Source organism: Helianthus annuus, chromosome 2 (genome assembly GCF_002127325.2).
Source record: "Helianthus annuus cultivar XRQ/B chromosome 2, HanXRQr2.0-SUNRISE, whole genome shotgun sequence".
In the NCBI taxonomy this organism is placed as follows: Eukaryota; Viridiplantae; Streptophyta; class Magnoliopsida; order Asterales; family Asteraceae; genus Helianthus; species Helianthus annuus.
In genome coordinates, this window is record NC_035434.2 from 65,954,633 (window position 1) to 66,026,721 (window position 72,089).

At 37.8% G+C, this 72,089-nt stretch overlaps 2 protein-coding genes across 4 annotated transcripts; both read right to left on the reverse strand.

Annotated features, from left to right (window-relative positions):
* Positions 1 to 2,553: 2,553 nt before the first annotated feature.
* Positions 2,554 to 54,345, reverse strand: LOC118485013 (caldesmon-like). Its single transcript, XM_035981214.1, has 3 exons — positions 54,213 to 54,345; positions 3,116 to 3,352; positions 2,554 to 2,930 (listed from the first exon to the last, which is right to left on the reverse strand). The coding sequence occupies exons 1-3, from the start codon at positions 54,343 to 54,345 to the stop codon at positions 2,554 to 2,556; spliced, it is 747 nt and encodes a 248-aa protein (XP_035837107.1).
* Positions 54,346 to 67,297: 12,952 nt separating this feature from the next.
* On the reverse strand, positions 67,298 to 71,972 carry LOC110917820 (rhamnogalacturonan I rhamnosyltransferase 1). 3 transcript variants are annotated; one of them, XM_022162271.2, is made up of 8 exons: positions 71,320 to 71,969; positions 69,862 to 69,929; positions 69,694 to 69,782; positions 69,444 to 69,609; positions 68,685 to 68,974; positions 68,402 to 68,606; positions 68,007 to 68,164; positions 67,299 to 67,813 (listed from the first exon to the last, which is right to left on the reverse strand). In XM_022162271.2, exons 1-8 carry the CDS (start codon positions 71,606 to 71,608, stop codon positions 67,564 to 67,566), a joined length of 1,515 nt encoding a protein of 504 aa, XP_022017963.1. In that variant the 5' UTR covers positions 71,609 to 71,969; the 3' UTR covers positions 67,299 to 67,563. The 3 variants fall into 3 exon arrangements, with proteins under 3 accessions (XP_035835948.1, XP_022017959.1, XP_022017963.1); XM_035980055.1 differs by having other exon boundaries at positions 67,298 to 67,813; positions 69,444 to 69,782; positions 71,404 to 71,972; XM_022162267.2 differs by having other exon boundaries at positions 67,298 to 67,813; positions 69,444 to 69,782; positions 71,320 to 71,971.
* Positions 71,973 to 72,089: the final 117 nt, after the last annotated feature.

Sequence of the window (72,089 nt, forward strand, 5' to 3'; positions counted from 1 at the left end):
GGTCGGAACCGAGATATCTAGGGGGTTTGAATCCGCATGAAAAGGTTGGTTTCCACTCGATCGATTTAGGCCTAACAGACCTTCTTCTCCGACGATTCTGCAAAAAAGAACACCGTTAGCCTCGCTAAGGGGAGAAGAGGGTTCTCTCCTTGACCCGACTCCGGTGTGAGAATAAGTACTGGTAATGAAGAAGAAGATGTATTTGAGAAGTGTGTGTAACTTGTGTTCATACCTGATTTTTCTCTTATTTATAGCCGGGAGTCGTTCAAAAGGCGGGAAAACTCGTTAGTGAAAAGAAGACGGAAGATGCTAACTCCGTAAGCGGTTATGCTTTCTTCCGTTAATACTCCTTGATCCGATGTGATGGCACACGGATCGTGGTTTAGATCAAAGGCAAGGGATTTGCCACGTGTAAAGTGACCTAAATGAAGATTACTCTTCATTTGCATGCATTCGATGTGATTTTGGGGACGACTGATATAGTGACACGTGTCCAGACGGTTGTAACCGTTTTGGTGGTGCACGATTGTATTATTTCTAGAAGATTACTGCTGTAATCTTGTGTGACACCTTTATCGTGTGGAAGCAGATGAATAAATCCCAAGTCTGGGCAAATAATATCCAAGTATGGATAATGAGCGGAAGTATCTAACTCCGGATTCTTATCTTTTGATTTGTGTAGGAATTGCGCAAGGTTTTATGATACCCTTTGGGCGCAAGTGTTGACTGTTGTGGGCCTTTTAGACCTTTATTTTGTGAGACCAGTGCGCGGCCGCGCAAGGTGCCAAGTTGAAAATTAAAGTTGTGGTATGGTCCCAAGCACTTTTTATAAGGTTTTTGGGACCTTACCCCTTCAAGTCCTTTTGAGTCCAAATTTTAACCTTTTGAGTCCAATTTTTTGGACTCAAATCGTTATAAAATGAACAAAATTGGACTCAAAACGTTATAAAATAAATGGCTAGGGACTTAGGGCGTTAAACTTTTTTATTTTGGACTCAAGTGGTTAAAACCACTAAAACACAAGGACTCATAAAGTAAATTACCTAGTTATTTATTGAAAAGGCCTTAGGCTAGAGGGTATGGTGACATCCCATCCTTGGAGGACCATCCGCCACGTAGGCGCCACGTCATAGTCCTCCCAAGGATGCTCCATCCCCCAAAAGTAGAGGGTATGGGAGGATGGTCCTAGTCATAGTCCTCCCCACCATTTTTATATATATTTTTTATATAAGAGTAAATTACAAGTTTTGTCATTTATGTTTACATCAAATTGCAGGCGCTGTCATTTTGGCCAAAAGTTTACAGGTGGTGTCCTTAACCTTTCAAAATCTTGCAAGTTTTGTCGTTTAGACCAAACCTGGTTAGAAATCTCAGTTAATTCTTGTCATGTGCAATGCACATGAGGGTATAATGGTCTTTTTACATCTCAACCCTTTCTATTCCCCATTTATAACCCTAAGTCCCTTTTCTCCAACCTAAACTGATTTGTGCACAGTGATCGAAACCGATGAATTCTCCGATGTCCCAACAAATTCCCATTGCCCAGAACCAAAAGATTGATCTGGGAAATCATTAAACTGATGAACTAGAAATGAACTATCCGAAACAGAGGACGAAGATGATCGTTTATTAGATTGCGGTTTCGGATGATTATGTTTCCCCTTATAAACGATCTTAGTAACGACCCCATCTGAAGATGTTTCCACCTTCTTCCTCATTGAACAATTTTAACGTGTGCACTTGTAATAATTCCTTGGATTTTCATTAGCTTTCACTTGCTTTTGCCCGTATTTTCTCCAATTATACCCATCATTTAACTTCTTGTGTGATGATTGATTGTTGTAATTGTTTGGATCACTGGTGTAGCTCGATTTCGATTGATTATTATAGTTGTTTAGATCACCACAGTAGTTCAATTTCGGTTGCGAGCTTTGTTTAAAAAACAAGGTACTCTGTTTTCTCCAAGTTTCCATAATTTTCATATTTTGGTTGTTGATAGATTTCCTACAACTTTTTAATCCAATTATTGGTGATTTGTTGAATAACTAAAGAAACCCAGAAGAATTTGAAGTTATTATGTCAATTCTTGGGATAAAAATTGTTGCTTGATGAAGAAATTGGAGGAAAACTTACTATTGAGTGTTCTGACTGGGTTTCGATCACTGTGCAAAAATCAGTTTAGGTTGGAGAAAAGGGACTTAGTTCTTAGGGTTATAAATGGGGGAATAGAAAGGGTTGAGAGGTAAAAAGACCATTGTACCCTTATGTGCATTGCACATGACAAGAATTAACTGAGATTTCTAATCAGGTTTGGCCTAAAGGACAAAACTTGCGAGATTTTGAAAGGTTAAGGACACCGCCTGTAAACTTTTGGCCAAAAGGACAGCGCCTGCAATTTGATGTAAACATAAAGGACAAAACTTGTAATTTACTCTTTATATAATCTTTCACTTTTTTTAACATTTAAAAAATAAACTAACAAAATATTTTCATTAATATTAAAATCACATTACATAAATTTAAAACAAAACATAAACTTAAAAAAACATAGACTTAAATAATATTATGCTTCTTCATGATGTCGGTTTGAAGTTTTTTCAACATCAAACGTTTCGGCTCGGGATACTGATCGACATCCATCGTTATCATTTCCCATTCCTTGAGCCGAATTTTTTCATCCGAAATTCTGATTTTCTCATTCGACAATCGGACCTTCTCGCGTAACTTTTCTTCCGCTACACGAGCTTTTTCTTCGACGGCCTGCTCCTTCGCCTTCGTCTTTTGGGCCGAGACTTCGTTGTACATTTTTAAGTTTTCCATAAACTCTTCCATCTTCGGGTCCACCTTTTCCTTTTCTTTCCCCTTGGCCCGCTCCTTCTTTGATTTGTCTCGGCCCGGTGGACTCTCCGCTTCATGTACGGCATACTCCTCTTCTCAAAGTCGGCGTCATCATTTAAGTTTATGTGACACCTCGCGTCCGATCCACCGGCGCTAAAACTACCCGTTTCCGATGTTTTTTGGCGTTTCGCCATCTCCACCTCGTTGGGAATCGGCGACCATTTCGGTTCCTTTTTCATAATTTCCCACGCATGAACGTGAGCAAAGTTGGTATTACCATTGTTCGCCTTATACTTGTCCAAAGCTTGTTTGAAAACATCGTCGTCGCTCATGCTGCTACGACGCCCACTTGTAGATATTTTATTATATTCCTGGCAAAACCTATTGACGGACGCGTTCAATTTCCGCCACTTTGACGACACCGAGTCGATATCACGATACGGGCCTTGGTCCATAAGGTCGAGGAACTTCGCCAAAACCTTAGACCAAAACCCGTCACCCGTTTGGTTATTACCTATAATAAAACAAACAAAATATATAAAGTTAGACAAATTAAACAAACAATTAAAATATGTAAACTGTTAAAAAAATAAAAAAAACTTCAAACAAACTAAACAAACTGTTGAGCAAAAAATTTAAATCAAAAAAATAAACAAACTTTAAAAAGTTAGAAACTGTTAAACAAAAAATTTAGAAAAACAAACTTTAAAAAATTGTATAAACCTTAAGAAAATACGAACCTTATCACACCCCGAAATTCACACGTTTCACCGGTGGGCCCGGTGGGGAGTATCGTGACGTAGTTGGTAACATTACAGTCAAACAACACACTATTTAAATGCATAACGGAAGCAAAAGATAGATATATTTCAACCGAATGTTATTGTAATATCATGTATCACAAACAGTTGGACAACAATCCACAGGGGGATAAAAAATAAATAGGAAATATTGTTCAACAGTTGACATCCAAGCCTGCGAGACTTATTGTGGACGCTAGGAGAAAGCCAGCCTAGTTCGCATAGTACCTGCACTTAACCTTTTTGGGAAAATACGTCAGTTTACACTGGTAAATACATTCAACTGACACTTTTGAAAAAGGTTTAATAAAATTGATTTGAATGCACGTGGCACAAACTTTTATAACTTGGGATAATTATTTTAATATAATACTTGTAAACGAATTACATGTTTCTTATGCGTTCAGTAGCCCGTTCCGTAGATCGGGCAAAGACTAATAGACACACCACAGGTATAATGCCCACAAGGTTATTCCTTTAAGTGGGATACCATTTTTACATATGCAGCTGTCAGGTGTACGCCTACACCCCCTGCTCAGGTCGTGGCCATTTCATGAATGATGCCAAGGATATCCGGGACATGGTCATTAACCCCCCAAAGGCTTTAAGCAAACAAAACATTTTAAAACAAAGCATATCAATAATTTAACCTCTAATCGATTAAAAATTCAATGCTGGACCAAACGGTATTTTATATACCGTACCCCCAGCCCGTATAGGGAAATAAGTTAAAAGTATTTACCTTTGCAAAGTATAATTCACAAACAGCAATTGCAAGTAGCTTTTACCGGGTCTCCTATTCTGGAACGAAGGTTTATAATAACCTATTAGAATCCTAACGGGTCTTTAATTAAGCCTAAACTTAGACCGGTTAGTTTTAACGAAAGATACTGTTCGAAAGCACGATTAATCGAAGACCGGAATAGAATGTGATTTAGGCCCGACAAGTTTGAAGACTTGTATAATATGGGTAACCCAACCACATTCTGGAATTTGAGATAAAAACGATAAGGTTTGACCCCATTTCGGCTAATTTATGTAAACTAGTTACATAAACCGAACCGAACGCGTAAATGGCGTAACGGGTAACCGTAAAAGTCTTATACAGGTTTCCTAAGTCAATATGCTCTATATATGTTGTGATATCAGTAGGATACCTTCCATTATGCCCATAACGAGTTTAATCCCATAATACGCCCCGTAGGGGTATTTTGGTCATTTTAAAGATTATAAAAGAGATTATTTATACTTCTGATGTTCAGGTCTGAAGAAATCAGTAAAGCCACTTATTTTAACAAGTCACATCAGTAGGTAATAAGTCTTTATGACAAAAATGGTTTTAAACCCAAACTATGCGTTTAATACGCGTATAAAGTCGTTTTAAGCGATTTCCGGGTTATACAGGAAATCTGAGTTTTCTGATCAGCTTATATAGTTCAAATTACTTTATTTATTATTTAAAATCAGTAGCAATTGGATTGGCGTCAAAATACTATGTAAAACTCGTTTTATGTCCGAAAAGGGTATATTCGGTATTTACCGAATCCAGGTCATAACCTTAGGTTATGAGCAGGTTAAAAATAATTAAAAATCTTTAAAAATCCCAAAATATTATATTACATCAGTGTGTAAAAGGTTTGGTGTCGAAATTTGGGTTTAGATAGGCTTTATGCTAAGTGCGCCGTTTAATTAACAAAAGTTTTCTTAATTGCGCTATTTAGCATAACTCCTATTCTAGACCTCGAATTGACATGAAATTTTAGAGACATGTTTAGAAATCAGTAACTAAGGTTATTGTTCTTTCACATATCCAAAATTCTCGTTTTAAGGTCAAAAGGGCATTATGGTCAACTTTTAAGCATATAACGGAAATGTGCAAATGACTCGGACAAACAACGAACCAGTCACAGAGGGTCATACCATCATGTAACCTGGTCCTAAGGAATTCCTAAGGCATTTCTAAACTCTACTAAAACGGGTCAGAACTGAAGTCAAAGCAAAAGTCAAAGTTTTGCGACTTTCGGTTCCGAACCGGGTCAAAACAGTAAATGGTCGGATCAAACAAGCTTAGACCAGTTCTTATACTTATTATCAAGTTATATGAGTGATAAAATAGGTTACATGCCTTCTACATTGTTAATTATGCGTTAGTCCGAAAATTAAGGTTCTGTTGACTTTTTTCTAAGCAACTTTGACCCGACATTTGGTCTAGTTAGAGCGGGAATCAGGGGGTGCCCTTTTAAGGGTTTAATGCCCACATAATTACCAACATATAACTATCTTTGATTCGACTAATCACTGGACTAATAATGATTAATCGTTAAGTCAACCGTTAATTACGACGGTTTGACTTTTAAGCTAAAACTAAGCAAAAACTTAACTAAGAAAGGTTAAGCACACTTACTGAAGTCCTATGCACGATTAGGAATGCTTAGGGAAGACTCTTGAGCTCCAGGAAGCTCCAAGAATGCAGATGGAATGAGTGAACACATTGTTGCAACTTAAGGGTCTTATATAGTGTTCTTGGTGGCTCAAGATCATGCCACACAACTCTACCAACAGTCCCTGATCATCAACACACGTCCCTAGAGCCTAGGAGTCATTTAGGGGTTGCCCATGCTGAGCAATAATGGTTCTAAGTCGGTTAAAACACCAAACAGTGCTGCTGCCAACGTTTTCTGCATCTGGGAGGCTGACGCGGCCCGCGTAAGATCTTAACAAGGCTTACGCGGCCCGCCTGAACCTATCTGACAGAATTCAAATCTTCGCATTATTGACGCGGCCCGCGTAAGCCCTTGTTGAATCTTACGCGGCCCGACTGAGACCTGCTGTAAGATTTTTCAAATCTTTTACAATATTGCAGTTGGCTCTTGGCTCTTCGGAGGGGTAACTTTGCATTATGAACCCTTCTTATTTACGTATAAGGGCCTTGAGACTTTTACCCACTTTGTTAAGTCCTCGGTTACTTTGTTACTACCCGAAAAGTCATAACTTTCAACGTTGACGCTTTCAACCCCTCATGTACGAATTCGATCATAACTTTCTCATTTTATAACGAAACTTTATGAAATTTATATCGTACATTCTAGTGAGCATAATTTACCATTACAAAGCCTCGGGTTTGCTAAAGGGTCACTCAGAGGTATAACTTAAACATGTTGACACCTTTAACCCCTGTAGTTTGTAATTCCTCACTTTCTTCCACATTTAGTTCCGTATGATCCATGATTCATTCGTTTGAAGGTACGCGCATCGTGTAGGGTTACTGTAAAGTATATTTATCCCTTGTTGATATTTTTGAACCCTTGAATTCACATACTTTCTATGTTTGCCAACTTTAGTCCCTCTATAGTATTCTTTAACACGTTCAAGCTTATGACACGTGTCAATACATTATAGGACGTGAATTTTCGAGGTGTTACAAACCTTTTGTCTTGTTGTTAGACGTGGCTATGTAAGCCTTGGCTAAGGCTTCTTCTTCGATTGGCGTCCACTTAGTCGACTTCGGTTTGGACGATTGCTCACTAACCACTTGCTTGCCTTTGTTTCATTTTCCTTTTCCTTTAGCCGGTTGGGTTTCGGGAACAACCTCCACATCGTCGTCGGGTTCGGATTGTTGAAAGGGTTGCGTCGGGATCGGTTAGGGTTGATGTCACACCCCGATTTCCACGTGTATCACCGGTGGGCCCGGTGGGGGATTACCGTGACGTAGTTGGCAACAATATAGTCAAACCACAATATATAAATACACAGCGGAAGCATAAAGATAATTATATTTCAACGTTAAGTGTAATATCAATGTATCACCATTGTTGAAATAATAATCCACAGGGGATCAAATAGAAATAATAAAAGTATTGTTCAACAGACTTCAGGCATCTTAAGCTTGCGAGACTTCTAGTGATGCTAAGGAGAAATCCCAGCCAATTACGCATAGTACCTGCATTTAGTCTTTTTGGGGAAAATACGTCAGTTTACACTGGTAAATACATTCAACTGACACTTTTGTAAAAATGTTTAATAAAATTGGTTTAAATGCTCAAGGCACAAACTCTTTATAACTTGGGATAATTTATAATCAAATCTTGTAAAGAATTACATGTTACTATGCGTTCGGTCGCCCGAGTCGTATCGGGTTAAAGTTTAATAGACACACCACATAGTATAAAACCGTGGCGGGTAACCAACGGCTACACTTTTATAGTTATAGACATAATGTCGGGTGTACGCCTACACCGGGATGTCAAGGTCGTGGCCATTCGTAAATGCTGCCAAGGATATCCGGGACATGGTCATTAAGCCCCCAAAGGCGTCAAGCCAACAAAACAAGTTTTTAAACGGGTCACATTGATAATACCCAACTACTAATGAGTTGGGGTCAATTGCCTGACCAAGCGGTATTTTAGATACCGTAACCCAAGCCCGTATAACGGAAAATAAGTTAAAAGTATTTACCTTTGCAAGTATAATCCTTAACTGAATAAATCAGAGATAGCTTTTACTGGTCTCCTATTCTGGAACGAAGGTTTTAAAATAACCTATTAGAATCCTAACGGGTCTTTAATTTAGCCGTAGCTTAGACCGGTCAGTTTCAATGGATAGTTACGGTTTAATCGCGTGAAAGGCGAAAACCGTGAATGGAGTGTGATTTTGACCCAACAAGTTTGAAGACTTGTTTTATATGGGTATAATAATCATACTCTGGATTTTGGGGTCAAAACAATATGGTTTGACCCGTTTCGGCTAATTTATGTAAACTAGTTACATAGGCCGAACCGTGCGCGCAAAAGGTGCAACGGGTAACCGTAAGTCCTACACTGTTTTCCTAAGTCAACATGCTTTAAAGAGGTTGTGGTATCAGTAGGATACCTTCCGCATTGCCCGTAACGAGTTTAAGTTCATTATACGCCCCGTAGGGGTTTTTCGGTCATTTTAAAGGCTTTTAAAAACCTTCCTGAGTTCTACCGGAAATCTGAGTTTCCCGAATAGTTTATAAAGTCCAAAATACTTTATTTATTATTTAAAATCAGTAGCAACTGGAATCGGGTCAAAAGACCTTGTAGAACTCAAGTTATGGTCAAAAAGGGCATATTCGGTATTTACCGAACCGATGCCATAACCGTAGGTTATGAGCAGGTCAAAAATAATTAAAAATCTTTAAAAATCCCAAAATATTATTTTACATCAGTGTGCAAAAGGTTTGGTTTCGAAATCTTGGTTTAGATAGGCGTTATGCTAATTGCGCCGTTTATTACAAAAGTTTTCTTTAATTGCGCTATTTAGCATAACTTCTATTCTAGACCTCGGATTGATGTGAAACTTTAGGGACATGCTTAGAATTCAGTAACCAAGGTTATGGTCCTTTCACATGTCCGAAATTCTCGCTTTAATTTGAAAAGGGTGTTACGGTCAACTTTTAAGCATTTAACGGAAAGGTGTAAAAGACTTGGACAAACGACGAACCGGTCACAAAGGGTTAAACCATCATGTAACCTGGTCCTAAGAGAGTCCTAAGGCATATCTAAATCAAACTTTAACGGGTCAGAACTGAAGTCAATGCAAAAGTCAAACTTTTGCGACTTCCGGCTCCAAACCGGGTCTAAACAGAAAATGGTCGGATCAAACAAGCTTAGACTAGTTAATATACTTATTATCATGTTTTATGAGTGTTTAAATAGGTTACATATCATCTACATTACAGATTACGTGTAAAATCGCAAAATAGCTTTCTGTTGACTTTTTCTAAGCATGTTTGACTCGTCATTTGAACTAGTTAGAGTGGTGATCAGGGGGAACCCTTTTAAGGGTTTATTACCCACATAAATACCAACTTATAACTACTTTCAATTCGAGATATGACTGAGCCATTGAGGACTAATCTCGAAGTCAAACCGTAATTACGACGGTTTTTTTAGCTACTTAACTAAGCAAAAACTAAACCACAAAGGATTGAACGACTTACAGAAGTCCAATGCAGATAGGAGAAGACTTGAGAGTGTTCTTGAGCTCCAGATGTGATCAAGAGGATGTGAGGAACATTGTTGCAACATTATGGCCTCTTATAGGCAATGAGGATCACTAAGATCATCACGCAAGGGTCTACAAGGCTCCCTTGATGATCAACAACTGTCCCTCAGTGCTAAAATATGATTAGGGGTCGCCCATATCTCTGGAAGATCTTGGCATTAATGTTTTACCGCTTAAAACAGCCAACAGCCAACTTTCTGTCGCTGGGCGTCGCTTACGGACCGTATGGCATGGGCCTTGCGGTCCGTAAGCCTGTGGCGGAAACACTTTTACCCCTTCACCCCCTTACGGTCCATAAGGCATGACCCTTATGGTCCGTAAGCGATCATCAGTGGCAAAAAAAAATTAACCTTTCATGATTTGAATGGTCAACTTGAAATTAATAATTTTGATGGATTGCCTTTAACCCATACTTGCCCAGATGTCTACCCCATTATGCAATATGGGTTTGTAAGAAGGATGGGCTCATGGCTAGTTATTTATCTTGCCTTATTTTCTTAAGATCCAAATTAATCGACTTAGATATTTTTGATTATTATTAATGACCCGATTAAGATTAGGTGCTTAAAAATTTGCTTGGGGTCTCGGGATTTATAGTGTTGAAGTCGCTCAGAGGTATAAAATTTACATGTCGACATATTCGAAAATTGTCACACCCCGATTTCCACGTGTCTCACCGGTGGGCCCGGTGGGGGATTACCGTGACGATGTTGGCAACAATATAGTCAAACCACACAATTATATAATGCACAGCGGAAGCTTAAAGATAAATAAATATATTTCAACCTCTGATTGTAATATCAAATGTATTACAGAAGTCGAATGTATCCACAGCGGATCGTAATTAAACATAAAGTATTGTTCCATCAGATACTGCAATCAAGCTTGCGAGACTTATCACGACGCTAGGGAGCTAATACCAGCCAATTTACGTTTAGGTACCTGCACTTAATCTTTTTGGGGAAAATACGTCAGTTTACACTGGTAAATACATTCAACTGACACATTTGAAAATGTTTATTAAAATTGATTTGAATGCACAAGGCACAAACTCTTTTATAACTTGGGAAAATTATAATAAAATCTTGTGAACGTTTTACATGTTCTTTTATGCGTTTAGTAGCCCGGGTCGTGCCGGGTTAAAGATTTATAGACACACCACGTTTGCGTAAAACCGTAGTATAAAAACCAACGGCTACGTCTTTTAATTTAATGTCGACACTTTATACCGGGTGTACGCCTACACCGGGATGTCGATGGTCGTGGCCATTTCGTAAAATGATGCCAAGGATATCCGGGACAACGGTCATTAAACCCCCCCCAAAGGCTTATAAGCAACAAAACTGTTTAAATGAGCCGATCATATTATTTAATTAACCACCTAAGCGATGGAAGAATATAATGCTCAATCAAGCGGTATTAATATACCGTAACCCAAGCCCGTATAGGGGAAATAAGTTAAAGTATTTACCTTTGCAAGTATATTTCCTTAATTTGGATTAAATCACCGATAGCTTTTACTGGGGCTCCTAATCTGGAACGAAGGTTTTAATTAACCTCTTAGAATCCTAACGGGTCGTTATAATGGCCGTAGCCTAGACCGGTTGGTTCCGATATATATATATGTATGGTTTAATCGCGTGAAAGGCGAAAACCGAGAATGGAGTGTGATTCTGTCCCAACAAGTTCAGAGACTTGTTTTATATGGGTTAATGGTTCACACTCTGGATTTTTGGGGTTCAAATGATATTATTTGACCCGTATCGGCTAAATTATGAAAACTAGTTTCATAAGTCGAACCGTGCGCGCAATAGGCGAAACGGTTAACCATGAGAGTCGTACGCTTATTTCCTAAGTCAATATGCCTTAAATGGGTTGTGGTATCAGTAGGATACCTTCCGTGACGCCCGTAACGAGTTTAAGTTAGTATTATGCCCCGTAGGGGCTTTTCGGTCATTTTTAAAGACTTTTAAAAGGGCTTTTTGAGTTCTACAGGAAATCTGAGTTTCCCGAACAGCTTATAAAGCTTAAAATACTTTATTTATTATTTAAAACCAGTAGCAACTGGAATCGGGTCAAAAGACCTTGTAGAACTCTTGTTTTGGCCGAAAAGGGCATATTCGGTAATTACCGAACCGTAGCCATAACCGCAGGTTATGAGCGAGGTAAAAATTATTAAAAATCTTTAAAATTCCCAAAATATTATTTTAATACAGTGGGTAAAAGTTTTGGTGACGGAATCTTGGTTTAGATAGGTGTTATGCTAATTGCGCCGTTTATTACAAAAGTTTATTTAAATTGCGCTAATTAGCATAACTCTCATTCTAGACCTCGGATTGATGTGAAACTTTAAGGACATGCTTATAATTTAATAAGCAAGGTTTTGGTCCGTTCACGTGTCCGAAATACTCGTTTTAATTTTAAAAGGCCGTTACGGTCAACTTTTAGGCGAATGACGGAATTGCGCAAAAGACTCGGATAACTCATGAACCGACCACAGAGGTTTATACCAACATGTGACCTGGTCCTAAGAGAGTCCTAAGGTATATTCATACCTCACTAAAACGGGTCAGAACTGAAGTCAAAGCAAAAGTCAAACTTTTGCGACATTCGGCTCCGAACCGGGTCAATATAGCAAATGATCGATTCAAACGAGCGCAAACAAGTTTATATACTTAATATCATGTTTTATAAGTGTCAAAACAGGTTTCATAACATATATATTACAGATTATGCATAAATCGCTAAAATAGCTTTCTGTTGACTTTTTAACCGCACGTTTGACTTGATTTTTGACGTAGTTAGAGTGGTGATCAGGGGGAACCTTTTTAGAGGTTTATTACCCACATAATTACCTACTCAAAACTACTTTTGATCCGTCATAAGACTGAACCATTTGCAAGATATTGTAATGACAACCGTTAGTTACGACGGTTGCGTTTATGAGCTATAACTATGGAAATGCAGGACCAAAATGAGTATGAACGACTTACAGAAGTGTGTTCTTGCTTATAGAGCAGAGAAAGATGCTTGGAGCTTCTTTAGAATGACCAGAGAAGTTGATTTGTGTTGTGTGAATTGTTATGAGCCAATGTGGCTATTTATAGTGAAACTTAGGCTCTAAGATCATTACAACTCATGCAACACTGAGTGTGGATGATGGGCAGATGTCCCCTAAGTGTTATGGGTCGAGCATAGAATGCCCATGCCCCATTAATTGGTTGTTGGTCGTTCAAAGGGTCCAAAGGTCAAGTAGTTACAATGTTTCTGCATCTGGGCGTCTAATGCGGCCCGCATGGGAGTTCCATGCGTTTACAATGCGGGCCGCCTGGGTTTTAAATATCAGGCGAGTAAAAGAGGAGGCTCGCGGCCCGCCTCAACTTAACCAACATGCAATGCGGGTCGCGTGGGGCCTGTTTTTCAGATTTTTAAAATCTTTTGCAATGATTACGAAATCCTGGTAATTAATAACGAAATCTTTCGTAATGATTTACCTGACCTTTCGGGTTTGAAGGGGTAACTTTGCGGTTTGGCCCTCGGTTATTTACCGATAGGGGCCTCGTGTTATTTACCCGCGTTGTTAAGTCCCTGGTTAGTTTATTAATTATTCAGAAAGTCTTAACTTTCATTATTGACGCTTTTAGCCCTTCTCATACGAATTCGAGTATAACTCTTTCGTTTTAAAACGGAACTTCGCGGAATTTATACAGTATATTCTAGTGAGCGTATAATAATGTTACGAAGCTTTGGGAACGTTAAAGGGTCACTCAGAGGTATAATTAAACATGTTGACACAGTTAACCCCTGTAGTTCGTAATCTCTCACTTTCTTCCGCGTTTCGCTTCCGTACGATTTATGATTTATTCGTTTGAAGGTACAAGCATTTATTTAGGGTTACTATACAGTATATTTACCCTTGTTTACATTTATAACCCTCGAATTTATATATTTTCAAGGTTTGTCAAAATTAGTCCTTTATTTATTATAGATGCCACGTGTAATCAAATGACACGTGTTAACACATCATTGGACACAAAAATTCGAGGTGTTACATCCTCACCCCCTTAAAATAAATCTCGACCCGAGATTTTACTCAAATAAATAAGGGTACTTTTCTTTCATTGTAGCTTCGACTTCCCACGTATATTCAGGACCTCTTCGAGCATCCCATTTGACTTTTACAATCGGTACGTGCTTTCTGCGAAGCTTCTTCACCTGTCGATCTTCAATCGACAAAGGTTTTTCTATAAATTTTAAGCTCTCATCTATATGCACATCTGTGTGTGGAATCACCAATGATTCATCGGCGAAGCACTTTTTGAGATTGCAGATGTGGAACACATTGTGAATTCCATTGAGCTCTTCAGGCAAGTTCAACTTATAGGCAACTGATCCGACCCGTTCAATGACCTCAAAAGGTCCTATGTATCTCGGACTCAGTTTGCCTTTCTTGCCGAAACGCATCACCCCCTTCCAGGGTGATACCTTAAGCAACACTTTTTCACCTACTTCGAAGTGAAGATCCTTACGTTTTGGATCAGCGTAGCTTTTCTGCCTATCGCGGGCAGCCTTGAGACGTCCCCGGATCTGGACAATCTTGTCCGTTGTCTGGAAAACAATCTCTGGTCCTGATAGTTGGACCTCCCCTACTTCCGCCCAACAAACTGGCGATCTGCATTTCCTACCATATAATGCCTCAAAAGGCGCAACCTTTATGCTGGTGTGGTAGCTATTATTGTAGGAGAATTCGATTAGGGGTAGGTTCTTATCCCAGTTACCACCTAAATCGATCGCACATGCACGAAGCATGTCTTCAAGCGTTTGGATAGTACGCTCACTTTGACCGTCCGTCTGTGGATGGTAAGCCGTACTAAAGTTTAGACGCGTGCCCAAAGATTGCTGGAAACTTTTCCAGAAATGAGATGTGTACCTGGTATCCCTGTCCGAGATAATAGTCACAGGTATGCCGTGTAAGGCTACAATCTTATCAACATAAAGTTGGGCTAACATATCGGAGCTATACGTCTCCTTGATGGGTAGAAAATGAGCTGATTTAGTCAGCCTATCGACTATGACCCATATTGTATCGTTTCCTTTCCTGGTTTTGGGTAACTTGGTTATGAAGTCCATAGTTACGCATTCCCACTTCCACTCGGGAAGCTCAGGCTGTTGTAGCAAGCCAGACGGCTTTTGGTGCTCGGCTTTGACTTGAGCACAAGTCAAGCACTTTGCTACATGGGCGGCTACAGACTTTTTCAAGCCTATCCACCAATAATTTGCCTTTAAGTCTTGGTACATCTTGTCAGCACCAGGATGGACTGAGTATTTGGAACTATGGGCTTCCTGGAGCACAACATCTCGTAGTCCTCCATAAATAATATACGTCCGTTCAGCCTAAGAATTCCATCCTTGCTAAGAGTCAACTGCTCCTCAGTTACTCCCAGCTTTTCATTAGGATAATTAGCTTCCAACACAGCCTCTCGCTGTGCAGCTAATATCCTTTTAATCAAATTGTTCTTGACCTCAATGCTCTTGGCATTGATTCGAATGGGTTTTACCCTTTCCTTTCTGCTCAAGGCATCGGCGACTACATTCGCCTTGCCGGGATGGTACCTGATCTCGCAATCATAGTCATTCAGGGTCTCCATCCAACGGCGCTGCCTCATGTTCAACTCTTTCTGGTTGAACAGGTGCTGGAGGCTTTTGTGATCAGAATAAATCACAAATTTAATACCGTAAAGGTAATGCCTCCACAACTTCAGTGCAAATACAACGGCACCCAACTCCAAATCATGGGTGGTGTAATTCTTTTCATGCACCTTTAATTGCCTTGAAGCATAGGCAATCACCTTGCCCTTCTGCATAAGCACACACCCCATGCCTGTGTGTGATGCATCGCAGTAAACTACGAATTCATCTGTACCTTCAGGTAGTGTCAACACAGGTGCGTTGCTCAGCTTTTGCTTCAGTATTTCGAAGGACTCTTGCTGCTTTGGGCCCCAGATGTACTTTTCTTTCTTCTTGGTCAAGGAAGTCAAGGGCGCAGCAATCCTTGAAAAATTTTCAATAAACCTTCGGTAGTATCCTGCTAACCCCAGGAAACTACGGATTTCGGTAGGCGTCTTTGGCTCTTGCCAGTTCATGACCGCCTCTACCTTAGCGGGATCCACTTGGATACCACGCTCACTCACAACGTGACCCAAAAACTGAACCTCTCGTAGCCAAAACTCACACTTCGAGAACTTGGCGTAGAGTTTCTCACGCTGTAGTAATTCGAGAATGCAACGGAGGTGCTTCTCGTGGTCTGCTTGGTTCTTGGAATATATAAGGATATCGTCGATGAAGACTATGACGAATTTGTCCAAATACGGTTTGCAGACGCGATTCATGAGATCAATGAACGCAGCCGGTGCATTTGTGAGCCCAAAAGGCATCACTAGGAACTCGTAATGACCATAGCGAGTCCTAAATGCTGTCTTGTGTACATCTTCATCTCTGACCCTTAGCTGATGATAACAGGACCTTAAGTCGATTTTTGAGAAGTAGCTTGCTCCTTGCAGCTGATCGAATAGATCATCGATCCTTGGCAAAGGATATCTGTTCTTTATGGTAACTTTATTTAGCTCACGGTAATCAATGCACAACCGCATTGATCCGTCCTTCTTCTTTACAAATAGAACTGGTGCTCCCCAGGGAGATGAACTAGGTCTGATAAAACCTTTCGCCAGCAGTTCATCCAACTGGGTCCTCAGCTCTTTCATTTCCGTTGGAGCTAGCCTGTAAGGTGCTCTTGCTATCGGAGCTGCTCCAGGAATGATGTCTATTCTGAACTCCACTTGTCTATCTGGTGGCAAACCAGGTAGTTCTTCAGGAAAAACCTTGGGATATTCAGAAATGACAGGAAGATCCTCTATCTTCGGCTTAGGTTCTTCAATTATCACCTGAGCCATGTAAATTACGCAGCCTCTGTTCAAACACCTTGAAGCTTTCAGCATAGATACGTCTTCGGGCAATCCGTAATGCGTATCCCCTCGAATGGTAAGAGATTCACCACTCGGAGTCTTTAAAACTATCTGCCTTTTGCCGCAGATGATTTGGGCCTGATTTCGGGATAACCAGTCCATGCCTAGCACAATGTCAAAACCCGTTAATTTGAAGGGAAGTAGAGATAAAGGAAAAGAATGGTTCCTAATGGACATTTCACATCCTTCTAGAACAGTAGAGACGGTTTCTATCGTGCCGTCTACTAACTCTACTTCGTATTTCACGTCAAGGGTTTTGATAGGCATATTTAGTAGTTGGCAAAATTTCTGGTCTACAAAGGATTTATCGGCGCCAGAATCGAATAGTACTCTTGCAAATATATTATTTACGAGAAAAGTACCTGTAAGCACATTGTCGTCCTTAACCGCTTCCTTTGCATCCATGCGAAAAACTCTCGCATTTGACTTCTTAGTCTCCTCCGCCTTCTTGGCATACTTAGGGCAATTACTCTTTATGTGCCCCTTTTCGTTACAACCATAGCAGGTTGCATCCTTTATCTTTTTGCACTCCACGGTCTTATGATCCTTGGACTTGCATAGCCCACAGGATGGAGTCTTTTGTTGCGACTGTGAACCAGGCGCAAACCTACACTTCCCGGAGTGAGGTTTCTTGCAGACCTTGCAGTGAGGTCTTCCATCAGCTTGCCCCTCCTTCTTTGCCTCCGACCCTCTCTTGCTCTCACCGTTTCCACGGTGCTTTTTCCCAGACTTTCGTGAGGTATCATCCTCACGTTTTCGCTTTTCAGCCTCCTTGCTCCTTTGTGCCCTCAGGCGGACAGCATCAAGTGTAAGAGACAAGGAGAGGTCAGTAACTGACCTGAAGGTCGTCGGCCTAGAGGCCTTCACACTGGCCTTGATCGCCGGCTCTAAGCCCCCAATGAAACGGGCGATTCTTCTGGGTTCTGGTGTCACAAGGTATGGAACTAGACGAGACATGGTATTGAAACTCGTCAAATACGCCTGGCAGTCCAGGTTCGTCATCACCAGTGAGACAAAATCAGCCTCGATCTTCTCAACCTCATGCTGAGGGCAGTAGTTTTCTTTAATGAGAGCAATAAATTCCTCCCATGTCATCTTGTACAAAGCAGACTTACCAGATGCCTGCACCAACGCCCTCCACCATGCCAGGGCCTCGCCCTTAAAAGACTGGGACACATACTTCACCACATCCCTCGCTGCACACCCGCTGATGTCCACTATAGTGTCCATCTCATCTAGCCAGGTGATGCAATCAACAGCACCTTTCTCCCCTGTAAATTCCCGGGGCTTACATGATACAAAGTATTTGTAGGTGCAACCCTTAGCACTGGATGCATCAGTATATTCTTTATCGCGATGAACGCTGTGCTCAGTGGACGAGTGTTTGTCGTCATCTTTCTTGGGTTCTGAGGGTGGTTTGGAGTGTGTCTTTGGTTTAGAGGGTGGCTTTGACACGGTTCTGCCTTGGGACTCAGTATATTGACGATCAAGAGCTGCCTGAACAGCATTGTCAATCAGAGCCTTCAGTTGTGCGCCTGTCAGATGCACTGGCGTATTGTCATAGTCATCTTCATTTGTGTGGCTGTTCTCTCCATTGGGATCCGCCATTGTAACTTGAATCTGTTACAGAAGATAACAAAATTTTATTTAGGAGATTATTATATAATTGTCTTTTATGACAATTTGTCAACCATGGTACAGAGACCATATTTGGTTAACTTATTATATCATTTAATATTAGGATTTGAATATATCCTATTTCAGCTATATAAATAGTATTGGCGGCATAAAGCCTAATCACGAGGATGTTTTATAATATTAGCCGAGATTTCAGAGAATCAAAGGCATAGAGATTTGAACCGTAGTTCTTTTATCTCTTTCTGACAGGGAGTCATAGACCACCACTGCCTTTTGTCATTATAAGACAATTATTACGGCCCATAGGCACTACACCTCTAATGGATGTTTTAATATAGTTGGCCCGTAGGCACTACATCTCTAATGGATGTTTTAATAAGGTTGGCCCGTAGGCACTACATCACTAATGGATGTTTCAATAAGGTTGGCCCGTAGGCACTACATCACTAATGGATGTTTTAATAATATTGGCCCGTAGGCACTACATCACTAATGGATGTTTTATTAATACTGGCCCGTAGGCACTACATCACTAATGGATGTTTTTATAATACTGGCCCGTAGGCACTACATCACGAATGGATGTTTTAATAATATTGGCCCGTAGGCACTACATCACTAATGGATGTTTTATTAATACTGGCCCGTAGGCACTACATCACTAATGGATGTTTTATAATACTGGCCCGTAGGCACTACATCACTAATGGATGTTTTAATAATATTGGCCCGCAGGCACTACATCACTAATGGATGTTTTTAATAAAGTTGATCACCTTCATTGGTGATTTAACCCACGATTTATAAATCATTTAGTTGGGTTTTGAAATCCTTAAAGGATTATTGTATAAGAATGACGTGCGTGATTTTAACGAATCACATCTGCCATGATTGTTAACATGCGTACAGAGGTTAACAGGGAATCAGAGTCTTTTCAATTAGGTCGTACCATCTTGACTGGATCTTAAAAGACACCTAGCTAGGTTTCACCTTCTAAGATTCTTTATTTAGGCAGATCAATATAAAAGGAATGGCTTTGATTTATTTATGCATATTAAAACAAAGCTCATAACATACATTCCAAAATCTCAAATACAATTACATATTGCCCTAAACGGGTCTTTCAAATAGTACATACCTCCATAGAGGTTTAAAATAAGTGACAAATCCACGCAGGGACTAATACAAGATAGATGTCCATGCAAGGACTAAAGATAAGTCCACGTAGGGACTGAAATACGATAAGTTGTCCACACAGGGACTTATTTTAAAGTAGAAATTACATTCGTACAACTATTAAGGGCTAATGGTCACGTTTCTTCTTTTTGCCCTTTAGTAGGTTTGCCAAGCCTTTGAGAAATCCTCGGTGGCTCTTTTTCTCTTCTTCGAATTCTCTCTCCACACGATCTAGTCGATGGAGTATTTCTTCCTGTTCAGGAGGAGAAAATCGTGGTTGTGGCGCTTGATGCGGAACTGGAGGTCTGGGAGGTATTGGATACCCATGAGCTGAGTAGTCCGGTGGTCCCATGTTTCCATGTGCTCCGTCAGGGTAGCGCGCATTATATCTTGCCGACACCACATATGGGTCGCGCTCATAGCCGTAGTTGTATTGTGCTTGTGACGGTTCGAACGGGTTGTAAGTCGTCGGACCCGTATAAGCAGGTATGGGTTGGTCATACCCAAACGGTGGCGAATTTTGTGCAACTGGTGCGGAGTTCGCCTCCTGTATAGGACTTGAAGGTCCTTCTTCTTGTAGTGGCGGATAGTGGCTACTACTAGAGTGTCGAGGAGTGCTGAAGTGGATACCCCCTCCTCCTCGTGTAGACATACGAGCATTTGTCCTCCTACGCCTTGGCGGATCAGGTATTACTGGTTGCGCCGGTGGCGGAGGTGGTGGCGTAACTGCCACAAAGCGTGAATCCTCAGAGGGATCCTGTGGATGTCGTGGTTGTTGAGATGTCTGTTGAGGTGGCGTGTAGTACCACTCATGTCGGTCAAACAACGCTTGGAAACTGTCAGGTCCTTGATAGGGCGTTCCATGGAAGGATGACCCATCGGAAACTTCTATCGGATGCGTGGGCGTACCACGCGCAGGTTCAGTTGGATCCTCATCTTCCTCCATGGGATCTTCAGAAAAGTGGTCTTGTGGCCCTAGTGGAACAAAACCTGAAGGTTCCTGTATGTAGTCAGCCGGATTAAACTGACCTATGTAGTAGGGAGTAGGGTCGTCATAATTCCGGTGCGAAACCGAACGTTGTAGAGGTATGAAGGAAGGTTGTGGGTTGTTGGGATCATTTTCTGAATTTGGCCCAAAGGAATGCCGGTAGGATGGCGTCGAGCTGTGCGAAGTGGAATGCCTCGCGGGTTCGTAAAGATCTCTTCGTCGTTGTGGCTCTTCGCTCTGTGTCATCGAAGGATGTCTTGTACCAGATGGTCCAGCCTCGTTATCGTGATGTGTCACGATTTCTCCTCGGCCTCTTCTTCCCCGTCCTCTTCCTCGGAATATAACAGGTGGCATTTTCCTGCTCCAAAACTTATTAAAAATCGAATCGAAAATAAAGACAAAAAGGAGTAATAATCCGAATTTGTCCTAAGTTATTGTCTAGACTCAAGTATGTGCAATTGTGTCATTGAGATTAAACACATTAGGACAGTGTTTAATTCGCTCAATGTTGGCTCTGATACCAACCTGTCACACCCCGATTTCCACGTGTCTCACCGGTGGGCCCGGTGGGGGATTACCGTGACGATGTTGGCAACAATATAGTCAAACCACACAATTATATAATGCACAGCGGAAGCTTAAAGATAAATAAATATATTTCAACCTCTGATTGTAATATCAAATGTATTACAGAAGTCGAATGTATCCACAGCGGATCGTAATTAAACATAAAGTATTGTTCCATCAGATACTGCAATCAAGCTTGCGAGACTTATCACGACGCTAGGGAGCTAATACCAGCCAATTTACGTTTAGGTACCTGCACTTAATCTTTTTGGGGAAAATACGTCAGTTTACACTGGTAAATACATTCAACTGACACATTTGAAAATGTTTATTAAAATTGATTTGAATGCACAAGGCACAAACTCTTTTATAACTTGGGAAAATTATAATAAAATCTTGTGAACGTTTTACATGTTCTTTTATGCGTTTAGTAGCCCGGGTCGTGCCGGGTTAAAGATTTATAGACACACCACGTTTGCGTAAAACCGTAGTATAAAAACCAACGGCTACGTCTTTTAATTTAATGTCGACACTTTATACCGGGTGTACGCCTACACCGGGATGTCGATGGTCGTGGCCATTTCGTAAAATGATGCCAAGGATATCCGGGACAACGGTCATTAAACCCCCCAAAGGCTTATAAGCAACAAAACTGTTTAAATGAGCCGATCATATTATTTAATTAACCACCTAAGCGATGGAAGAATATAATGCTCAATCAAGCGGTATTAATATACCGTAACCCAAGCCCGTATAGGGGAAATAAGTTAAAGTATTTACCTTTGCAAGCATATTTCCTTAATTTGGATTAAATCACCGATAGCTTTTACTGGGGCTCCTAATCTGGAACGAAGGTTTTAATTAACCTCTTAGAATCCTAACGGGTCGTTATAATGGCCGTAGCCTAGACCGGTTGGTTCCGATATATATATATGTATGGTTTAATCGCGTGAAAGGCGAAAACCGAGAATGGAGTGTGATTCTGTCCCAACAAGTTCAGAGACTTGTTTTATATGGGTTAATGGTTCACACTCTGGATTTTTGGGGTTCAAATGATATTATTTGACCCGTATCGGCTAAATTATGAAAACTAGTTTCATAAGCCGAACCGTGCGCGCAATAGGCGAAACGGTTAACCATGAGAGTCGTACGCTTATTTCCTAAGTCAATATGCCTTAAATGGGTTGTGGTATCAGTAGGATACCTTCCGTGACGCCCGTAACGAGTTTAAGTTAGTATTATGCCCCGTAGGGGCTTTTCGGTCATTTTTAAAGACTTTTAAAAGGGCTTTTTGAGTTCTACAGGAAATCTGAGTTTCCCGAACAGCTTATAAAGCTTAAAATACTTTATTTATTATTTAAAACCAGTAGCAACTGGAATCGGGTCAAAAGACCTTGTAGAACTCTTGTTTTGGCCGAAAAGGGCATATTCGGTAATTACCGAACCGTAGCCATAACCGCAGGTTATGAGCGAGGTAAAAATTATTAAAAATCTTTAAAATTCCCAAAATATTATTTTAACACAGTGGGTAAAAGTTTTGGTGACGGAATCTTGGTTTAGATAGGTGTTATGCTAATTGCGCCGTTTATTACAAAAGTTTATTTAAATTGCGCTAATTAGCATAACTCTCATTCTAGACCTCGGATTGATGTGAAACTTTAAGGACATGCTTATAATTTAATAAGCAAGGTTTTGGTCCGTTCACGTGTCCGAAATACTCGTTTTAATTTTAAAAGGCCGTTACGGTCAACTTTTAGGCGAATGACGGAATTGCGCAAAAGACTCGGATAACTCATGAACCGACCACAGAGGTTTATACCAACATGTGACCTGGTCCTAAGAGAGTCCTAAGGTATATTCATACCTCACTAAAACGGGTCAGAACTGAAGTCAAAGCAAAAGTCAAACTTTTGCGACATTCGGCTCCGAACCGGGTCAATATAGCAAATGATCGATTCAAACGAGCGCAAACAAGTTTATATACTTAATATCATGTTTTATAAGTGTCAAAACAGGTTTCATAACATATATATTACAGATTATGCATAAATCGCTAAAATAGCTTTCTGTTGACTTTTTAACCGCACGTTTGACTTGATTTTTGACGTAGTTAGAGTGGTGATCAGGGGGAACCTTTTTAGAGGTTTATTACCCACATAATTACCTACTCAAAACTACTTTTGATCCGTCATAAGACTGAACCATTTGCAAGATATTGTAATGACAACCGTTAGTTACGACGGTTGCGTTTATGAGCTATAACTATGGAAATGCAGGACCAAAATGAGTATGAACGACTTACAGAAGTGTGTTCTTGCTTATAGAGCAGAGAAAGATGCTTGGAGCTTCTTTAGAATGACCAGAGAAGTTGATTTGTGTTGTGTGAATTGTTATGAGCCAATGTGGCTATTTATAGTGAAACTTAGGCTCTAAGATCATTACAACTCATGCTACACTGAGTGTGGATGATGGGCAGATGTCCCCTAAGTGTTATGGGTCGAGCATAGAGTGCCCATGCCCCATTAATTGGTTGTTGGTCGTTCAAAGGGTCCAAAGGTCAAGTAGTTACAATGTTTCTGCATCTGGGCGTCTAATGCGGCCCGCATGGGAGTTCCATGCGTTTACAATGCGGGCCGCCTGGGTTTTAAATATCAGGCGAGTAAAAGAGGAGGCTCGCGGCCCGCCTCAACTTAACCAACATGCAATGCGGGTCGCGTGGGGCCTGTTTTTCAGATTTTTAAAATCTTTTGCAATGATTACGAAATCCTGGTAATTAATAACGAAATCTTTCGTAATGATTTACCTGACCTTTCGGGTTTGAAGGGGTAACTTTGCGGTTTGGCCCTCGGTTATTTACCGATAGGGGCCTCGTGTTATTTACGCGCGTTGTTAAGTCCCTGGTTAGTTTATTAATTATTCAGAAAGTCTTAACTTTCATTATTGACGCTTTTAGCCCTTCTCATACGAATTCGAGTATAACTCTTTCGTTTTAAAACGGAACTTCGCGGAATTTATACAGTATATTCTAGTGAGCGTATAATAATGTTACGAAGCTTTGGGAACGTTAAAGGGTCACTCAGAGGTATAATTAAACATGTTGACACAGTTAACCCCTGTAGTTCGTAATCTCTCACTTTCTTCCGCGTTTCGCTTCCGTACGATTTATGATTTATTCGTTTGAAGGTACAATCATTTATTTAGGGTTACTATACAGTATATTTATCCTTGTTGACATTTATAACCCTCGAATTTATATATTTTCAAGGTTTGTCAAAATTAGTCCTTTATTTATTATAGATGCCACGTGTAATCAAATGACACGTGTTAACACATCATTGGACACAAAAATTCGAGGTGTTACAAAAATCCTACCGCATATCTTAATTAAATCCGGGTTTATATTATTTTTGTCGTATTTGACACGTGTCATTTATTTATTGGACACAAAAATTCGAGGTGTTACATCCTCACCCCCTTAAAATAAATCTCGACCCGAGATTTACTGAAGCAAATAAGGGTATTTTTCTTTCATCGTGGATTCAACCTCCCACGTGAATTTGGGACCTCTACGGGCATCCCACTTGACCTTTACTATAGGTACATGCTTCCTTTGAAACTTCTTTACCTGTCAATCTTCAATCGACAAAGGTTTTTCCACAAATTTTAAGCTCTCATCTATATGCACATCTGTATGTGGTATCACCAGTGATTCATCAGTGAAGCACTTCTTGAGATTGCAGATGTGGAACACATTGTGAATTCCATTGAGCTCTTCAGGTAAGTTTAACTTATAGGCAACTGACCCGACACGTTCGATAACCTCGAAAGGTCCTACGTATCTTGGGCTTAGTTTGCCTTTCTTACCGAAATGCATCACCCCCTTCCAGGGTGATACTTTTAATAACACTTTATCACCTACCTCGAAGTGAAAATCTTTACGCTTTGGATCTGCGTAACTTTTCTGCCTATCACGGGCAGCCTTGAGACGGTCTCGAATCTGGACAATCTTGTCCGTCGTTTCGAAGACTATCTCTGGTCCTGATAACTGGACATCTCCAACTTCCGCCCAACAAACAGGCGATCTACACTTTCTACCGTATAATGCCTCGAAAGGCGCAGCCTTTATGCTGGTATGGTAGCTATTGTTGTAGGAGAATTCGATTAGTGGTAGATTCTTATCCCAATTACCACCTAAATTGATAGCACATGCACGTAGCATGTCTTCCAACGTTTGAATAGTACGCTCACTCTGACCGTCTGTCTGAGGATGGTAAGCCGTACTAAAATTCAATCGTGTGCCCAAAGATTGCTGGAAACTCTTCCAGAAATGCGACGTGTATCTAGTATCCCGATCAGAGATAATAGGCACAGGTATGCCATGCAAGGCTACAATCTTATCAACGTATAACTGGGCTAACATGTCGGAGCTATAAGTCTCCTTGATGGGTAAGAAATGCGCTGACTTAGTCAGCCTATCAACGATAACCCATATTGTGTCATTTCCTTTCCTCATCTTGGGTAACTTGGTAATAAAATCCATAGTTACACATTCCCACTTCCATTCAGGAAGTTCAGGCTGTTGTAGCAAGCCAGATGGCTTTTGATGCTCAGCTTTGACTTGCGCACAAGTTAAGCATTTTTCTACATAAGCGGCTACAGACTTTTTCAAGCCTATCCACCAATAATTTGCCTTTAGATCCTGATACATCTTATCAGCTCCCGGGTGAACAGAATATTTGGAACTATGGGCTTCCTGGAGGATAACATCTCGTAGTCCTCCATAAATCGGAACCCATATTCGTCCATTCAATCGTAAAATTCCGTCCTTGCTAAGAGTTAACTGCTCCTCAGTTACTCCCAGCTTCTCTTGAGGATAGTTAGCTTCCAACACAGCCTCTCGCTGTGCAGCTAATAACGTTTCAATCAAATTATTCTTCACTTCAATGCTCTTGGCATTGATTCGGATGGGTTTCACCCTTTCCTTTCTACTCAGGGCATCAGCGACTACATTCGCCTTGCCGGGATGATATCTGATTTCACAATCATAATCATTTAAAGTTTCCATCCAACGGCGTTGCCTCATGTTTAATTCCTTCTGATTAAACAGATGTTAAAGGCTCTTATGATCTGAATAGATCACAAACTTGATACCATACAGATAATGCCTCCACAGTTTTAGTGCGAACACAACGGCACCCAACTCCAAGTCATGGGTGGTGTAATTCTTTTCGTGCACCTTTAACTGTCTTGAAGCATAGGTAATGACTTTGCCTTTCTGCATAAGCACACATCCCATGCCGGTGTGTGTTGCGTCGCAGTAAACTACAAACTCTTCAGTACCTTCAGGTAGCGTTAGCACAGGAGCGTGGCTCAACTTCTGCTTCAAAATATCAAAGGACTCTTGCTGCTTAGGGCCCCAAACAAACTTTTCCTTCTTCTTGGTCAAGGAAGTTAAGGGCGCAGCAATCCTTGAAAAATTTTCAATGAATCGCCTGTAGTATCCTGCTAACCCCAGGAAACTACGAATCTCAGTAGGCGTCTTTGGCTCTTGCCAATTCATGACAGCCTCTACTTTAGCGGGATCCACCTGGATACCATGCTGTGTCCTAAGAATTGGACTTCTCGTAGCCAGAATTCGCACTTGGAGAATTTGGTATAGAGTTTCTCATGATGTAGCAGTTTGAGAATATAGCGAAGGTGTTTCTCATGGTCAGCTCAGTTCTTCGAGTATATAAGAATGTCGTCGATGAAGACGATGACAAATTTATCTAAGTACGGCTTGCAGACGCGATTCATGAGATCCATGAACGCAGCCGGTGCATTTGTGAGCCCAAAAGGCATCACTAGGAACTCGTAGTGACCGTAATGAGTCCTAAATGCGGTTTTATGTACGACTTCATCTCTGACTTTCAGTTGATGGTAGCCTGACCTTAAGTCAATCTTCGAAAAATAACTCGCCCCTTGTAACTGATCGAACAAATCGTCGATCCTCGGCAAAGGGTACCTATTCTTTATCGTGACTTTATTAAGCTCGCGATAATCGATGCACAGACGCATCGATCCGTCCTTCTTCTTAACAAACAGGACAGGTGCTCCCCAGGGAGACGAACTAGGTTTAATGAAACCTTTAGCTAGTAGTTCATCCAGCTGGGTCCTTAGCTCCTTCATTTCGGTTGGTGCTAGCCTGTAAGGTGCTCTAGCAATAGGTGCTGCTCCAGGGATGATATCGATCCTGAACTCCACTTGCCTATCTGGTGGCAAACCAGGTAGATCTTCAGAGAAAAATTCTGGATACTCCAAAATGACGGGAATGTCTTCTATCTTCGGTTTAGGCTCTTCAATAATCACCTGTGCCATGTAGATGACACAACCCTTCTTTAGACATTTTGAAGCCTTGAGCATAGTCACTTGCTCAGGCAATCCGTACTGGGTATCTCTTCGAATGGTAAGCGATTCACCAGACGGAGTCTTTATCACCATTTGCTTTCTGTTGCACACGATTTGGGCCTGGTTGTGAGATAACCAGTCCATACCCAATACTAGGTTAAAACCGGCCAATTTAAAGGGAAGCAGAGATAGAGGAAAAGAGTGGTTCTTAATGGACATCACACATCCATCTAACACAGTGGAGACGGTTTCTATGGTGCCGTCTGCTAGCTCTACCTCGTAATTCACATATGGTTTTGACAGGCATATTCAGCAATTTGCAAAATTTATGATCTACGAAAGACTTATCAGCGCCCGAATCAAAAAGTACTCTTGCAAAGATATCATTTACGAGAAAAGTACCTGTGATCACGTTGTCATCCAGCACTGCTTCTTTCGCCTCCATCCTGAAGACTCTAGCATTGTTCTTCTTGTCAGGCTTCTTGGCATATTTAGGGCAGTTGCTTTTAATGTGCCCCTTCTCGTTGCAGTTATAGCAGGTTGCATCTTTTATTTTCTTGCAGTCCACGGTCTTGTGGTCCTTGGACTTGCACAACCCGCAAGCATACGACTTTGACTGAGTCTGCGAGTTTGATTCGAGCCTACACTTTCCAAAGTGATGTCTCTTGCAAGTCTTGCACTTGGGCTTCTCACCAGACTGTTGCCCATCCTTCCTTGACTCCGACCCCCTCTTGTTATCACCGTTTCCACGGTGTTTCTTGCTCGACCTCCGTGAAGTTTCATCTTCACGCTTTCTCTTTTCAGCTTCTTTGTTCCTTAGCGATCTTTGTCGGACCGCATCCAGAGTAAGGGACAAAGATATATCAGCTACAGATCGAAAGGTCGCTGGCCGAGAGGCCTTCACGCTTTCCTTTATTTCGGGGGCTAACCCACCGATGAAACGAGCGATTCTCTTTGGCTCCGGGGTTACCAGATATGAAACTAACCGGGACATCGTGTTGAAGCTCGTTAGGTAAGCTTGGCAGTCAAGGTTTGTCATCACCAATGATAGAAAATCGGATTCTATCTTTTCCACCTCTTGTTGAGGGCAGTAATTCTCCTTGATGAGAGAAACAAATTCCTCCCATGTCATGTTGTAAAGAACAGCCTTTCCCGAGGCCTGAACCAACGACCTCCACCAAGCCAGGGCCTCGCCCTTGAATGATTGAGACACAAATTTTTACCACGTCTCTTTCCGCACAGCCGCTGATGTCCACCACGGTGTCTATCTCGTCAAGCCACGTCATACAATCGACCGCTCCTTTCTCCCCAGTGAAGTCCCGGGGTTTGCATGATACAAAGTACTTGTAGGTGCAGCCTCTGGCGTGAGATGCGTCAGTATATACTCTTTCTTGACGGACACTGTTTTCATTGGACGAGTGGTTATCATCGTCCTTTTTAGACTTGGATAGCGGTTTGCTGTGAGATTTTGTGTGGGTTTTTGGCTTGGAGTGTGGTTTGGATATGGTTCGGCTCCGAGATTCAGTATATTCCTCATATTGTCGATCCAGAGCTGCCTTGACAGCATTATCGACAAGAGCTTTCAACTCTGCGTCCGTCAGATGAACCTGGGCGTTATCGTATTCGTCTTCCTTCGAGTGGCTATTTTCTCCACTAGGATCAGCCATGGTAACTTGAATCTGTTACAGAAGATAACGAAAATTTTATTTAAGAGTTTATTATGGAATTGTCTTTTATGGCAATTCATTAACCATGGTAACAGAGACCATATCTGGTTAATTTGTTACTCACTTTTATTTAGGATTTGAACATACTTATCCTAATTATAACAATAATGTTAGCGGCATAAAAGCCTAGTCACGAGGACGTTTTTATATTATTAGCCGAGATTACAGAGAATCAAGGCGTGAAGGTTTGAACCGTAGTCCTTTTACCCTTTCTGACAGGGAGTCACAGACCACCACTGTCTTTTGCCTTATTATGACAATAATTATGGCCCGTAGGCATGACATCACTAATGGATGTTTAATAATTCGGCCCGTAGGCGCTACATCACTAATGGATGTTTAATAATTGATCATCTTTATTGATGATTTAACCCATGATTTATTATATCATTTATTTGGGCTTTGGAATCCTTAGAAGGATTCTTGTATAGGAATGACGCGTGTGATTTTAACGAATCACATCTGCCAAGGATGTTAACATGATTACAGAGGTTAACAGAAATCTGAATCTTTTAATCAGGTCTTACCATCTTGGCCGGGTCTAAAAAGACACCTGGCTAGGTTTCACTCTTAAGATTCTTTACTTAGGCAGATTTAAATTTAAAAGGAATGATTTTGATTTATTTCATATATAGTAATAACAAAAATGAAATTTATAACATAACATTCCATAAACTTCAAATACGATTACATGCTGCCCTAAACGGGACTTTATAATTAAATAACTACCTACGCAGAGGTTTGTAGAAAAACGAGTCCACGCAGGGACCAACACAAGATAGATGTCCGCACAGGGACTATAAAGACAAGTCCACGTAGGGACTGAAATGCGATAAATGTCCTCGCAGGGACTTATTTAAAATAGGCACTACATTAGGACATATATAAGGACTAATGGTCACGTTTCTTCTTTTTGCCCTTCAACAGGTTTGCTAAACCCTTAAGGAATCCCCTGTTGTTCTTTCGGTCTTCCTCGAAATCCCGTTCCACACGAGTTAAACGGTGCAGGATCTCTTCTTGTTCGGGTGGAGAAAAACGTGGTTGTGGCGCCGGTTGCGGAACTGGAGGTCTAGGAGGTGCTGGATACCCATGAGCTGAGTAATCCGGTATCCCTAGGTTTCCAAAAGCTCCGTCAGGATAGCGGGCATTATACCTAGCCGCTATCACATATGGGTCGCGCTCATAGTTGTAATTGTAATGCGTGTGCGACGGCTGCTCGAACGGGTTGTATGCCGTTGGACCCGTGTATGCAGGTATTGGGTGGTCATACCCAAATGGTGGCGAAGATGGTGCAACTGGTGCGGAGTTCGCCTCCTGTACTGGACTTGTAGTGGCGGGTAGTGACTACCACTAGAGTGTCGAGGGGTGCTGAAGTGGAATTCCCCTCTTCGGGTGGACATACGAGCACCCGATCTCCTACGCCTTGGCGGATCAGGCATTTCTAGTTGAACCGGTGGCGGAGGTGGTGGCGTAACTGCCACGAAACGTGGATCCTCGGAGGGATCTTGCTGTTGCTGCTGCTGGTGTTGCGATGTCTGATGGGAGGGTGTGAAGTACCACTCGTGTTGGTTGAACAGCGCTTGAAAACTATCTGGCCCTTGATAAGGTGTGCCATGAAAAGAAGATCCATCAGAGATCTCGATAGGATGTGTGGGCGTCCCACGAGCAGGTTCTATGGGATATGTGTCCTCATCCATATGGTCTTCTGAGAAGTGATCCTGTGGTCCTAACGGGACAAAGCCTACAGGTTCCTGAATGTAATCTGCTGGGTTAAACTGACCTCTGAAGTAAGGAGTGGGATCATCAAAAGCACGGTGCGATACCGAACGCTGAAGAGGTATGTAGGAAGGTTGAGGGTTATTGGGATCATTTTCGGAATCTGGCCCGAACGAGAGACGGTACGATGGCGTCGAGCTATGCGAGGTAGAATGTCGTGCAGGCTCAAAGAGATTTCGTCTATGTCTTTGAGGCTCTTCGCTCCTCGTGCTAGAAGGAGCCCGCATATTCGATGGTCCGGCCTCGTGATCATTGTGAGTGATCGGCCCTTTGCCTTTCCCTCCTCTTCTAATGGCTGGCGGCATATTTCCTGCTTAACAAACTTTTAAATAACAATAAAATGATAAAAGACAAACTGGAATAATCATTTCGAATTTGTCCTAAGTTCTTGTCTAGACTCAAGTATGTGCAATTGTGTCATTGAGATTAAACACTTAAAGACTAGTGTTTAATTCACTCAACGTTGGCTCTGATACCAACCTGTCATACCCCGATTTCCACGTGTATCACCGGTGGGCCCGGTGGGGGATTACCGTGACGTAGTTGGCAACAATATAGTCAAACCACAATATATAAATGCACAGCGGAAGCATAAAGATAATTATATTTCAACGTTAAGTGTAATATCAATGTATCACCATTGTTGAAATAATAATCCACAGGGGATCAAATAGAAATAATAAAAGTATTGTTCAACAGACTTCAGGCATCTTAAGCTTGCGAGACTTCTAGTGATGCTAAGGAGAAATCCCAGCCAATTACGCATAGTACCTGCATTTAGTCTTTTTGGGGAAAATACGTCAGTTTACACTGGTAAATACATTCAACTGACACTTTTGTAAAAATGTTTAATAAAATTGGTTTAAATGCTCAAGGCACAAACTCTTTATAACTTGGGATAATTTATAATCAAATCTTGTAAAGAATTACATGTTACTATCCGTTCGGTCGCCCGAGTCGTATTGGGTTAAAGTTTAATAGACACACCACATAGTACAAAACCGTGGCGGGTAACCAATGGCTACACTTTTATAGTTATAGACATAATGCCGGGTGTACGCCTACACCGGGATGTCAAGGTCGTGGCCATTCGTAAATGCTGCCAAGGATATCCGGGACATGGTCATTAAGCCCCCAAAGGCGCCAAGCCAGCAAAACAAGTTTTTAAACGGGTCACATTGATAATACCCAACTACTAATGAGTTGGGGTCAATTGCCCGACCAAGCGGTATTTTAGATACCGTAACCCAAGCCCGTATAACGGAAAATAAGTTAAAAGTATTTACCTTTGCAAGTATAATCCTTAACTGAATAAATCACAGATAGCTTTTACTGGTCTCCTATTCTGGAACGAAGGTTTTAAAATAACCTATTAGAATCTTAACGGGTCTTTAATTTAGCCGTAGCTTAGACCGGTCAGTTTCAATGGATAGTTACGGTTTAATCGCGTGAAAGGCGAAAACCGTGAATGGAGTGTGATTTTGATCCAACAAGTTTGAAGACTTGTTTTATATGGGTATAATAATCATACTCTGGATTTTGGGGTCAAAACAATATGGTTTGACCCGTTTCGGCTAATTTATGTAAACTAGTTACATAGGCCGAACCGTGCGCGCAAAAGGCGCAACGGGTAACCGTAAGAGTCCTACACTGTTTTCCTAAGTCAACATGCTTTAAAGAGGTTGTGGTATCAGTAGGATACCTTCCGTATTGCCCGTAACGAGTTTAAGTTCATTATACGCCCCGTAGGGGTTTTTCGGTCATTTTAAAGGCTTTTAAAGAGCTTCCTGAGTTCTACCAGAAATCTGAGTTTCCTGAATAGTTTATAAAGTCCAAAATACTTTATTTATTATTTAAAATTAGTAGCAACTGGAATCGGGTCAAAAGACCTTCTAGAACTCAAGTTATGGTCAAAAAGGGCATATTCGGTATTTACCGAACCGATGCCATAACCGTAGGTTATGAGCAGGTCAAAAATAATTAAAAATCTTTAAAAATCCCAAAATATTATTTTACATCAGTGTGCAAAAGGTTTGGTGTCGAAATCTTGGTTTAGATAGGCGTTATGCAAATTGCGCCGTTTATTACAAAAGTTTTCTTTAATTGCGCTATTTAGCATAACTTCTATTCTAGACCTCGGATTGACGTGAAACTTTAGGGACATGCTTAGAATTCAGTAACCAAGGTTATGGTCCTTTCACATGTCCGAAATTCTCGCTTTAATTTGAAAAGGGCGTTACGGTCAACTTTTAAGCATTTAACGGAAAGGTGTAAAAGACTTGGACAAACGACGAACCGGTCACAGAGGGTTAAACCATCATGTAACCTGGTCCTAAGAGAGTCCTAAGGCATATCTAAATCAAACTTTAACGGGTCAGAACTGAAGTCAATGTAAAAGTCAAACTTTTGCGACTTTCGGCTCCGAACCGGGTCTAAACAGAAAATGGTCGGATCAAACAAGCTTAGACTAGTTAATATACTTATTATCATGTTTTATGAGTGTTTAAACAGGTTACATATCATCTACATTACAAATTACGTGTAAAATCGCAAAATAGCTTTCTGTTGACTTTTTCTAAGCATGTTTGACTCGTCATTTGAACTAGTTAGAGTGGTGATCAGGGGGAACCCTTTTAAGGGTTTATTACCCACATAAATACCAACTTATAACTACTTTCAATTCGAGATATGACTGAGCCATTGAGGACTAATCTCGAAGTCAAACCGTAATTACGACGGTTTGATTTTTAGCTACTTAACTAAGCAAAAACTAAACCACAAAGGATTGAACGACTTACAGAAGTCCAATGCAGATAGGAGAAGACTTGAGAGTGTTCTTGAGCTCCAGATGTGATCAAGAGGGTGTGAGGAACATTGTTGCAACATTATGGCCTTTTATAGGCAATGAGGATCACTAAGATCATCACGCAAGGGTCTACAAGGCTCCCTTGATGATCAACAACTGTCCCTCAGTGCTAAAATATGATTAGGGGTCGCCCATATCTCTGGAAGATCTTGGCATTAATGTTTTACCGCTTAAAACAGCCAACAGCCAACTTTCTGTCGCTGGGCGTCGCTTACGGACCGTATGGCATGGGCCTTGCGGTCCGTAAGCCTGTGACGGAAACACTTTTACCCCTTCACCCCCTTATGGTCCGTAAGGCATGACCCTTACGGTCCGTAAGCGATCATCAGTGGCAAAAAAAAATTAACCTTTCATGATTTGAATGGTCAACTTGAAATTAATAATTTTGATGGATTGCCTTTAACCCATACTTGCCCAGATGTCTACCCCATTATGCAATATGGGTTTGTAAGAAGGATGGGCTCATGGCTAGTTATTTATCTTGCCTTATTTTCTTAAGACCCAAATTAATCAACTTGGATATTTTTTATTATTATTATTAATGACCCGATTAAGATTAGGTGCTTAAAAATTTGCTTGGGGTCTCGGGATTTATAGTGTCGAAGTCGCTCAGAGGTATAAAATTTACATGTCGACATATTCGAAAATCCTACCGCATATCTTAATTAAATCCGGGTTTATATTATTTTTCTCGTATTTGACACGTGTCATTTATTTATTGGACACAAAAATTCGAGGTGTTACAGTTGAACGGGTGGTGTCGGGTTCGGTGGGAAATTATAAGCACCCTGCAACATCATTTGTTGAAGGGCTTGATTTTGAGAGAATTGAGCGAATTGGTTTGGCGAGTGTTGGAATGATGCAAACGCATTTGATGAATATTGCGAGAATTGGTTCGGTTCTAGCGTCGGATAGTATGCCGGAACCGAGAAAACATTAGGTTGAGTCGGCTTGTTGGGATTGTTCGGGTTGTTCGGATTGTTCGGGTTGTTCGGGTTGTTGAAGGGTTCCATGATAGAGTATAAAGTTTATAAAAGTGGGAAGAAGATTTATAAAAAATAAGTAAGAGGGATGAAATTTTGGGGTTAAATTTGTGAATGGAGGTGAAAATGGAATGGAAATATATATATTTGAAATTCTTGACCGTTTCTTTTTTTTTTTGGAAAATGGAATTTTAAATTTTTTTTTTTAAAACGGTGACTTTTTGAGATTTGGGGCCCACATTTGGTTCCGTCGTCAACGTCCAAAAACCGACGGAGAGGACAGGGACGGGGGGCGGGATGGTGTAGCTGGTGTCGCCGGGTCAAGACGAGAGGGGGGACGGGTCCATACCGTGTAGCCTTATGAACAACAATTTATGGTGGTGGTGTGATTTTGTTCGTTTCCTTGCGGTTAATATTATAAAAATACAAAAATTTTCTTTCAGATTCATTTTTTTTGTTACTCTTAATTTTGTCTAAAACACACGTACCTAATAACATGTTACTACTAAAACTTAAACCGATTGGGTTTTAATGGTTTGACATATATGTACCAACTAGCAATAACATCCGCGTGCGTTGCGAATGTGCATACACCGCAAATATAGAATGGATTAGTCTAAATATTATGTTATGCGTTAACCATATGTAAACGTACGTTTTGACGTACTTAATTGTGTTCGGTGTGACCTATATAAGCATTGCGATTGGATCAAAACGTAAAGTAAATCGAGTTTATACCGTACTATCATAACCTATTATACAGTGGCGAAGCTTGAGATTTCCGACTGGGGGGTCGAAAACGTATATACCAAAAATTTATATAAAACCAGGGGGTCAAAAACGTCTATACCCAAAAATTTCTATACGAAAACTACCTACTCTCCACTAATGAGTGAAAAGTCCGGGGGGTCGGCCGCCCCCTCCCGCCCCCACAAAGCTACGCCCTTGTTATTATATGTGACCCGGCTTATATATGGAAACCTTTAGCGGGTATAAAGAAAAACCGACACATGTAATTAAAATAGATTAATTAGACCTTTTGAAAAAAGGGAAAAGTAAAATATGACTCCACTCGATTTGAAACAAAATTTACGAAACATACATAAAAAAGCACGAAAATAAATTGTATTCGACCTAGGTCGTTTTCCAAAATAGTTTACGTTGAAACGTAGATCAACTTAAATTTATAGCAAAACACACATAAAAATATGCACGTAAATATTTGATCTGACTCGTTTCTAGAAAACATTTACGTAAAAAATAGAGCAATCGAAACATATACATAAAAATATGCATGTAACCGTGTCAAGTAGTACCAATGTCACATCACTGCTAGCGACCAAGAACATCGGAAAAACTCGTAAAACTAAAATAAATAAAAAAGGAAACAATAATACTGGACGAAAAGCAGACATAAAATCGTTGAACCACGCATGCCCATTGCGGTGTGTTAATGCGAAGAAATTAGAATGAAACGTAAAACGTAGAAAAGAATAAATAAGTCGATCTAGGATACGCGCGTTGCGACGAATCCGTCAAACGGGGAAATAGACGCGTTGCGATGCGCCTGTCAAAAGGAAAAAAAATTGACGAAAATGCGTTGAACCTCACACGCACGATTTGCCGTGTTAACTCGCATAATTTAGAACGAAATATATAACAAAAAACTTGCGAAAGATAAAAACTGTGGGGGACCAAGTTGAAAATAAAAAAAGTATTGGATTTAAATTGTAAAAGATAAAAAGCTTTAAGTTAAAAGTTAAAAAAAAAAACAAAAGGGTTAAAATGCAAAAGGTAAAATCTTTGGGTTAAAAGTGAAAAATCAACATTTATTTTTGAAAAACTCGCCATGCATGGGGTACAACACCATTAAGCAACAAGTTGTTGCTAATTTATAATATGGAAATAAATTGTTGCTCTAGTGGGCAATGATAGCAGATTTAGGGAAACCTGAGTTCGATCCTTGAGCCAAACAGATTTTCCGTTAATTCATTGTCATGTCTATGGGCGGGTGGGTTACCGGGTTTTCCCCGGAATTAATGGTGGTCTCAAGTTACTCTCGGAGTACTCTGTTTAATCCAGTAGATGCCCCAAAAGTGCTCAGAATTAATTATGTTGCCCGTTAAATAAAACAAATTATTTAAATGACATCAATCTCAATCATAATTCATAATTCATAAGTAATAAATGAAAACATAAAGGTGGCACTTCATAATAAATGGTTGCTAAACTTACCCCTCACACTAAATGGTCCTAATATTTCTAGCCCACGTGTTTGGATTTAGAATCACGTATTGATGGTTTCTGAAAAAAGTATATATTTTTTTAAACAGTGAGTTTGCTTCTTTAAAGTATTTTGTATTAAATTACAAAGAGTTGTATTTCAGAATAATTTTTTTTGTGAAAACTTTAGATTTTGAAAAGAGTTTTAGCAAAATGATCTTATAACATCTATAAGATTTTATAAGCATGTGAGAGAAAGTTGGTTTAGTTCCCGATTGAGAGCAAATGTCTTTAGTATAACAATATAATGTGAGCGTGTTTTAGTGATTAGGTCGAGTATGAAGTTCGTGGGAAAGAGATTCATTAGGCTGATTAGGTTAATAGGTAGTATTTCATAAAATTTTGAAAATCGGGTGATAAAACATTTAAGGTACGATTAAGAATTTCGTGTATGTGATTTATGTAAAATAGGTTGTAAGAAATGCGCTTGCTAAAACAATGAGATTTGAGATTTTTGCATAAGTAGAAATTTTGACAAAATGATAAAAGATTTATATATAAGTCTTGAGAGTGTGTTTGACATGATAAAGTTTCTTTGAAAAAGGAAAGTTTGGTAACGATCACCGAGGTAAGGGAATCACCCCAGTCCGTTGGTGAGGTCGTTTTAAGAAGGGAAGGAGCGGAGCTAATCGTCAAGGTAAGGAAACCACTCCTATCTTGATGATATGCCTCCATTTTGGGATTACGAGTAATGTAAATCTTGTTGGTGACGTTTTCGAAATCATGCATATAAATAACGTATGTGTATATGAAAAGGATTAGTATGATGTGTGTGTAACCATTGTGAAAATAATTTAAATTTTGAAAAGGAAAATTTGAATCGTGTTAAGCATAAAATTGTTACTAGTAAAATGGAGGTTTGATTAAAATTGGATTGTTCCAAAACGAAACTTTGACTAAACCAATGTGAAAGTTCTTTTGAGTTTGGGAAGCATGTTTTGGCCTAATAGGTAGAATACTCTCGTCGAAATTTTGGTTAACGGTATTCACCCTTCCGGTTACTACATGTTCCAAATCAATCGAAAATTTAAGACTTGCTGAGATTTTGAAAATCGAGGAGTGTAACTAGTTGACAAGATGCGGGTTTCACCCCTAACTTGGCAACATCGTACCCTAAGTGTGGTTAGCGCTCGTTGGGTCAAGAAAGTTAATTCTGAAGCGTTGATGAGGGTCCACTAGATTTAAAATGGAAATTTTTCACCAAGGTGAGGATTTCACTCCTAACTTGATGGCGAATTTCGTGCAAAAACGAATAAGTAGATTGAGAGTCGTTCACCAAATTGTGGGTTTCACGCCTATTTTGGTGAAGTCGTCTCGTTTGTATAATATGAGTGTTTTCGTGTTTAACATAATCATCTGAAATTGCCTTAGGAAAGGCGTTCGTTTTGAAATAGTAAAAGAGATATGTGCATATAAAAAGATGTTTCAAGAATTAACACATAAATCAAGTATGGTCCAATATGGTGTGTCACAACCCCCGACCCCACCCTGGGAGCAGGAGCTGTGAGCCAGTCAGATGGTATCAGTGTTTATTAATTTTCCAGCGAAAATTTTCATCAGGACCGTAGTTAGGAAATATTTTTATCAGAGTTAAACACCAAGATGTTTAAAAGAGATAAATGGGATAAAACCCAAGTTTTGCGGATAATACATTTATAATAAATAAGTGGGATAAAACCCGATTTTCATTTTAGTACATTTATAGGGAGTAACCCTAATTATTGAAAACAATTCTCCTTTTTAATTTGGTAACTTTTATGGCCACTTTTCTAAGCCTTTAGTGCTCTCCAGCTGGCTTTTATTGGCTTCACACTAAGTTACCTGAAACACGTGTTTAAAACATTTTATTAGAAGGAAATACTGGTAAGTGAATCCCAATTTAATCAAAACAAGTTTTATCATTGTACAGCATTGAGGGCGATCTCGCAATTACATTTGTTTATATTTCTACCTTAATTACCACCCACGGTACTGTCAATCCATGACTGGTGGTCATATTACTACTCACAGTGTAGTAACAAATTTTGTATACAAAACCCCAACATACCGACGATAATTGTAGAATACAAATACTCAATCACTGTTAATTATAATTTAAAACAATTAAGGTTTTTTAAAAACAGTTACAAAAAGAAGGATTACTCACATTGCTAATTTGGGTATTTCCTTGTGACTTCCTGGTTATAATCTATTAATTTAAATAATGCACATGCGTTAGTATAATAACCCAATTTACAATAGTGAGACCCTCCCCGAGACAGAACTCCAACGACTGAGTCAGGCAGAGCCTTGACATGCGTTACGGAGCACTAGATCAATCGGGCAGCGTCACTAATACGTAACCGGGGGTTTTGATACTTACAACGAGGCAGAGCTTCGCTATTTAGGGGGGTATTATACCCGGGAATTGTTATTGCTATTCAGAATTGAGAGAGAATGATCGAAAATTGAACGAAAATCAACTGAAGCCGATAGATCTTCAGGGGCTTTCTTGCGCCTCGCGATGGAGACAAGGGGGGCCGTCGCGCCCCGCCAGAGCTTAAAAGGCGGCGGTAGGTTTGATGAGTCACCGGGTAGTCTTGCCGCGTGTCATGCCACGTGGCACGCTGTGGTTTCGCTGTTTGTTGCTCGGTCGCGCCGCGCGACAGATGAAGAAGAGTCTGTCCCACCCCGCGACAGACTGTTATTCTTGTTTTTTATTTGTTATTTATTAATATAGGTGTTATTCGGGTCCGTTTTTTACATACGGGGTGTATTTAGGAGCGTATAGGGGTGTCTAGAATATTTTAAGGAGGGTTGTTATATCCTCCCTACCTTGTTTTAAATCTCGTCCTCGAGATTCGAGCTACTATATTCCCTTGGAGTTATATCAAGTCTTGTAGTTAGTAAAAACAGTGTCAAAGCGTCTTTGGAAGCATTTAATGGACGGAAGTTCCGAACCCTTGTCTGTTGGGCAGAAATTTGGAGAAAAGCAACTTATCTGGACTCGAGATAGTGCAAGAAACAATAGACAAGATAATTCAAGTTAAAGTAATACAAGATTATCAAAAGAGTTATGTAGATAACAAATGAAAACCTTTCAAGTGGTTTTGTTAAAAGTTTCTCTAAGGAAAGGGGTAGTCAGATTCGTTAAAAGAGGGAAGTCAAGTTCCAGGTATGTTGAACCATTAGAAGAATAAGATCCGTCGCTTATTAGCCACAACTGTCAGAGGAAATGATAGGAATGACGTATGTATGAAATCTTAAAAAGTGCTTAGAAGAGGAATCCTTAGCGATATTTTTCTCAGAAAATGAGAAGCATAATTGTTCTGATTAGTTTCAGGAATTTATGTTAACTGAATGTGACACAGTTAAGTTTCACAAATCAATAGAGAGATTTGATAAACATATAATTCGGAATGCAATGACTTTTTAGAAACAATAGGATTCAAATGTCAAAAGAGAACTTATTTTGATCATCAATTGAGGTAGACTAACAATATCAAATGAGAATAGAAGTATGAAAAATGATTTGTCAACTATCACAACAGAAATCAGTGACATTTATTTAAATGGCAGAGATACACCGAAAATACAATAGAATTTAGTGTATCATTGTCTTAATACATAATTGTATCAAGACTACTTGAATGATGAGTCAAACAAAATACGTATGAATTGATATGATTAGGGATATTAATTAGCTCAAGCTACAAATTTACACAGACATCGCAAGGTGTTGTAATGATTGAAAGAATTCAATGATTATGGTGACCGAAAGAATTCACCGTTCTCGAAATTGATTGAAAGTTTCAATGAAGTGAATTTGGATATTTAAAAGACAGGATGTTCAAATGAAAGAATAAATGAATATTGTAGGTTTAATTCAAAGATGAAAGAAATGTTGGAGGTACATTGGAATAAGAATTTAGGTACCTTTATCTTAACACAATTGTATGAAGACTGGTTTAGGATAATGAATCAACAGAAGATAGATATATTCGTCCCTCAGGTGTGAAAATGAAATGAGTCCAAGTTTTCAAAGAAATCGCCACCGCAAGGTGCCGTGTTTTAACAAACGATTTATTGGAGTCGTAGACTTTGAACAGGTCTACTATGATTCAAACAAATGAGATTATTTTGAGTATGATGATCTCAATTCATCATATGGGATTTTGAATTGAATGTATATCGTGAACAAGTTCAAACAATTGAGCTTGGGTTTGGACATATTCCAACGATGGATATATGTATTGACAAGAAATGGTTACAAAAATCCGGTAAGTATCTTTTGAAAAGAAAAAGGAGTTTTCTAGGAAATCTGTTGACTTGATTATCAAAAGTCAACATTATGTAATCATATCGATTATCAGAATGAGTATAACGAAATATTTATTAAAACTCATGAATAAATGATCTTTTGAAGTGAATTCATATGCATGATAAGCAATGCACGTGCAACATATGAATTTGTCAAGAGATGAGACAAATGAGAATTGGCTCTATAAAAGAAAAATAAAGACCTTTTATTGATGAAGTTTTGATTGGAATCAAAAGTCAACTAACTTAAGTATAGTCGAAACATAAGGGTGCTTATTTTGTTGTTGTCTCCGATGTTGTAAATATTTATATTTTTCCTTAGCTTCATCTGGGTTTCTATCCTCATTGTCGGGTGCCTTAGATAGTTTTGGGCAATAAGGACGAATATGACCTTGTTCTCCGCATTTGTAACATACATTAGTTTTCCTTGTACATTCTTCCTCTGTATGTCCAGTCTTCTTGCAGAAGTTACAACAAAGTATCTTCTTAGAATGGCGTTTTCTTAAATGCTTTTTGTTGCTGCAGGTAGGTTGTATGATTGCTGGTTCCATTCCTTTGCCCCTTATGTGATTTGTTGGAGCGGTATTCCTTATAAGAGTAGCTATAGATTGTGGTTTTCTTTCGTTTAGAAGATGGAGTTTTGATACGAATATCATGACCTCCATTGGTACTAGGGTTTGGTTTGAAGTGATGGGTATACTTACAGTGTATAGTAGGAATTTCGTTTATAGGCACAGAAATCTTAATATCCTCGATGATCGAAGGTGTGACATTCGATATTCCTTAAGCTATTATATTTTCTATAGTATTTTTATTCAAATAAATTTCATTACTAGCTTGAATTTCCTGATTACATGTTATTTCCTTTGACATATGGATTACAAACATGTTCAGATATAATTATCACCAAACTAAATAATTATACAAGCACGTTTTGTTTAGCACAATTATAGTCATAGCCATCAGTATTATGCATTGATATATATATATATATATATACATGTTATATTTTAACATTTTCTTTTACTGCATATCTTATCAAAATATAAAGAAAATGTATATATTATAAAGGTGTTGTTTCTTTCTTTGGTGTAATAGTTTTTCTCTATATTGCCTTAATTTAACTATATTTCCAGAGCTCATAGCTAGATAGGTATTCAAAATAAAGTTAAGGGTTTTATATGATATTCTGAGATTCTTCGTCATTGACCCACTATTGTTCTTCTAGAGGTGGTGCTAGTACATGTATCCTTCAGGTATCTTCTGAATTAAAGCTGGATATCAAAATAGATTTTGAGTAAACATGTAGGTTTGTTTCTTTTGTTATATAAAAGCTTGTCTTTCTACAGAAGACATTTGATTATTATATTATATATACTATCAAGAAAATTGTGTCTTGCATATATATACATATAAATATAAAGTTGTAAAATTTTCTGTAATATATACATATAATACCAAATTATAAGAATCCAATTACATAACTAATTGTACTAATTATTTTGTTTATTCCCATAACTTTGTTTATTCCTTTATATTAACAAAATAATTTTCTATTAAATTTATTGAACATAATATTTTGGAATAAAAAGGAAATTCATCAAAAGAAATAATTTTAATAAAGATATAAATCTTCTGAATTCTTTTAGAACAATTTAATCTTTAACTGACAGGTTGACTTATTTTGATTATAACATATTAGGACTTGATTCTTATTTTATCATATTTATTTATTAAAGAACCATAATAGGTAATACAAAATAATTTAAATATCGTTCTCATCTCAGAATACATATACATATGACTTAAATATAGTTTAAGAATTAAACTTATCAAAAAAATTGTTTCTTCTTGAGATATATGTACATATATTTTAAACCATATAGTCATACCGTACTAAATGTTTTTGTACATATTTATATTCTATGTATGAAATATCATTTGTAATATTGATACAAAATATATATCTGACTTACATATAAGTTTAAGCTATTTCCTGTTGATATCTAGGTATTATGTATTAAAATCATTTAGTTACACAATACTAAGTTGTTGTACCTATTCCTATTTCATAGATACAGTTTTGCAAAATATTTTATATTTTCCATGGTATATGTATATGTGCTTATGTGGATATAATATAATCATATGGAATAATATTTTCATAGAGTTATTATGAAAATTCTTCCTTTAATTATTGTAAATAATAAACATGTTTTAAGTATGCTAAAATATTATATTTTAACAAAATTAATACAATTATATGTTTTGTAAAAACTTGGACAAATATATATTTTTAAGTCGAGTAAAATTTTGGGTTATATCATAAATTATAAAATATACTGCTTTCATCGAATAATATTTTATATTATGATATTTCAGTGACATCATACCTAAGGGTATTATCTTATATCTTTGATTAAGATATTAATGTCAATATCATGATATTATTATAATTTATATGGAATTGGATTCACATAAATATGTGGGTATGATATATATCAAAGAATTGAATATTATATTATGAATATATCCCCTTTATATATTTATAGCATAACATATTTGTAAGATACAAATAGGGGTTACATATCCTGAGAATTTAAATGACATAAAATCATTTAGGTATACTACATATTATTTTAATATTTATATTATGATTTTTTTTCAAAATATCATACCTGAATTGTGTTACCTTATATTAATATTAATATTAATATTAATATTAATATTAATATCGTAATATAATTATAATGTCATAAAATTCATATTGAATTATTTTCATACTAATATATGATATATATAATATATCATAAAATTAACAACATTATTAATATATCACATATATATATATATATATATATATGTATATATATATATATATATATATATATATATATGTATATATGTAGGGGATCGCTAAAATGAAAACCACCTCCAGTTGTAAGAACCGAGAGAACCACTTTCTAACCACTAGATCTTCAAGATGGATGGATGAGATTAAAAGTAATAAAAACTATTATAAATTTTTTTTGTCTTATTATGTTTTTTAATATTTTATTATTAAAGGGTATTTAAGTAAATTTGTTTTTTTGTCTTATTATATATAATATTTTTATTACATTTTTGTCTTATTGCATTAATTATTTTTTATTATAAATTAGATAATTTTTTATTAAAATAATTTCAAAATCAGATTCTTTGATAATTTTTTTTCAAGATTTGTTTAAAAAAACATTTTTAAGAGCCGTTTTTTACGCGCGTTTTTTTACGGGATGTTTTACGCCTTGTTTTTACGCTCCGTTTTTTCGCGTCGTTTTTCGACCGGTTTTTTACGCGCCGTTTTTTACGTTTTATGTTAAAAAGTTTTTACATAAAAGTTTACGTTTTACATTTTTGCGCTAAAAAGTTTACGTTTTACGTTTTAAGTTAAAAGTTCAAAAAGTTTACGTTTTCTGTTAAAAAGTTTACGTTTTACGTTAAAAAGTTTATGTTTTACGTTATACGTTAAAAAGTTTACGTTTTATGTTAAAAAGTTTACGTTTTACGTTAAAAAGTTTACGTTTTTACGTTTTACGTTAAAAAGTTTACGTTTTACGTTAAAAACTTTACGTTAAAAAAGTTTACATTTTACGTTAAAAAGTTTACGGTTAAATTTTTTTTTACAAAAACTATTTTACACAAAACGAACACACCCAAAAATCACAACTCGGTATGTCTCTCGGATAGATTGAACTTAATCATCGACCAGAAAAAAATATAAAAAACCCAACAACAAAAATCAAAACAAATGTGTGGATCTTGAAAAAAACGGGGTTTGGCTCAAAGTTTCCAATAATCAAGGCTGCAAAGTGAGGTTGCAGGTTCAAAAACCTACCTTCCACCATCCTTTGCCGCGCCATCCTTATAAATTGTCGGGAAAATTGTTTCGAACTATCACTGCCAATCTAAACCCCCCAATATCAAAAACACAAATCAATCCAAAAAGATCAAAAAACACCAGCACCAACGGGCACCATCGGCACCACTTGCAATCGGTCACCTGTAAAACAATCGACATCGAAACCTATAAACAGTCTACAAAAATGAACTGTTGCCACCAGAATAGTATAGTCCTGCACTTTATGTTATCACCCATAACAAAAATACTTACAACCCAATAAGGCATGTTATGAACAAGACCCGAACATGAGCTAAGAATCATTTGGGAAGATATAGCAAAAAGGCCTAAGAAAGAAATTAATGAAATACTCAGAGGACCACGGGATTTGATAAGGCAAGACAACACAATAGTTTCTGGATGGGCCATTGCTATTTTACTTCAAAATCTCATTTATGAGCATGTTGCCAAAATGAAATAAGAAACTCTAGTAAGACAGATCAAGCTTTGGAACTACAAAACATCATTTTGGGGTATATTGCTAACCCCTATTACGAAACCCAGATGATAATCAAGTGACCTAGACAGAAAAGATCAAGCTCCATCACCGCCGCCGACCAACTCCCACCAACCACCTCCCCACCACCGTCTTCCGAAGAACCACCTCCCACCACCGTCTTCCGTCGCCGACCAAGCACATCCCACCACCGTCCTTCGCCACCGACCAAGCACCTCCCACCACCGTCTTCCACCGCCAGAGCATAGCTTGGTCTTGATCCTGGCCATCAACATCATAACATCACCCCCTGTTCTGAGATCTGGTTATTTTTTTTGATGTCACTTGGTGAACAAAGTTTGAGAGAGAGAGAGAGAGAGGAGATAAGATTTTAAAATTGTGATGTGATAAAAAAAGTCTGTAGACTTTAATGAGGCAGACAAAGAGATAGAGATGACATTTCGAGTAAATGACAAAAATACCCTTAAATGTATAAAATAATAATGCATAAGTGGCAAAGTCTGATTGGTGGAAAGTGGTTCTCACGGTTCTTACAACTGGGAGTGGTTTTCATTTTAGCGGATCCCTATATATATATATATATATATATATATATATATATATATGTATATATATATAGGGTCAGGATTTAGAGAGAACGGTGAAAAGTGTGAGAACGGTGAGAACGATTTTGGTGGTGACATGTGGTATTGATGTTAAATTACACTAAGGGGTAATATTGTCAAAAAAATCCACTCACATGAACTGGGTGTTCAAAATAAAACGCCATAAAAACACCCAATTCAGAAAAAGCCAACACTCAAAAGCTATTTTTTAAGCTATAATTTACAACAGCCCAAAAAAACCATTTTTTGAACGCCTTAAAACACTCAAAGGCTATTTTTTTGAGCTATAATTTACAACAGCTCAAAAAAACCATTTTTTTGAACGCCATAAAAAAAGCTATTTTTTGAGCTATAAATTACAACAGCTAAAAAAAACCATTTTTTTGAGCCAGCTCCTAGTTAAAACGCCATAACAAAAAAAAGCTATATTTTCAGTGTGCAAAGTGTAACTTATAGTGTGAATAAGTGTGAACACAAGTATTTAATTAGTTTTTTTGAGCCAGCTCCTCGTTAAAACGCCATAACAAAAAGATTATATTTTCAGGGTCCAAAGTGTAACTTATAGTTTGAACACAAGTATTTAATTAGTTTCAAGCCAGCTCCTTGTTAAAACGCCATAACAAAAAAAGCTATATTTTCAGGGTCCAAAGTGTAACTTATAGTGTGAACAAGTGTAAACAAGTGTGAACACAAGTATTTAATTAGTTTCATCATACACGCAGCTTTGGGGGAATGTGATTGGAAATAAAAGAATTCATACTCCAATGAAGACACACAGAGCTCCCTGTTAAAACGCCATAACAAAAAAAAATCAACTTTTTTGAGCTATAACAACAGCTCAAAACACCCATTTTTTTAGCCACCCGCCTAAATTAATAGTTTTGAGCTTAGAAAAATCATAATTTGTACTGTAAAAATACCGTAAAACACGCAGTTCAGAAAAACACCATGAAAAACTTAGTTGAAAACGCCATAAAACACTCAGTTCAGAAAAACGCCATGAAAATACCTAGTTAAACGCCATAAAAACACCTAGTTCAGAAAAACGCCATGAAAATACCTAGTCTAAAACGTCATAAAACACCCAGTTCAGAAAAATGCTATAAAACCCAGTTAATTTTTTTTTTCGAAAAGTATATCAATAGTATACTCATTGGAAAGATAAAAAAACACTGAGTTTTATGGTGTAATTTTTTTCGAAAAATAATCACGTATAAAAAAGTTATTGTCGTTTAAATATGATGGGGGAAAATGACATGTGATTAGCATGTGCACCTTTGTTTGGATCTTCCTAATTTACCCCTCCTGGTAGTTCCAAGAGCCCTATTATTTACAAAAATACCACCGCATCAATCTCAGCCACAAACCACTAAGATCTTGTGGCTGAGAATCGTTCTCACCGTTCTCACACTTTGAGGCGTTCTTTCCTGATCCTGTTTCTATATATATATATATATATATATATATATATATATATATATATATATATTTTAAATATAGCATAACAGTAAGATACAGATATGGGTAACATACATTGGGAATTTAAAATTCGTTAAATAACATAAAAATCATAATAGACATATTAAGATTTTATGTTTACATAAGATATTAATTTCCTAACACAAATGTTTAAGGTTTAGGTATTGGAAGAATACCTAAAGGGCTTAAATAAGTGGCATAGCTCTGATACCACCTTCTGTCACAACCCATGAACCCACCCTGGGAGCAGGAGTCGTGAGCCAGTCAGATGGTATCGGTGTTTATTAGTTTGCCAGTGGAAATTTTCATCAGGACCGTAGTTAGGAAATATTTTTATCAGAGTTAAACACCAAGATGTTTAAAAGAGATAAATGGGATAAAACCCAAGTTTTGCAGATAATACATTTATAATAAATAAGTGGGACAAAACCCGATTTTCATTTTAGTACATTTATAGGGAGTAACCCTAATTATTGAAAACAATTCTCCTTTTTAATTTGGTAATTTTTATGGCCACTTTTCTAAGCCTTCAGTGCTCTCCAGCTGGCTTTTATTGGCTTCATACTAAGTTATCTGAAACATGTGTTTAAAACATTTTATCAGCAAGAAATACTGGTGAGTGAATCCCAGTTTAATCAAAAACAAGTTTTATTATTGTACAGCATTGAGGGCGATCTCGCAATTACATTTGTTTATATTTCTACCTTAATTACCACCCACGGTACTGTCAATCCATGACTGGTGGTCATGTTACTACTCACAGTGTAGTAACAAATTTTGTATACAAAACCCCAATATACCGACGATAATTGTAGAATACAAATACTGAATCACTGTTAATTATAATTTAAAACAATTGAGGTTTTGTAAAAACAGTTACAAAAAGAAGGATTACTCACATTGCTAATTTGGGTATTTCCTTGTGACTTCCTGGTTATAAGATTTACAAGAATAAAATATTTAACAAATTATCAACTTTCATGTACCAACACAGACTCCCCTACAATCAATATACAATCAGAGATTAACAATGATCATTTAACAAATTTCTTTTTCTCTGAAAAATTTTTTAAGCAAATTCTCCCAAACCTGTTCATCATGTTCAGCACTCGGAATTTTGAAAATCAGCTCTTCAATATCAGTTGTCGAAAATCTTTTTGGATTTTTCAAAATTTTATGCTAAAACACACTGAAAATCTTTTTGAAATTTTGTGAAAGAAAGTAAAAGACACCACTTGTAGAATCAGAAGAAAACAGAAATGAAATATTTACAAACAATATTTTTGTGAGTCTGTGTAAGAGGATCATATCAGTTTATGAGACAAATCAACAACACCGTTAAGCTTTAAACATTTTAAATTTTAAACGATTCACTTAGATTGTCAGTATACTGGTCCACTTTAAATTTTCACACAGAGTTCAACTGTTTCGAGATACGAGATTAATGTTTTAATCACTTAAACTTATTCGCGTGTTCCCACCTCAGAATATACTCCCGTATCCAGATCCCAATATTCAGTCTTACAGGTGAGTATACCTAGATGATATCTGTAAGGGGTTAGGTGCGAAACCGTGAGAGCTCAGGTCAGAACCTCCGTTCAGCAGAGAGATGACGGCTCGACTTTTGGTGGGTCCCCTTTAGAGGATCTTCTTTACAACAGCAACGACTATCAATTTTATTGTTTCATCGATTTGCTGAGGGCGGCGCTTTTTCAAGCATTTGCAGAAAGTATTATCCGGGGACTAGGTCAGTACTTCCATACAGCAGAAGTCCCGAGATAATACCCCAGATATCACTAAGCATAAAGACCTAGTATCTCAGAATAAGGGACCTTTCAAACAAGATTTCGGGGGTTACCCATATATCCGAGAGATGTTACCCACGAATTAAGCAAGTTTGAAATTTAAGTTTATATCTCGTCACAGTTTATTAAATGTGCAAAAACCTACTGACACATCATCAGTGAGACCGTTTATCACTATTTAACTTTCCAATTCTTTAGCATGCCGTGATCGTCCACTGATGTACTATCATTTCCTCTTTTATACAACAAAACTCATTTTTGATTTTATCATGTTTTTGTCTTTTTCAAATTTTCTAATGTTTTTGGATTTTCTGTGAAATTTTTACTCCCCCTAAAATGCAAACACATTAAAAAAATTTGAAAACTATCTAAACTCTTGACCCACTTGAAGAAACAAAATAAAAAACAAACTGTACAAATAAAATGACAACTGATATCAAATCACTTCAAATCGCCATCCACTTGGCATAAACAATCAGAACTCCCCCTCTCAACAAACCATTTTCTCATTTAGATTTCAAAACACTTAAGTTTGTTTTAATCAAAATGATTTTTCCGGAAAATGAGTTTGTTTTTACCACTTGTAGATTTACCACTTGTTAAGTACGGGGATATGATTCATCATCTTGTTCATCTATTTATCATGTATAGTAAATCAAGTACAATTTAATGTCCCTGATTTACCATTTGCAATTAAGCAACCTCTGTACCATTTGAAGAAAACACACTACCAATTGTAGGAATATCACATCTACACAACCATTTACCAATCAGGATGCCGATTCCTGCTTTGCACTTACCAACCTGGAAGCTCCGGCGTAGTCCTTCAACCTGTAAAATTTTAACACTATCAAAAACTTTTCAAACAACCTCTTTAAACATGAAAGATGCCGATTCCTGATCCACAATTACAAACTTGGGATCTCCGGCATAGTCAGGTGTTTAATCAAACATAACATCCGCCCAAGCCTAACCAGCCTTGGGTGATTTTGGAACACATCTGTCCCACCAACACTTTGACTTATAAAACTCTTTAGCACCCTTAACCTTTCTATCAACCATCTTCCCGAAAATGTGCTTGACTTTCCCGTTGAAAGCCTTCTCAACATCAAATTCTCCCTTATCAGTAAAGAATTGATTTGAGATCTCTACTTTTCCCACTTTCTTCATCAAATTTTCCTTTAACAATTTAGGAAAATTTTCATCGTTCACCTCTGGAACGGAAATCACAATCTTTTTATCAACCAAAGACTCCTCTGATTTTATGGAATCAGATTCATTGTCAAAACTACTTTCTGTTTTTACAATCCATTTTTGCTTACTCAAATCACCTCTTATTTTGTAAAAACGTTTTGAACTTTCACCTTTTTCAGAACTTGAATTTTCAAACAATTTACCATTTTTCACGAATTGTTCTTTTTTTATCAACACAAATCTTTTTCAAATTTGAATTAGAAGAAACTCCCTGTTTTTGGTAATTGGTCTTGGGACAATTCCAAGCTATGTGACCAATTTTTTGACATTTGAAACAGATTCTTCTGTCAACTCTCTCAGCAAACTTTCTCACATTCTTCTTCACTTCAGCAAGAAACTCTTGATTTGACTGCTTCCATAATGGTTTCTTCTGTTCATCCTCTGAGCTTCCTCCTGAAACAAATTTTGTTTTTGGTTTATAAGTTTTCTGATTTTTATAATTTTCTGACGAACTAAAACCAAGACCTTTCTTTTTGAGATTACCATTATGGTTTGGTTTCTTTTGGAAATTATAACCATAACCGTAACCCATTTTCTTGTTTACTCTTTGTTGAATTCTTGAAGTGTAAGGTTTAGGTTTTGCAGAAAGATTTAAATCTTTTATTTCAGAAATATTAATTTCTGTTAATTTGAAAACCTTTTTGATCATTTTAGTTTTAACACTTCTTATTGGGAATTCCTCATCAGAATATAATTTGTCTGAATCATTCAACGTATATGCTACTTTGACTGATCCATCATTCAAATTAGATTTTGATAACAAGAATTCTTTATTGTAAGCCCTTTTAACCGATGAACTCGGACTCTTCTCAGACGAACTCGAACTATCTGATTTAGACTCCGACTTTGACTCTTCATCCATATCCAACACCTGATCGACAACTCTCTTAACTAACTCAGACTCATGATCAGTGTCAGACGCTGTGAATGTAACATCAATATTATCTGGTAATTCATCAGCGATTTCAGACTTTAATTTGATGTTTAGAGCCTTGTCTACTTGTTCCTCGTTTGGTTTCCTGGGGGAATAACTCTCAAAGATAGGAGGCGGACATCTGTTATACTTGACACTTTGTGGCTTACCAGTATCCTCTTCTTTTTCTTTCTTCTTCTTGAAAGCTTTAAGACCTGCAACAGTAGGATAAACCCGATCAATCAGATAATCACAAGTAGTATAACTCAAAAGTAATCGGTTAATCCTTTCACTCTCAATTTTCTCAAGTTCCAGCTCCTTCTTCAGCTTAGCACAATCTTCGGTGTAATAATTAATGACACTTTGCTTTGTCATCAAAGTTGCACTCATCTTGTCATTTGCTTTTTCAATTTCTGCATTCGTTCTCTTCAAACTGTCAACTGTCTTGTTCAATACGTCGTATGACTCTTTCACATACTTCACATCAGACAGTAGATCTTCCTTAATCTTCTCTAAATCAGCAATCTTTTTATCTTTTTCTTCACAAACTTTGCAAGACTCTGAACATTTCTCACAAGGCTTTGTAACTTCAACTACCTTTTCAACTATCTTTTCAACTTCGACAGTCTTTTCAACTTCAACAAGCTTCTCGACTTCAACAATCTTTTCTATTTCGACAATCTTTTCAACAATTTTCTCAACTTCCACAAGTTTTTCTAGTTCAACTTTAGTTTCTACAGCTTCAGTCTTCGCCTTTTCATCAGCGAGTAGCTTTGCTGCTTCTAGCTCTCTCTGCAATCGAGCAATCTTCTTCTGATTCAGCAACTCAACTTTATCTGCATAGAAAAAATTAAAACTGTCAGGATCAATGCTTTTTCTACATTTGTTAAGATACTCTTCCTCATCATCCGTATCAACATCACTTCCAAGATCTGGAAATATCGGAATCCTTTTCTGACAATCCTCATGTTGATCCAGAATCCTGGTAACAAGTGCCACATCAGGTTTAGTTTCACTAGGTATATACTTGTCCCAGCTAAACCCCTGTGCAACAACCTCATCACTTTGATCTATTATCCCAAAATAAGCTTTCCTATTGGCTTCTTCAATCATTTTCCCATGAGCAGTTTGCGGTTCCTTTTGTTGAGATTGTTGATTGATTTGATGAAAGATTGATTTCTGATAATAATTGCTCTTTTCTTGACTTCCAGTTGACTCTTGGTTCTTACATTCCCGTTTAAAGTGACCTTTTCCCTTACATCGGAAGCAAGTAACCTTTGACTTGTCAAAACCAAGTGGAGAGGTAGCCATTCCTCGAAACTCGTCTCTGCCAGTAATCTGTTGAAATTTTTCAGCTCTCCTGCAGGCACTGGCTAAGCACCACTTCACATCCATCAGCTCAAGCTCTTCTGCATCGATTTGGTCGTAATCTTCCTTTGTGAGCATCGGATTACCAATTCTTCCAGCAATCAAACTTTCATACGACTCTAACATGGCGACAAGAGATGCCATGTGTTGCTTTGCCACTTCAGGAGAAAGATGTTGACCATTCTGAATGTTCAAGCTCACATTACACTGTAGATTTGTAGAATTTTGCTTCTGAGGGCTAGGTGTGTTGCTGTTTGGATCAAAGCTTGAGAATGATGAAGTAGATCCACCACTTTGAGTTGTAGTACTTGCATTTGGACTTGCAGAACCATCAGCACTGAATGCAGTACTAATCTTTGGACTTTAACTGGGAGTAGCCTCAAATTTGTTCCTCGATAGTACAGACTGACATCTTGCTTAGCATTTGGATTTGTCATTATAGCAGTCTTCTGAATATCCAGCTCCTGTTCTTCAATCTTCTGGATAAACTAAGCCAAGTTCATACTCTCAGTCTTCCTCATGAGTTTCACAATCATCAGATAAGTTCCCCACTTCTGTTGGGGGTAAAGCCTCTGCTAACTTATCAGCCCACTCATCATCATCTTTCTGAATATGGAATCTTCCTATTTCTAGAACCAGATGACAGTATCTATCTATTGTCTGTTTGGTTGTTTCATGATCAAAGGCAGTAAACATGTCAAATGACTTCTTCAATAAGGCTTTCTTGTTTTTGATCATATCAGCACTCCCTCTGAATTTCTGAATTAATGCCCCCCCAGATTGATCTAGCAGTTCCGTTATGTTGAAGTAAGACGAAGATGTCTTCTTTAACTGCTTGCTGTAAAATGCTGATCATCATCTTTTCACTAGTATATTTCAGCTTGTCAGCTTCTGTAAAATCATTGAAATCCTTTTCCAACCCACGCTCGTTCTTTGGTCTCTCATAGTCTTTCAGCAGTGAGCACCAAGCATCGAATCTGTAAGCTTGAACCCAATTCTCAAATCGGTTTTTCCAACCCTGAAAATCCTCAATATACATCAACTTTGGTGGTTTCTGATTAGTACCCATTTCATTTTCACTGTATACAGTCTCAGCAGCAGTGACAAGTGCAACCGGTGTCGCAAAAGCATTGTAAAACTCTTCAGCCATGGTTCGATAACACGTTTTCCAATAACTGTCAATTACGAGCGAAATAGCAACTTAGGATGTAATCACAGGTTATTTGGAGCGAAATTAGGTCTACTGGGGCGAAATCAGGACTCTTGGGGCGAAATCAGGTCACTTGGGGCGAAATCAGGTCTCTTAGGGCAAAATCAGGTGTTCCAAAAGGCGAAATCAGATCTCTTGGAGCGAAATCAGGTCTCTTGGGGCGAAATCAGGTGTTCCAAAAGGCAGAAATCAGAGAATGTCCATATGAGCGAAATCAATTCGAAGGGCAATTTGGTCCATTTTTACTTTGAATTTCAATCTCAAACTTTCAAGGATTTGTTATTGTCCAATTTTCTATGATCTGTGAAATTTTGGTCCGATTCTAACCGTGAAATCTTCCTGAACAGATAAAAGAAGGTGTAGAAGACAGAGAATGAAGCTGTAATGGCAAGAACTCCTCAACCTGAGCTCTGACACCACTTGTAGGATCGTGTGCTGACTCGAACGAGTCAATCAGAGGTGTTCTAATCTGTTTCAGGTGCGGAATAACAAGAAACAGACACGAAAAACAGCTTGTTCTACTAAATCTTGCCTTGTATATTGATTTCACACTGATTACAAGTCAAACGGCACATCGGCAGCAGTTCGTTACCGGAAACAAGACCTCTTCAACTGATTTCGCCCAAGGGGTATATATAGGGGATAGGGTTTCGCCAATAGTGACATCAGACCATAAAAGCGAAATCAGACAATGTGATTTCCCACATAGTGACATGTCCATATGTGTGAAATCAACTTTCTGATTTCCCACATAGTGACATGACCATGTATGTGAAATCAACTTATCCTGATTTCCCACATAGTGACATGTCCATATATGTGAAATCAACATTCTTGAGAAATCACAACTACTACTCTATATTCCCGTACAATGTGCCCTGATCTAACATTCTAAGTCTAAGACTCGATACAAGACGAAGTCGACAGATGTATACACCAACATGGTGCTTAACTATAGACTAGGTTAAAAGCATGGCAATTTTCCTAATTCCCTATAGTTATGGCTCTGATACCAATTTGTCACACCCCAACCGATGGCGGAAACATCGGAGTGAGATGAACGAGATTGCTCGAGACTTCATAACACTAAAGATGACATGTATTTAATAATAAATTTTATTTAATTACTAAGATGAATTACATTGTTTGAAATAGAAATACAACAAGTTTGAAACGAACAAATTATAACAATTATCGAATGACTAAACTAATAATCACAATTTAAGTTTGGTGCGTTTCTAGGCATCTTACTAAGATCCGTGCATCATCATCATCATAATCCTGCAACAGGTATTAAAGTATAGTTCAGTACGAAAGTGTTGGCGACTATACAAGTTGTGAGTACTAGCATATAATAATAAAAGTTTAAACAATCCACATAGCAAACTTAGTTATCAAGATTAATGTATAAACTGGCATGTGAATAAACAAGTCAACCCAAAGTTTACCCAAGTATGAATGAATGACTTAACATGACCTCACGAACACGGGCGATGCGTTACTCCTATAGCGCTATACATGTTAAGGGTAGGCTCGTACGAAGTTTATAACAAGTTTATCACAAAAAGAAGAAACCCAGTATAACGAATCAAGTATAACGTATTAGAATGTATGTATTGGATTGTTTGTATGATTGCATAAAAGTATGTTTGACGAGTGTGTTTTGTATATGTACACATATTACACCAAAAAGCGTAAAAAACGGTAAAAAGGGTGTCAAGTATACTCACAAGTTTGCAAAAGCTTTCCGATTATCCATGTATTGACGAGTTGATGAGGATAGGAGAATGAAGGTGTTCGGGTGTTTGGAGTTTATGGAAAGTTTGGATTCGGAATTAAGTATAAAAGTATTTGTATGCAAAAGTATATCCCATCTAGACACTCGTTTGGACACTAAGTTTTAAAGTGTTTTCATGGGTCCTAACATACCCATTAGAATCACAAACGAGTAATAAAGAACAAAGATAATATAACTTATATTCGCAACGTGTAATCATGATCCGATTAACATCAAGAATTCAGTTACGTTTTAATTTATATATATATATATATAGTAGGGTTCCTGCGGAAAGTGTGTTTTTCCTAGAAAGTCTAGGAAGCAATAAGAACGCGACATGTGGTATTGAAGGATTTTAACTAAAAGGGCAATTGTGTAACTTGAATATTATTTTAATTATGGATTATTTTATTAGGATAACTAACTAACCAGAAAATTATGGAAACTAAATATTCCATTTAAATCAAATTGACAGTTTCAATTTAAATCATACAAGACGCTGTGTTTCTTGACAATGTGTTTTAACAGCAAGCAGATTTCTTGACGCTGTGTTTTAACAGCAAGCAGATTTCTTGACGCTGTGTTTTAACAGCAAGCAGATTGCTGGAGGATTCTTGACACTGTGTTTTAACAGCAAGCAGATTTCTTGACATTGTGTTTTAACAACAAGCAGATTTCCTTGACACTGTGTTTTAACAACAAGCAGATTTCTTGACGTTGTGTTTTAACAGCAAGCAGATTGCTGGAGGATTCTTGGCACTGTGTTTTAACAGCAAGCAGATTGCTGGAGGATTCTTGACACTGTGTTTTAACAGCAAGCATATTTCTTGACATTGTGTTTTAACAGCAAGCAGATTGTTGGACACACTATCAGTGTCTTCGTCTTCAACACAACCCAGTGTCGTCGTCTTCAACACACTGTCATCATCAACATTAAAATGGTAAAACACATAAACCTTAAAACACACTGCCATCATCAACATATTCAGATGTCATTTTAAAACACAATTACATCTGTAGGTACTGCCATCTAAACGTCTGTAGGTAACCCCAATTACATCTAGAGCCCACTCTAAGATGTCAAGCATTGAGGTCCATTGACTAAAAATAAGAACCCGATTCAATGATAGATAAAAAAAATTGAAACAAGTATGAAAAACAACAACCGGTAGGGAAACATCACCGGCCGACCAACGATTCCGACTACTGTTTGAACGACAACCGTCAGCAACATCAACAACACTGATCAACTGTCAAACAGAAGGCGTGCCTGATGACGTCATGATCGGCTTATACCTCGAAGGAACCGATATATGACCAATCGGAGAAGAATATTTGCAGGAAATATGGTTGGTTCTTCTTTGGTTGCGGTTAGGGAGAGAGAGAGAGAGAGAGAAAGAGGGGAAATCCCATGATTTTAGGGATTGGTTATTGATATGGCAGTTGTAGGATCGTTTGCTGACCCGAACGAGTCGTTCAGAGGTTGTCTCTTGCGTTTCAGATGCGGAATAATAAGAAATGCAAGTAGATATAGCTTGTTCTTCCTCCTAACTGCTTGTTTTATTGATTTGAAACGTTTTACAGCTCAATCGTCACACCGGTAGAGCTTCGGCGTGGAATCCGACAACTACTCTACTGAATCGCTCATGACTACATCTATATATAGGCAGTTGGGTCCGCTTATGTGTCACATGACCATAAGAGCGGACCACACTAGTCCACATAAGCGGACCAATCCTGCCAAAAGAGCGAACCTAGTACACTATGTCCCTATGAGCGAACCTAGCATATAAAACCTATACAGACTCCTGTTTTCTCGTATTACGTTATGTAAGACCTGATCCTAGACACCTAGACGCAATTAACAGATGTAGTGCACTAACAGACTCCCCCTCAGATGTTGATGGAGTCGCCAATACACCCTGACAACGAAACTGTGTCTTTATATCTTCAGTCTAGATCAGTCTCTGGGCTTTCTCCCCTTTTTAATCTTCAGACTCCCCTCTCGATTTACTGGCATTCTTTTGTTCTTCAGTAACATTTTCAGGATCGTTGTCTGGCTTTAAAACACTCTAATTCTCTTGATCAGATCTATTGATTCCTTAAGTTCATCAGCATCAACGGTATACATGATCTTCAGGATCAGAATCTGACTCTATTCATTCTTTCAGAATTGATTCCCAGGATTGAAACTTGGCTCTCTTCCATCAGAGATCTTCAGGAATCGAAACCTGGCTACCTGCACAATCTCAACCCTGAAATAAATTTCTTTCACAAATGTTTCAAATAACTCTGCACCAATATTTGACTCTCATATCCACTAAACAAACATATAATCACATTAACTCAGATTTTCTCTCAAATATCTATGATGAACCACTTGAAGAAGGTTAAATTTAACAAAAACAGTTAGATTTACACAAACACTCCCCCTCAAATGCTGCTCATCATGTTTAGCACTTGGAATTTTGAAAATCAGTTCTCCAACATCAGCTGTCGAAAATCTTTTTGACTTTTTCAAAAATTATGCTAAAACACACACAAAATCTTTTTGGATTTTTCTGAGAGATATTATCTGATACTACTAGTAAACACAATCATATAGAAATGTAATATTTACAAACAATATTTTTGTGAGCTTGTGCAAGAGGATCATATCAGTTTTTGAGACCAATCACTAACACCATTAAGCTTGATTTCATTTTAAGCTTTAAACAATTTACCTAGATTGTCAGTATGTTTGTCCTCTTAAATTCTCAACACAAATTTCAATTGATTCGAGATACGTTATTAATGTTTTAAAGACTTAAACTTAATTGTGTATCACTCCACTTGAATATACTCCTGTATCCAGATCCCAAATATTCAGTCTTACAGGTGAGTATACCACAGATGATATCTGTAAAGGGGTTAGGTGCGAAACCGTGAGAGCTCAGGTCAGAACTTCCGTTCAGCAGAGAGATGACGGCTCGACTTTTGGTGGGTCCCCTTTAGAGGATCTTTTTTACAACAGCAATGACTATCAATTTTATTGTTTAATCAGATTGCTGAGGGCGGCGCTTATGTTTCAAAGCTTTAGCAGAAAGTATTATCCGGAGACTAGGTCAGAACTTCCATTCAGCATAAGTCCCGGGATAATACCCCAGATATCACTGAGTATAAAGACCTAGTATCTCAGAATATGGGACCTTTCAAACAAGATTTCGGGGGTTACCCATATATCCAAGAATAGTTACCCACGAATCAAGCAAGTTTGAATTTAGGTTTATATCTCGTTTCAACTTACTAAATGTGTGAAAATCTACTGACACATCCGCAGTAAGATCGTTTATCACATTTTAACTTTACATTTCTTTAGCGTGCCGTGATAGCCTACTGATGTACTATCATTTCCTCTTTTTCGCAACAAAAACTCATTTTTTGGATTTTATCATGTTTTTGACTTTTTCAAATTTTCAAATGTTTTTGGATTTTCTAAAATTTCCCTACTCCCCCTAAAATGCAAACACATTTCAAAGGAAATTTGAAAATAAAAGACTCTTGACTCACAAGAAACATGAAAAGTAAAACAAACTGTACAGAAACTTGACAACTGACATCGAATCACATCAAATCGCCATTCACTAGGCATAAACAATCAGAACTCCCCCTATCACAAACCATTTTCTCATTTAGATTTCAAAACACTTAAGTTTGTTTTAATCAAAATGATTTTTTCGGAAAATGAATTTGTGTTGATAAAAACCATTTGTAGGTTTATCATTTTTAAAACAGGGATGTGGTTCATCATCTTGTGCTTCTCTTGCCATGTATAGTAAATCAAGTACAATATAATGTCCCTGATTTACCATTTGCCTTTTAGAACCTTCTGTACCACTTGTAAAAATACAAACATCTCAAAATATAACCACAAATACCACTTGTAAGATCAAGATTACCACTTGTAGGAATGTTACATCTACATCACCATTTTACCAATCAGGATGCCGATTCCTGCTTCACAATTACCAACCTGGAAGCTCCGGCGTAGTCCTTTCACCTGCAAAATCCAAAACACTATTCAAATTCTTTGAAACAAACTATTCAAACACTAGAAAGATGCCGATTCCTGATCCACGATATAAACTTGGGATCTCCGGCATAGTCCTTCGACTATCATGGGAAACAGACTTCCATCCAAGTCTTCTCAGACTTGATGGCCTTCAGCTCTTGAGCCGTAGGATTGTATGTTGCCTTTTTCGTAGCATAAAAATCTTTTACTCCCTTAGCTCTCCCACTCAACATTTTCCCAAAAATCTTTTTAACATTCCCGTTGAATGTTTTCTCGACATCAAAATCATTCTTTTCTTTGTAGAACTGATTCGAAATATCAGTTTTTCCAACTTTCTTTTTCACTTCTTCAAACTTCAATGATGGAAACTCTTCATCATTCACTAAAATTTTCTCCTCAACCTGTGGCTTTTCTGGCTTTGTGGAACCAGATTCATCGCCGACATTTACTTCACCATTCTTCGCAATCCACACCTGGTTGTCTTTTCCTTTCTTTTTGTAAAACTTCTTTTCCGAACACTCGCCAACCTCAAATTTTGAATTTTCAAAAATTTTAGGTCTATTGGTTGGTGTGTCAACATCAACAACTTTCTCTTTCAACTTCTGAGAAACTCCCTGTTTTGATTTGTCATTATTCGAACAATTCCATGCAATATGACCAGCTTCATTGCATCTATAACAAGTTCTAGTTTCTCTTTTATAACATATATCAGCTCCAATCTTCTTTCTCTCAGCAAGGAACTCTTTATTAGACTGTCTCCAGAATGGTTTCTGCTGTTCCTCCTCAGCACTTCCACCTGACACAAATTCCGATTTTGTTTTAGAATTTTTCATAATTTTATCATGTTCTGATGGAACAAAACCAAGACCTTTCTTTTTGTAGCTACGATTCTGGTTAGATTTCTTTTGAAAATCATGACCAGAATTGTTGCCCTTTTTCTTATTTAAACGTTGCTGAACTCTAGAAGTATATTTTTTAGATTTTTCAAAACTTTTAATTCTGGAATATTAATCTCTATTAGTTTGAAAGTTTTGTTTATCAATTCCGTTTTAATACTCATTATTGGGAACTCTTTATTGTAATATAATTTGTCCGAGCCATTCAAAGTATACACAACTTCGAATGTTTCATCATTCAAATCTGCCTTTGACAATAAAAATTCTTTACTATAAGACCGTTTATCCGACGAATTTTGACTGTTGACTGACGACTTTGACTTTCCAGACCCAGATTTTGACTCAGACTCCTCATCAGTATCCAACACCTGATCGACCACCTTTTTGATTAATTCAGACTCATGATCAGTATCGGACGAGGTATACGTGACATCAATGTTATCTGGTAAAACGTCAGTTGTGTCAGTTTTAAGCTTTATATTGACTGCCTTTTCCAATTGCTCCTCATTTGGTCTCCTAGGTGAATAACCATCCCAAATCGGAGGCGGACATTTGTTGTAACTAACAGTCGATTTCTTACCACAGTCTTTATTCTCTTTCAGCTTCTCATCTTTGAAAGCTTCCATACCTGCAACAGTTGGGTAAATACGGTCAATGAGATAATCAGAACTAGAATAACTTTGCAATAAGCGTCTAATTCTCTCATTCTCTATTTTCTCTGTCTCCAACTCTTGCTTCCATTTAGCACTCTCTTCGATATAAAATTTATTGCTTTTTGTTTTGTCATTAAAACTGCATTCAACATCGTCAATGCTTGCTCTCTTTCTGAGTTTGTCTTTTGAAGACCAGTTACTGTTTTGTTCAGAACATCATATGATTCTTTCACATAGTTGAGATTGAACAGTAACTGCTCCTTCTTCTTCTTCTCATACTCAGCTATGATGTCGTCTTTAGCTGCACAATTCTTGCAAGCTTCCAAGCACTTCTCACACGGCTTGACGACTTCAACAATCTTCTCAACTTCGATTGTTTTAAAAACTTCTACCACCTTTTCTTCTTCTTTTTCAACCTCGGTAATCTTCTCAGCACCATTCTCAGCGTTCTGAATATCACCTTTAGATACAACTGGTTGTTCTTTAGCAGCTCGTTTCTCCTTCAGTTTCTCCATTCTTTCTGCAAAATAGAAATGAAAACTTTCAGGAGAAAGATGAGTTTTTGCAATATTTATGTGTTTTTCTTCCTCATCATCACTGCTGCTATGATCAGGTGATTGATCAAACTGTACAAACTTATCAGAATCACCATCTGATACATCAGAATCAGACGGTGTTTTATCAAAAACAACTTCTTTTTCTTGAACATTTTCATTTTGTACACGTTTATCAGAACTCTGTAAATCTTCATCTGAACCTTCTGAAACTTCCCCAGAATGTTCTGAAAGTTTATCAGTACTGTCTGAACTTTCATCAGATGACACAGACTTTTCATCTTCGTTTTTCACAGTCTCTCCAATAGATTTCATCCAAGTAGCAAACAAATCTGGCTCTCGGACAATCTTGGCAATGAAGGCTTTGAACCCTCCCTTTTCATCCACAAACATATCCCAACTAAAACCTCTGGTAGTTTCTCATCATCTTGATCACTAATGCGTGCTGCTGTGGCTTCAGATGATATGTAATTACTCCAGCTGAAATCTACCAAACATGCTCTCTTCGGATCTTCAATCTTTCTTCCGTGAGCTGTCTGTGGTTCTTGGGATTGACCAACTTGCTGATAGATAGCTTTGCGATAGTAATCACCTTTCCCGAATGGATTCTGTGCTCCACTAGCTTCTCTTCCTTTGCACTCCCGTTTGAAATGGCCTTTCTCCCTGCATCGAAAACAAGTAACTTTAGATTTATCAAAACCTAGAGTTGAAACATGAGCATCTAGAAAGTCATTTCTCCCGGTAATGGTTTTGAATTTCTCAGCTCGTCGAAGAACACTTGCGAGACACCATTTGATATCCATGAGTTCCATCTCTTCGGCGTCTATCTGATCGTAATCCTCTTTGGTAAGCATAGGATTTCCGATTCGACCAGCAACAAGACCTTCATAAGATAACAGAACTGAACCCAGAAGTGCCATGTAGTCTTTAGCAGTGTCTTCAGAGAAGCTTTGACCTTCTGGAAGGTTGAGAGCTATGTTGCATTGAATCACGTATCCGTTTCCAGTTTTTATACTCTGAGACTGAAAACTTGTGTTAGTCTCTTTCGGATTCATACTCGGAAACGATGAAACCCCCCTACTACTCTTATTCGAACCCTGATCAGCTTTTTCAGATGAATCACCAGCACTGAACGCAGTTTGAATCTTCGGACTTCTTTCAGACTCAGTGACTGGAACACTACCCCTGTAGTACATCTTCACGTCCTGTTGACCGCTCGGACTATTCATCCTCGCGATCTTTTGCTGCTCAAGATCCTGACTTTCTATTTTCTCAATGAACTGTGAAATAGTCAGCCCGTCATACACACCAGTATTTTTTAAAATCATCAAATATGTTCCCCACTCTTTTTGAGGTAACGCGTCAGCCAATTTATCCACACATTCCTCATGACCTTTTTCAACTCCCAACATCGATAGTGATCGTACCAAGTGACAGTATCTCTCGATTAGCTTTTTAGTATCCTCTCCCGGTAAACTGCTACATAAATCGAATTCTTTTTTTAACAGTGCTTTCTTGCTCTTGATCATGTTTTCACTTCCCTCGAATTTAACCTTAAGAGCATCCCATATTGATTTAGCAGTCTTGTCATGCTGTAACAAGATGAATATATCTTCCTTTATTGCCTGCTGCAACAAACTGATCATCATTTTCTCGGCTCTATACATCGCTCGTTCTTGATCAGTAAATTCAGATATCTCTTTAATGACTTGCAAATCTGTTCGAGGCAAAGTGTACTTCTTCAATATGCATTCCCATGATCTGAGATGATTTGCCTGAACCCAGTTTTCAAACCGATCCTTCCACCCATAATACTCCTCAATGCTCATCAATCTAGGGGGCTTTTGATCGTTCCCGTCTCGTTTTCCAAATTCATTGCTTGAGCAATTGCGGCTGGAGTAGTCGATGTAGCAAAAGCGTTGTAGAACTCGGAATCCATACTGACTTATAAGCGAACTAAACAGATGACAGAAAAGCGAATCAACTTTGCACAGATAAGCGAACCAGATGTTCACACGAACGAACTGTACTTTGGAAACCTAATTTGATCACAAAAGCGAACCGACCATGTACATTGGAGCGAGCCCAAAAGACTTCCTTGGAGCGAACCAGTGTTGACAGATAAGCGGACCTGGAGTGGACTCTGGAGCGAACTGAGATGATCAAATAAGCGATCCTGATATGTACTCTTGAGCGAACCAGAAATGAATTTGGAGCGGACCAAGCTACTAATTTCGAGCGAACCAGAAGAAAATTGGTACGAATGAGCGAACCAGCTTACTAAAACTGAATCTAAGAGCGATCCTTGATGACGTCAGTACGAGCGAACCATATTACGAGCATGATTTGACCTGGGTTTTTAGGCTGTATTTTTGCCTGAAACTTTCAAGGGTTTGCCTTAGTATGATAATGCACAATCTGTGAACTTTCGAATGAAATTTGACCGTGAAATCTCCTGAAAATGAGAAAAGAAGGTGTAGAAGTAAGAAGAAACGATGAGAAACAGCTACAATCTGCAGAAAACCTCCTCCCAAGCTCTGATACCACTTGTAGGATCGTTTGCTGACCCGAACGAGTCGTTCAGAGGTTGTCTCTTGCGTTTCAGATGCGGAATAATAAGAAATGCAAGTAGATATAGCTTGTTCTTCCTCCTAACTGCTTGTTTTATTGATTTGAAACGTTTTACAGCTCAATCGTCACACCGCAGAGCTTCGGCGTGGAATCCGACAACTACTCTACTGAATCGCTCATGACTACATCTATATATAGGCAGTTGGGTCCGCTTATGTGTCACATGACCATAAGAGCGGACCACACTAGTCCACATAAGCGGACCAATCATGCCAAAAGAGCGAACCTAGTACACTATGTCCCTATGAGCGAACCTAGCATATAAAACCTATACAGACTCCTGTTTTCTCGTATTACGTTATGTAAGACCTGATCCTAGACACCTAGACGCAATCAACAGATGTAGTGCACTAACAGCAGTTTCTTGACTGATTTAAAACACTTCCAATTACCAAAATACCCCCACTATATTAAAAGCCTCTAATTATATAACTCAGATATTACGAAAATGCCATCCATTTGATCTAAGCCATTAAAAACACCAATCGGATGGCCCAGATCGCTTCCTAGACTTTCTAGGAAAAACACACTTCCCGCAGAACTCCTACTCTCTCTCTCTCTCTCTCTCTATCTCTCTCTCTCTCTCTCTATATATATATATATATATATATATAGGTAGAGGATCCTGTACATTAATCCAGAAGTGTGAGAAGTGTATTATAACACTATATATAACACAATATAACACCATATAAACACCGTATAACACTATGTAACACCATATAACACCATATAACACTATGTAACACTGTATAACACTATATAACAAATATAATACTATATTTTGTCTGATAGCATGTCTATGATAGATGTATAGTGTTATATATTGTTATATATTGTTATATAGTGTTATATAGTGTTATATAGTGTCACATAGTGTTATATGGTTATATGGTGTTACATAGTGTTATACGGTGTTTATATGGTGTTATATAGTGTTATATATAGTGTTATAATACACTTCTCACACTTCTGAATTAATGTACACTATCCCTACCCTATATATATATATATAAAGGTATATAATAATCCTAAATCTAAGTCCAATGAGTTCATAGATTATCATGTAAGTAAAGCATGGAAGTTTAACCTTGTTATATGATTCACCACTACACAAATCATCACAAGGATGATTCGGAGGGTCATGAATAACAAGAAATAAAACTAACTAATACATTCTCAAGTAGCCAAGTAAATCCTAACCCGGGTGAACCACCACAACATGGAAATAGTTAACTGAGTGTCGGAGGCTAGGCGGGGTTATGTTAGTTTGATACTAGGAAGCCACTTGAGTGTTCATACACAAGGTTCACAAGTGAGGTAGTGGAACTAGATTGGAAAGCCAAAGCTCCCACGGTTCACACTTTTACAAGTCACAAGTTCAACCATATAAAAGATGGTGAATCGTGATTGTTTTCAACACTTGGATTATACTATGTATGAATTTAAAGTAAAGAATTTTCAACTCATAACTTGGTGGAAATCAACCTCAACATAAACCCACAACCATAGACTAAGTTGTGAGCTTGGTGGGTGCAAGATTTCACCAAGTTTTAGCAAAGAAAATGAAGATACATGAACATTGTACAAAACAGAAAATAAGTCTTACTTTGGACCTCAAATATGGTGAGGTTTCACCTTAGTTTGCCGTGGCAAACTTGTGAAAACCTTCCTAGAGGTTATCCAAGTAAAGAAGAAACAAGCAAAAATGAGTGAAGAAATGAGCTATAACTCACTTTAGAAACCTTGAAACTTTTTGCTCAAAATCAGAATTTGTGAGAGTTCTTGAGAAGATTTGAGAGTGTTTATGGAGTTTGGAAAGTGAAAATGAGTGTTAAAATGGTGGTATTTATAGTGGTTAATTAGGGTTAGGAGTTAAGAGTGTTTTAAATAAAGTTAGGTGGGAGATATGAGTGAAAATGGACCAATCCTGTAACTAAAAACAACATTCTGTGGATTAAGAGTTTTCATGGACCGCGATAGACAGGGCCTAAGGTATTGCACCCCGTGAAACCCCACTTTATCAGCACCAAGTTTGATTTATTGCATTTTGGCCCCTGAACCTTGATATTCTTATTATTTTAAGCCATAACTTCCATTTTTAGCCTATTTTCAAGTACCAAACAAGTATATAAGTATAGATTAAGTATTGTAAATGTATAACCAAGTATTTGCACGTAATAAGCGTATAAAGTCACGTATTTACGATAGTTGTTGTAGGATGAGCACGCGTTTATGAGAATGATGTACAAGTATCAAGTATGTTTATGAATTGAGGGTATAAACAAGTATGAGTAACCATATACATAAAATGATTAGGTTTTATTATGATCAAAGCCTCGGATTACAATGATTCGAAACAAAATATGATTACAAGAGATACAAGTTTCTGAAAATAGAAGTACGAAACAAACTTTCTAAATAAGGAAAGTTTGGAAAAACAAGGCGTTACAATGATAATGATAATGATAATGATAATGATAATGATAATGATAATGATAATAATAATAATAATAATAATAATAATAATAATAATAATAATAATAATAAACCTGTATATCTCAACTTTAGAGCTAACTAACTCATAAACTCCATCTCATAAAATGCTCAGAGGTTCAGTCTCTGCTGGCTGCAAGCATTCTTCAGGATTCGCATAAAAATAATCTTCTTCTTTAGGTTTATTTGGAATAACGACTCGTCTTTTAGGGCTCCCCATGCGTGCAGCATGTGTATCTTTAACTACGCTTGAGAAATCATCCCACGTCAACAATCCGCTCATGTATTTGTCTATTAGTTCAACCAATAGCTTTCGGTTCAATAGTATTGTTTTCTTGAATCCCAAGTATCTGCAGTTGATAAACTTCAAAGGTTCAGTTTATTGAAACCCAAGTTAATAATAGGAATAATGAATTTTAATAATCTCAACTATCAGTTGTCGGCCGGCTACGGTCTCAACTTAAAACATCCCATTATTATTCCTTAATAATAAGGTCTTGCTTAAATCTTTATAATTTATAAATGGAATGAATCTTTTTTTACCGGCGATGGCCTTCTACGACTTTGGCCATGTTCCCGTAATAAGTAGGGACAAAAATGTCACTTTCCAACGATACAAGATAATCCAATGCTGCCATTTGTGATGAATGATTTTGGAAAAATTGTAGGTCATTTGCTCCTAATAAAGTCTCTTTTCTTACCTGTAAAGGGTAAAATGGTAATTTTGTCATTTAGACCGACAAATCGACAGTGTCATTCTGCTTTGTATTTTGTAACATGAGAACCCATTTGGGGAAAACTTTCCCTAAAAAGGACCCACCAACACCAATATGCTACTAACCAGTGAGGCCGGGTAAACACAACTCACAGTGAAACCTAGATTAAAACATGAGACTTCTCATGCTTACATAAATAACTCAAGTTGCATTTTTACTAACCAACTTCGGAAAAGCGTTTGCAAGAGCGGACATTCTCCTTTGACCGCCATATATTTCACCAGCAGCAATGTAAATCTGGATATCACTATCAATATCAAGCGCCCTTAATGTAAGCGCGGTTTCTTCAGGAGTCAAAGGGCATAAACCGTCTTTTCTTTTTAATTCGGAGTTTATAATCTTTTCTTTCCACCATGGGTATGCAAATCTACCAAAACAAAACATCATCACAACAAAATTTGGAACCAAGATTTTGAAATGGTAATTAACTAAATTAAGGTCAAACCTCATTCTAGTCAACTCTTCCACCTCATCAGGATTGCATCCTTGGGTGCATCCAGAAAACGCTAACATATCCATTTCGTATCTTAAGTGAAGAACTAGAAACGGCCCGTTTTGTCTCAAACGTTTTACAACTCGCCTACCTAAGCGTTCTATTTGAGGAGTAAATCTTAACGCATTGAAATTTACTCGACACCTAAGCTTTTGAAGGTCAATGGGTTGAGCGTTATTGGCAAGCCGAGCATCGGTTCTATTCAAATGCACGACTTCGTATTTTTTAATCAAAGGAAGAATCTGCATGTAACAAATAAAGATAATCTTTTTACTTAATTATTTAAAGAGTTAAATGTCATTTTAGTCCATGTGATTTGGGTCATTTTGCCAGTTTAGTACAAAGGTTTCACTTTTCACATGTGGGTCCAGAAAGGTTTCACCATTGCCATTTTAGTCCACTGGGTTAATTTCATCAATTTTTTCTGTTAATGAGAACGACAATTCGATCATTTTATATGTAATCCGTTGACTAGAATGACAATTTAGCCATATAAAATGACCAAATTGCCCTTCTCGTTAACAGAAAAAATGAATGAAGTTAACCCAGTGGACCAAAATGGCAAGGGTGAAACCTTTTTGGACCCATAGGCGAAAAATGAAACATTTGGACTAAATTGGCAAAATGGACTAAACCACAGGGACTAAAATGACATTTAACTCTTATTTAAAAGTAAAGAAATAATGTATCTATAATATATAAAGATTCTACCTGATTATGATAATAAGAAATATGAGACCAACTAACTGGAGGCATCGTATGCACGATTCCTAAATCGACTCTTTGTTTAAGCCTTGGAGGAAGTTGTTTAAGTATCTGGACTTCATTTCTCAAAGATGTAATGAAATGATCAACATCAAATATATCTTCAAACTCGCTGTCATTAAAGTTATAACTAACAATGAATATCAAATCATCGGTTTTCAATATGCACGAAGTAAAATGACACGATTTGGGATACCTTGGATCGGCCCAGAAAGATGTTTTATCGAGCTCGGGAACTATTAGAGTAACATTCAAGAATCTTGCAATTGCAACCATGTCACAAATCTACATGATGAGGAAATAATTAATAATATTATGAAATAATAAGCACCTTAAAAAAAAATTAAAAGAAAAAACCACTCACTGCTGAACGCATTTGGTTGAGTCCCCCATTACATGATACCATCAAGTAACCATTGTTTCTGTAAACCCCTATATAAATAATTAAAAAAATAGAAAAATATAAGTAAAGGAATTTAATTTATGTTGCAAGCATCAATAAAACACAAAAATTCAAGAAAAAAAATCATGAAGAAATCATAACAAATAAAGGAATATATTACAAGCATCAATAGAAGAGTGTAAAAAATCATGGAAAAAAAAATCATAACAAGTAAAGGGATTGATCTTACAATCATCAAGAAAAGAGAGTAAAATTCTAACCAAATATAAATATTCTAGAAGAAATCTTAACAAATAAAGGCATGTATGTTACAATTACAATTTACAATAAAAGACTGTAAGATCCATGAAAAATATAAAGAATTCAAGAAAAAAAATCATAACAAGCAATGGAATTTATGTTACAATCATCAACAAAACACTATAAAAATTCATGTACTATATAAAAAAAATCAAGAAAAAATCACAAGAAGTAACAAAATTTATGTTACAGCCAAAAAAAATAACTGTAAAATCTCATAAAAAAATTAGAAAAATTCAAGAAAAACAAGGGCATGTTTGGCTAAGCTTTTCATACCAACTTATTGGCTTATTGACTTATAAAAAGCCAATAAGTAGTTTTTAGTGTTTGGCAAATGGAAAAATGCTTTTGAAAATGACTTTTTGATATGAAGGAAAATGAGTTTTTGAAAAGTTAAGAGATTGTGACTTCTTGATCAGCTTATAGCTTTTCAAACATCAAATTACCAATATACCCCTTATTTTTTAACACCCCCTTGTTTTTTGACTTATGAAAGAATGTCTATTTTAGTTATTTTACATCAATAAGCTAAGCTAAACACTTTTTAAAAAACAACTTATTGACTTATTGGCTTTTCCCACCCCATAAGATAATCTAAACACTTTTTTTTTAAAAACTCCTTTTCAAAAAGTTATTTTCCTAAAAATCCTTTTCACAAAAGTCTTTTTAACTCTAATAAGACTATCCACATCAAGGATGTTTGTAGGTGATTCTTGGCCTATGTGGAGGGCATTTGTGAGAGGGATGGATTAGTGGGTGTTGTAGAGGATGACATGGAGGGTGTTCATTCTTAAGGATTCTTGGGGAAGAATGGTGAAGAATGGGGGAATGGTGGGTCCTTTCTTTTTTTTATTTAGTTTAAATTTAATAAAATAATTATAATAAAGTTGTTTGTGGGATGGATATATATGTTATTGTTGTGGGTAAAAAGTGTTTGTGGGAAGAATAAGTGAAAAGCTGATGTGGCATGCTGATTAGGCTGTTTGTAGAAAGGATAGCCTTTCACTGATGCGGATAGTCTAAGCTTACCAAATCATAACAAGCAACAAAATGTACGTTGCAATCAGAAACTCTATAAACTAAGAATTCATGCTACAAATATAAAACTTAAGTACTCACTCATGTGTGGAAGGACTCTAGCAGGAACAGTAGACAAAAACTTAGCATCCAAAGAATGAGAATCTTGAGTAACTGAAGGCAAACCTTTTAAAACACTTGGTCCCCATACATCCCCTATTGCAGTTAACTGAACCAAACAAGTCCATAACAACACCATTGTTGTCCCCCTAATTATCCAAATCTTCATTTTAGCAGACCTTACATGTGCCTTAATAATCTTTTCTTCCCCTATTCTCTTCAAACCCATGTTGTTAATTCCAATTCTGTTTTTCATATTTCTTGCATTCATCAGTTCCCACCTACCCCTGAATTATGAGTTAATAATATGCATCAAGATTTTTTTTTCTGTAATTCTAAACAGAAAAGTACAGTTTGTGACTTTGAATAACATCTGAAATGGGTATTAATGGGAACTTAATCTTGGAATGTATTTAACAGCCACTGATAATGACAGACTCTAGCATTTTGGAATTTGGTGAAAAATGGGAAATATTGAGGAAAGTGGGTGGTTTTTTGACCGGAAGTTTGTGAGGAGGTGGTGGGGGAAGTGGCCGCCGGTGACGGTGGAGGAGATGCACGGAGAGGATATAATATAATAATGATTTGCAGGAGGTACTAGGGAGGGGGCGGGAGAGAGAATACCGACATTGCTTCTTTTTTCATTTATTTATATACAAAACGAAAACGAAAATGTATGAACACATCCTAAGTTTTTTTAACGAATGAGAAAAAAAAAATATTAGATTTTAATAATCTCAACTATTCGCCGT

What these genes read in the sequence shown, in the direction of transcription:
- LOC118485013 (XM_035981214.1), bottom strand. Translation starts at nt 54,345, where the DNA reads ATGGCTGAAGAGTTTTACAATGCTTTTGCGACACCGGTTGCACTTGTC. An exon ending in GTATATTGAGGATTTTCAGG is followed by an intron (nt 3,353 to 54,212) that starts GTTGGAAAAACC and finishes GTTTTATTATAG; the next exon opens with GTAATAACCAAACGGGTGAC. An exon ending in CAAGTATAAGGCGAACAATG is followed by an intron (nt 2,931 to 3,115) that starts GTAATACCAACT and finishes GACTTTGAGAAG; the next exon opens with AGGAGTATGCCGTACATGAA.
- LOC110917820 (XM_022162267.2), bottom strand. Translation starts at nt 71,608, where the DNA reads ATGAATGCAAGAAATATGAAAAACAGAATTGGAATTAACAACATGGGT. An exon ending in TTTCTTATTATCATAATCAG is followed by an intron (nt 68,975 to 69,443) that starts GTAGAATCTTTA and finishes TGTTACATGCAG; the next exon opens with ATTCTTCCTTTGATTAAAAA. An exon ending in GAAGAGTTGACTAGAATGAG is followed by an intron (nt 68,607 to 68,684) that starts GTTTGACCTTAA and finishes TTGTTTTGGTAG; the next exon opens with ATTTGCATACCCATGGTGGA.